The 72,089-nt window shown below is 33.1% G+C and overlaps 5 protein-coding genes, 2 long non-coding RNA genes and 1 pseudogene across 13 annotated transcripts in view; 2 read left to right on the top strand and 6 right to left on the bottom strand.

Moving 5' to 3' along the window:
• Positions 1 to 2,122: 2,122 nt before the first annotated feature.
• Positions 2,123 to 8,788, bottom strand: LOC18034638 (ankyrin-1). 2 transcript variants are annotated; one of them, XM_024179580.1, is made up of 13 exons: positions 8,460 to 8,788; positions 8,053 to 8,115; positions 7,767 to 7,940; positions 7,313 to 7,444; positions 6,467 to 6,606; positions 6,162 to 6,248; positions 5,908 to 6,033; positions 4,973 to 5,125; positions 4,398 to 4,466; positions 3,579 to 3,680; positions 2,972 to 3,142; positions 2,805 to 2,884; positions 2,123 to 2,682 (listed from the first exon to the last, which is right to left on the bottom strand). In XM_024179580.1, exons 1-13 carry the CDS (start codon positions 8,488 to 8,490, stop codon positions 2,634 to 2,636), a joined length of 1,377 nt encoding a protein of 458 aa, XP_024035348.1. In that variant the 5' UTR covers positions 8,491 to 8,788; the 3' UTR covers positions 2,123 to 2,633. The 2 variants fall into 2 exon arrangements, with proteins under 2 accessions (XP_024035348.1, XP_006424006.1); XM_006423943.2 differs by having other exon boundaries at positions 2,123 to 2,645; positions 8,460 to 8,787.
• Positions 8,789 to 19,665: 10,877 nt separating this feature from the next.
• Positions 19,666 to 20,708, bottom strand: LOC18034991. Its single transcript, XM_006423942.2, has 2 exons — positions 20,049 to 20,708; positions 19,666 to 19,753 (listed from the first exon to the last, which is right to left on the bottom strand). The coding sequence occupies exons 1-2, from the start codon at positions 20,563 to 20,565 to the stop codon at positions 19,674 to 19,676; spliced, it is 597 nt and encodes a 198-aa protein (XP_006424005.1). The 5' UTR covers positions 20,566 to 20,708; the 3' UTR covers positions 19,666 to 19,673.
• Positions 20,709 to 23,079: 2,371 nt separating this feature from the next.
• LOC18035331 (receptor-like protein kinase ANXUR2) lies at positions 23,080 to 25,830 on the top strand. Its single transcript, XM_006423941.2, has one exon. It carries the CDS (start codon positions 23,080 to 23,082, stop codon positions 25,684 to 25,686), a length of 2,607 nt encoding a protein of 868 aa, XP_006424004.2. The 3' UTR covers positions 25,687 to 25,830.
• Positions 25,831 to 36,054: 10,224 nt separating this feature from the next.
• On the top strand, positions 36,055 to 38,751 carry LOC18035360 (probable WRKY transcription factor 74). The gene is made up of 3 exons (XM_006423940.2): positions 36,055 to 37,134; positions 37,249 to 37,374; positions 38,405 to 38,751. The coding sequence occupies exons 1-3, from the start codon at positions 36,332 to 36,334 to the stop codon at positions 38,553 to 38,555; spliced, it is 1,080 nt and encodes a 359-aa protein (XP_006424003.1). The 5' UTR covers positions 36,055 to 36,331; the 3' UTR covers positions 38,556 to 38,751.
• Positions 38,752 to 46,178: 7,427 nt separating this feature from the next.
• On the bottom strand, positions 46,179 to 48,119 carry LOC18033938. The gene is made up of 4 exons (XR_002903959.1): positions 48,052 to 48,119; positions 47,617 to 47,812; positions 47,143 to 47,427; positions 46,179 to 46,915 (listed from the first exon to the last, which is right to left on the bottom strand). It is a non-coding gene; the product is annotated as an uncharacterized LOC18033938 (long non-coding RNA).
• A 378-nt stretch (positions 48,120 to 48,497) lies between these two features.
• On the bottom strand, positions 48,498 to 52,800 carry LOC18033647 (annotated as a pseudogene).
• A 7,538-nt stretch (positions 52,801 to 60,338) lies between these two features.
• On the bottom strand, positions 60,339 to 63,757 carry LOC18034867. Its single transcript, XR_002904291.1, has 6 exons — positions 63,070 to 63,757; positions 62,804 to 62,910; positions 62,643 to 62,699; positions 62,332 to 62,473; positions 61,095 to 62,080; positions 60,339 to 60,567 (listed from the first exon to the last, which is right to left on the bottom strand). It is a non-coding gene; the product is annotated as an uncharacterized LOC18034867 (long non-coding RNA).
• A 4,777-nt stretch (positions 63,758 to 68,534) lies between these two features.
• LOC18034382 overlaps positions 68,535 to 72,089 on the bottom strand; it is a 9,286-nt gene continuing 5,731 nt past the window's right edge. For 3 of the 6 annotated variants that reach the window (XR_002904368.1, XR_002904369.1, XR_002904366.1), the window contains 7 exons: positions 71,022 to 71,083; positions 70,691 to 70,912; positions 70,260 to 70,381; positions 69,761 to 69,899; positions 69,325 to 69,523; positions 68,849 to 69,133; positions 68,535 to 68,621 (listed from right to left, as the gene is read on the bottom strand). Coding sequence is in view for 2 of the 6 variants with exons in the window: in XM_024179655.1 (XP_024035423.1) it covers positions 69,365 to 69,523; positions 69,761 to 69,899; positions 70,260 to 70,381; positions 70,691 to 70,912; positions 71,022 to 71,083 (704 nt within the window). In the remaining 4 variants the exon portion in view is untranslated. Of the gene's footprint in view, positions 68,622 to 68,847; positions 69,211 to 69,324; positions 69,524 to 69,760; positions 69,900 to 70,259; positions 70,382 to 70,690; positions 70,913 to 71,021; positions 71,084 to 72,089 lie in introns of those variants that run through there. The other 3 variants (XR_002904367.1, XM_024179655.1, XM_024179656.1) reach the window with 3 other exon arrangements.

Genomic DNA, 72,089 nt, shown 5'->3' with positions numbered 1-72,089 from the left:
TATTATCCAACTATCTTTATCATTGTTTAACTCATGAAGAAAATAGTACTTCATGAAGCATACAATACTAAAAATTTAAATAAGTCAAAAAATAAAAACACAAAAACATTTCTAAAGAGGATGTTGGTTAAATAAAAAAAAACACTCAAATATAACAAATCTTAAATGCTTAATATTTATAGAGCTTGAAGAAGGCAAAAGATACTAAATAAAATGTTGCATAATTAAATATAAGATTATGACATTAAAATTAGGTCATAGGGCATTGGTGAGGGAAGAGCAAGGAACATTCCTTCCTATATTAATTAGTTGATGTATTTTAAACCACTAAAGTTTATTTGTTGGCTTAATAAAATAAATGAATGTTTCAAAACTTATAATTAATTTATTATTAATGGTTATATATTGTTGAATTTAAATAGAAAGAGGAAGAGACATGTAATCTTTTGTAATCTATTAATTATTTTATATTTTTAATATTTTGTAATGTAATTATTTTTTAATCTCAACCAATATATTAGATAATAGATAATATAAAAAGATGAGAAATAATAATACCACAAATCTTAACTACTTAATATTTATAGAGTTTGAAGAAGTCAAAAGGTACTAAACAAAAGGTTGCATAATTAAATATGAGATTATGACATTAAAATTAGACCCTAATGGCATTATTGAGGGAAGATGAAGGAACATTCCTTCCTATATTAATTAATTGATATATTTAAGCCACTAAAATTTAATTGTTGGCATAATAAGATAAATAAATGTTTCAATATTTATAATTAATTATTATTAATGGTTACATATTATTGAATTTAAATAGAAAGAGGAAGAGACATGTAATCTTTTATAATCTAATAATTATTTTTATTTTTAATATTTTATAATGTAATTATTTTTTTAATATCAACCAATTTATTAGATAATAGAGAATACAAGAAGATGAGAAATAGTGATGTCACATCACCTCGTCTAGTCCCAACTTTATATATATATATATAGATTTTTAATATTTTGTAATGTAATTATTTTTTAATCTCAACCAATATATTAGATAATAGAGAATAAAAAAAGATGAGAAATAATAATGCCACAAATCTTAAATATTTAATGTTTATGGAGTTTGAAGAAGCCAAAAGGCACTAAACAAAAGATTGAATAATTAAATATGAGATTATGACATTAAAATTAGGCTCTAATGACATTGTTGAGGGAAGATGAAGGAAACTTCCTTCCTATATTAATTAATTAATGTATTTTAAGCCACTAAAATTTAATTGTTGGCATAATAAAATAAATGAATGTTTAAGACTTATAATTAATTATTATTAATGGTTACATATTGTTGAATTTAAATAGAAAGAGGAAAAGACATGTAATCATTTATAATATAATAATTATTTTCTATTTTAATATTTTGTAATGTAATTATTTTTTAATTTCAACCAATTTATTAGATAATAGAGAATATGAAATGATGAGAAATAGTGATGCAACATCACCTCTTGTAGTCCCAACTTTATATATATATATAAAATTCATGTATTTTATGCCACTAAAGTTTAATTGCTAGCATAATAAAATAAATAAATGTTTCAAAAGACTTATAATTAATATTATTAATGATTACATATTATTGAATTTAAATAGAAAAAGAAAAAAATTACAAAGAATATTCACCAATATTTTAGATATTTTAAATAATAGAAAATATAAAAAGATGAGGAATGATATATATTAATAAAGTTACTATTTATTAAATGAGTTAAATATAATCAAATTAATTATGAGAAGATGAAAAGTTAAATCTAAAAAAAAAATCTCTATTTATTAAATAATAGAGAATATACAAAAAAGCAAAATGGTGATGCCACATCACTTCCTCAAATCCTAACTTTATATATATATATATATAGATATAGATGAGAATTCTGAAGAATATCAGTCCTCATACTATCCCATCAAAAATATCGCACTATGATAAACAAGTTATTACGTTAATTAATTTCTTTTGAAAAAAAGTTATATAAATTATTCATAAGAGAGAAAACCACAAAATAAAAAATGGAAGAGGAAAAGATGATGATTCCAAGACTTCTCTTGTCTTTGACAAAATATCACAAGAAATCCCTCGAGTTCTAGCTTTGACCATTTCATTCAGCCAAATGTTTTCCCCACATTTCATTCAAAATGTGCAACTTCAGAATATGGATGGTAAAAGAGTACGTAACTGCTCATCAATGATTAACAAGATACAGCAGTTTTGTGAAGTCTCATGTCTTGTGTTACAAAATTTTGTGATGGAAAGAAGGAATAATTCAACTAAAAAAAAAAAAACACACGCGCGCAGCACACACACAGAGGGCCACAACTAGCCCTTGAACCCCTATTGAACTCGCACAAGATACTATGAAACTAAATTCAAAAACAGCTGTTAATAGCATCTTAAAATATGGGTTCTATCCATACTCCCACCTGAATCATTTCTTGCGGCATGACTCAAAAATAACAATAAGCCTGTCGCACCGATAACTCATTAGTGCAAGTGGTTTTTTGGTTTCTTGTCTCCGTATTTTGGAATTGGAACAAACTATTACTTCTTGTCTGTCCCATGAAACTTCCTCCCAGCTTCAACGGCCTCCCTGCAAAAGATGGGAAAAGAAAAGTGTATGTTGTACACTGTTCTAGAATAAAATCCTGCTTCTAACAGTCTGCTTGGCACCAACTTTAGAGAATTAAAAATGCCAAGCAAAATTTTAAGCCACCAAAATCGGGAAGACATGAAGTGGGCAGTCACAAACCTAAAAGCAAATACAAGCTCCTTATTCTCAGGATCAAGCGTCACGCCCTCATAAAAAGCATTGGCTGCCTCATCAAATTTCTAGAAAATAGAGCAAAAATAAAAATGTCAAATAATGTGAGACGGATATAACCTTAAAATTCAATAAGAGTGAAGATGAAAGCATGCCTCCAATAAACGCAATGCTGCACCCTCCCGATAGCAAGCTTTCGGCCAGTCTGGTCTTAATGCTCTACAAGCCTTTGCATCGGCTAAGGCATGCTCTGCTTGTCCAAGACGTATCCAACAAAGGCTTCTGTTGGAAAGTAATGTGGCATCGCTGGGGTCGAAATCAATTGCCTGAAAAACATCATCTAGTAAGTATTTTAAATGAAATTCAGAAAGCTCTTCCATTTAGGTGGCCAAATTAACCACTAGTTCTTGCTGTCATAAGGTAATACATGAATTGTCCCCATGATATTGGGAAGCAGCAGGAGCACCATATAACAGCTATTTCTGAATACTCTTATATACAAAGGTTTAGCTTTTTTCAAAAATGTTATTCCCAGAGACAATTTTTGAGAACCTCCACATTAGAAGAATGCAACAGAGTCAAATACATAGGTCATTTCAATTGTTCAAATCTAACAAAGTTGAATGCCAAGAACATTATGTATACAGAACTGAATTCTCCACCATTCACTGATAAACAAGAGCATCAAAAAGATCCCTCCATTTGTAACAGAATAAGAAGGAATATCGCATCAAAATGGCAGAGGACAGATGAATAACATACTTGTGTATATGCATCAACAGCCATAAGATAATCCTTTTGTTTGAAAGCCTCATCTCCTCTTGCTTTTGCTTCTGCAGCTTTCTTCTTTATTTCAGGCCGCACCTGAATAAGTAATAAAAATTTAAAACAGGGGAACAAGACAACATAATAGAAATTTGGACAACAGAAATAAGATGCTTCCACAGAATTTACTCAAATTTTGAATAAAAGATAACATACAAACAAAGAAAAAAAATTTTAAGTTATGATAAATCCATAAGAGTTATATAATAAAAAGGAAAATTATTTGAAAAGGACAATCCCCCAGGGAAGTGGTATTGTCCAATTTCTTTCACATTATCAACAAAAGAGTAACTTCAAAGAAACAAATTGAATGAATAAAAAATAGAGTATGTAAAGAAACCAATCCCATAAGATTAGCTTTTACTACATATCAATAACTAGAAAATACTACAATAGACCAAATGATACAATATGAAGTTCTCCCAACTACTATTCATTAAATTTTCTACATCAAACATTAAAAGTTTTGGTTTGATCATTATTTCCTAATATTGCAAAAACCAAATTGCCCACCAACCATAAAAGAATTAAAATTCTTCCTTCATCTCATTGGACAGATAATCATTCACTATGAAGCAAAAACAAACTAAAAACAGTTGTACATCATTTGAACTTACAAAATATTCAGCAACACTCAACGAAGTTTATATATATAAAAAAAAAAATTGAAGAAAACAAAGTACCTTGATAAAATAATCTGCACAAAAGCAATGCATAACCGAAAGGAAAAGTTGAATTGCAGAGAAAAAATAGTACCTCAGGGAGCTCCTTCATTGGAGCCTTGTCTTTTGGTGCATTATTTTCCTTCAGGTTTCTTGTTTCTTCCTGCAAAAGTTCAACTTTAGAACATTCTATGAAAAATAACATTTTAGTGTATATAAGTATAATAGTATTAGATTGCAATTATTCACACTAAATGTGAGTACAGTATCTTAGAGTATATAGCTAACCTAGGTAATCGTAAGGGCACATCAGTTTGTCTATCTACTTCTGAGTGTTAAATCGAAACTTTGTTCTACATATTCTTTCTTTCTCTCTTAGCTTAGAGATATCCCTTCCTCTCATCTACATATTCTTTCCATCTTTCTACTCAAGCACTTAATTTGACCCAAAAAAAAAAAAATTTCTGAAATGAACAAAAAAACTCCTTGAAAAGTCCTAGGTTTTGCAGTTTGAAATTTAGCAAGTATAATGTTTATGAGGGATGGCCATTACACAAGTCCACAACTGAAAAGGGAAAATTGATTAAGATCATTTACAATTTTAGCATTACACAAGTCACAGACCTTCCACCACTCTCCTAAAATCAAATTCAAGAATGAATGGATTACCAATTGTTTCCCCGATTCAGATTGCATGTATTCAAGAATTCCGTCAACCGTCCATTTGGGAATGGAGGGATCTTCTGATGTCAAGGGAAAAAGGATCTCAACAGCCTCACGATTGCCTCTTGCAGCTGCAACTTGTATGGGTTTCTGGCCATCCTGTGATGCAAAGAAAAGTCATTAAGTTATTCCATGTAAGACTTGGAATCAACTAATACTACCTTGAAACCGACTACCATTATCAACATACATAAAATCATACTTCTATAAATTTGAATATACTTCAACTCCTTAATTTGCAGAGGGACTTGAAACGGTGATGAAGTTGGGCAAACTCTATGTACGAGATGTCAATATAGTAAGCTCATAAGAATTATATGGACCCAAAAGATTTCTGCTTATATTTCCTTGTGGAGTGAACTCAAAAGAACAACTACTTGAAAAGGGATATTTGATTATAACCAACTTGAAGGTAAAGGATAGCAAAGGTCAATCTCAAAAAAAATTCTAGCAAGTTCAGGGATTAGATGTCTTATAGTGAAAGCAAGGTCACTAGATAGATGGAACTCAGTATCCTTTATGGAAGATTACTGTGATTAAAGGCAGCCAACATCATCCATCAGGAGGTCTTCGTATACTTTGCAAGGTAAGAGGCTTTGCCCATTTTGAACAACAAACTCATATCAATACATAAATAAATAGCCTAGCAGCATGAAAGGAAAAACTCTAACTATAATACATTGATAAGGAAACTAGACTTTCAAAAAATTTTGGTATTGATAACAAAAGTTCTATACAATCTTCAACTGCAGAGACAAAAATATGAGCATCAAACCAAGGGTTTAAAAGACTTAAGGAAATAAACACACACAACAAACAAGCAACAAAAGTGTGATAGAGAAACAATATCATGACCTAACGAATGCTCTAATGGCCAGAACCTCATCGGTGACATTGGAATCAGCTCCAGCTTTCAATAAGCATTTTATGATTTCTGTACTCCCAATATCAGCAGCGATGTGCAATGGGGTTGCTCCACCAGCAACAATATTTGCATTAGCACCTGCCTGCATATGAGTAAATGCAAACATTCCTCTTAAAATCCAGAGACCACATCTAAGCACAAACTCTAGACACGCCTTAACAAATCCATATCAATATTTGACAGTTTAGGGGACTAATGAAGATAGGAAACCTGAATAAGCAAGTCTAAGCATGTTAGTGAACCCGCAGCTACAGCTGACAATAGAGGAGTGATGTTATCTTCTGTTTCAGCATTAGGCTGCAAACAACACCAATTGACAACAACATAAGAAAAACAATATAATATGCACATAACATGCACTAGACCCACATTCCAGGTAAATGACTAAAAGTTTTTTGTATTGATTTTGGCATAAATAGGCTTTGATAAAATGAATAAATAAGCAAAAGACCTAAAAGAAACAGAATGTTTTAGCATAATATAACAAAGAAAGAACAATGATGAATAAAACATACATTAGCATGGTGCTCTAACAAAACTTTCACAACTTCTTGTTGGCCATGACCAGCTGCCCAGATTAAAGGAGTACCAGCATCACTTTCTGAATCAACCTCAGCGCCTTTGGAAAGTAAATATGTCAGCAACTCAATATTTCCTGCAATGAAGCATGAACTGATTGTAAGAATACAAATCAATTGAGTCAGTCAGGCTCAAATGAATCTGTAACCAAGTGAAACTAAATAAATCTAGAGAATAAATTGGCACAACGGCTAAAATGAACCTCAATACTAGATTTTACATTAAGAGCCTAGAAATTGTAACTTTTAGTTCAACAATGCAAAACACTTTCAAATTTAAATCTCAACAAGTTAAAAACACCGGATCCATTCACTCTAGCAAAACATGCTGCATAAAATTTTTGCTTTAAATGAAGACAGCAAACAACAAGCAACATCAGGCTGTGATACCATTAAGAGATTTTATTATTATTTGACAATACCAAACATTAAGTACTTCTTCTTGCACAGATAGTACAAAAACTCATTGAAGAGAAGCAAATTTCAATTATTTTATCAAGAAAAAGATTAAAAGGGCCACTTAGTTCTAAAACCAGTCTACCTTCTATAGGAAAATTTGTGTCTGAAAAAAGGAAAGGAAGCTATATGTTAACTGACAAAAATTTTCATTTCATCATTTACTCACAATTTGACACTTCCTAAAACGATGGGGACCTTTAACATAACCTTTAAATACCAACACATAACCAGCATCAACTAAACAAATGAAGCAGTCGATTTTCATAATTCTATGACACACTACCCAGATTATCACGTGAAAAAAAAAAAAAAAAAATAGCACACCTATTCCGGCAGAATGATGCAAAGCCGTGGCTCCTAAGTTACTTGGAATGGCAGGATTAGCACCATGCTCAAAAAGGTACTTCGCGGTTTCAGTATGGCCTTGACGAGCAGCATGAAGAAGAGGAGTTTCACCTGCATATTTGAAATTCTAGAAGATCAGACGAAATAACTTCATAGTCATAGTTGTAACACTACAACCACCATGTCTAAGTTTTCATACTTATAAGGGGACGCAAAACTAAAACTAGATAAAAATGTATCTGCTGCAATTGTGAGTGTATTAGCCCATGATAACATTCAAAAAACAACATAGGTCTCGAAACAACTATCAAAAACAAAAGGGAACCACGTAGGAGAAACCACACGAGTATGATTTCTAGTGCAATCACCAATTCATGCACAAAGATTAAAACAACAAATCTAAGAATGCACAGCAAGAACATTAAGAACAAACCATCTTCATCTTGTGTATCCACATCAAGCTTCAATTCCTCCAACAAATACTTGCACACATCAGTCTTGCCCTCTCTAGCTGCAAAATGCAGTGCACCTCGTTTGTTGGCATCCTTTATGTCTGCTACAGTTTTCGACAATCCTTTCCCCTGATCATCCAATTGCTTCGCAATCTCTAACAGTAAAATTCGATTCCAAAACATCTCAGATTTAAAAGAAAATTGCAACTATAAATTAAATTTATAAACAAGTGCCTAAACTGCCATTAATCTGTATGCCAAACTTACTCTTGAGAAGGTCAAGATTCCCAGTACAAGCAGCATTCAGAAACTGTTGAACCCTTTCCCTAACTACATTCAACAGAGCAACAACGACTTCAGAAGAAGGTTTACTGTTTATGCACCAAGCAATCTACATAAGCATTCATACAGAATCATGCTTCAAAACCAATAAGAATTCAAGCCTCACATGAATCTAAAGCTCATTGCAGATTACCAAACTACTCAAGCAGCAACAAAAGGAAAATAAACTTATGCACCAGTAAATTTAATAATAAAACACATTACTATGAGCTCAAAGATAAATAGACATCTGCTTTATGCTTCAGAACACAACAGAAAATTAATGCCCCACAAAGATATGAATACAACCCAGATGGCCAAATTACTCAAAACAATAAATTAAGATAAAGAACCTGCAAGAGCGTGAGAAGCATCAGGGGCCATTGCTGTTTGCTGTGACTGAGAGAAAGAAGGGAGAATCTTAAACTATGTAGTTTAAGTTACAACTTAAAAAAGTAGTTATACACTTGTCTCTGTGTCTCAGAAGATTCTGGGGTTTATGGTTTAGGTAAGAACTGCGGTTTTGTCGAGTTGAAACTCGAAGAGAAATTAGAAGACTCGGGTACACAAATCGCAACTCTTCTCCCTTTTTTATATTGTAAAAAGGTCACAAATACTCCTTTATGTTACAGAATAAATAGAAAATAAATATAAATAAAAAAATTTTGTTACACCAAACAATTACACATATGCATCATATATATAGAGGCAACAAAAGCTACAATGGAGAATTGTTTTTCCGATGTGAGATTTGAGTTCAAAATGGTGAGAGTTCATATGTACAACAGTCCCCCGTGAATTTCATTATTTAGGCACTTAACTAGCTTAATATTTTCTTATTAAAACCTTGTCTGCAAAACGTAGTGGGATAAAATCTAATCGAAGAAAAAAAAATTATAGTGCACATTTATCTAATACAGCTGCATAAACTCTTATCTTTAAAATACTCTACTGAAGAAATATTTCCTCAGATATCATGTATCAATTCGATAATTTGTTGAGTCGATACATGCCAATACTGTGGATTAACTTTTCAAACGTTGATGTAGGCAAAGTTTTAATAAAAAGATTAGCAAAATTATTAGTGGAGCATATATGTTTAACATTAATTTTCTTATCCTGCTGTAGCTCATGAGTATAAAAAAATATTGGCGAAATTTGTTATAGTTTTATCTCCCTTGACGTATTCTCCTCTAATGTAAGCAATACAAGCAGCATTGTCTTTATATATAATTGTTGGAATATCAGTTACAGACGTCAAATTGTAGGTGCTTTGAATATGATAGATAATAGACTACAACCAAATACACTCCCTGCTTGCTTCATGTGACTCGAGGATCTCCAAGTGATTAGAGGAGGCGACAACAAAGGTCTGCTTAGTAGATCGCTATGAAATTGTTGTGCCATTGTACGTGGAAGCATATTTTCTTTGTGAACGGGCTTTGTAAGGGTTAGAGAGGTAGCCTACGTCTGCATAACTGATACGATCAGGATTCTCCATTGGTTGACTTTAATAAAATAACCCCAAGTTTATTGTTCTGCGCAAAAATTAGAAGATATGCTTAACATCATTCCAATGTCAGCGTGTTGGTGTTGAGTTAAATCTCACCCACAAATACACAATGAATGCAATTTCCAATCTGGCACATTGAGTTATATACAACAAAACATTAATTTTATTTAGATATGGTACTTCTGGATTAAGTATCTCTTTGTTATCCTTTTTAGGTCGGAATAGATTATTTTTAGGGTTGAGAGACCAAACAACCATAAGAGTGCTTAGGGAATGAGCATGATTCATAGTGAACTGTATTAAGATTTGTTCAACATAAGCTAATTGATGAATAAGCACTCCATTTGTTTTATACTAGATCTGCAAACCGAGGCAATATTTCGTTTTCCCCAAATTTTTTATTTCAAAATCTGTTTTTAAATATTCAGGAGTTATTTAGGAGTTTTTATTAAGTTCATGTCATCAATATAAACTAGGGGTAGGCATTTGGTTCGGTTTGGTTCGGAGTAAAAAACCAAATGGTTCAAGAAAAAATTAAAATTAAAATTAAAAAAATAGTTCATAATTTATCTTTTTTATTTTTGTTTGTTAATTAATACATGATATTATATATATCATAGCATACACTTTATTTTATTGTTGAACTTTGTTATTTTAATTTATTATTGTTAGATTTAATTATATTGGTTATTATTTATGGATTTCTAGATTGTTTTTGGAATTTATTGTGTTAATTTACTATTGTTAAATTTTATTATGTTGTTTATTGTTTGCTAATTTATAGACTCAAGATTATTGTTGTATTAATAGTGTATTATTATATTATATTTTTTTTATTGAATAATGAATATAAAGGATAAAATCAAATGGAACCGAACTGAACTAAACCGAACAAAATTATAGAACTGAACCAAATTAATTTGGTTCGGTTCGGTTCAGCCCCTGAACCGAACCAAACTGAATAGTGCCCACCCCTAATATAAACTGCTACAATTGCAAATCTAGACTCGAATTTTCTAATGACTATGCATGGGCAAGTAAGATCATTTTTGTATCTTTTTTTAATTAAATATTCACTCAAACGATTGTATCACATGTGTCTAGATTATTTCAATCCATATAAGGATTGTTGCTATTTGATTGAACACATTCCAATCTGTTAATTTAAATGCTTAGGTATTTTAAATCGTTTAGGGATTTTCATATAAATATTAACGCCAAGTGACCCATATAGGTATGCAACCACTACATCCATGAGATGCATGTCAAGTCTTTCTGAGACTATTATGATGATTAAAAATTTAAACATAATAGCATCCATCACTGGAGAATAAATATCCTCATAATCAATATCATGTCTCTGAGAGAAATCTTATGCAACTAATCGCACTTTGTATCTAGTGATTTCATTATGCTCATTATGTTTCGTACAAATAACCATTTGCATTTAACAAGCTTAAAATCTTTAGGTGTCTGGACTGTAGGTCCAAAAACTTTCATGTTTAGCTAACGAAGTCAATTTTGCTTGAATTGCTTCTTTTCATTCATGCTAATTATGTCTTTGTGTACATTTATAAACAGTTTTATGCTGAAAATCATTTAAAATTTCAATAGCTACTTTGAACGAAAATACACTGTCGATGTTCATTTCACCAAGATCCCTCATTTCCTTTGTAGAAGTATAATTTATAGATTTTTTCTCGTTTTTTGGTTTTCGTAACTCTTCAAAGGTTATTGTCTCCTCAGGGACTTATGTCTTTTCAAAGACTATCAGTTCTTCTGGAACTGATGATTCAAATAATGTGGGCACATTAATAACTCGAGCATTATTTTTAACAAGATCTTGATTTTTCATTCTCCTCTCCGAGGAGAACTCTCTTTGGAACTAAGTGGTCTGCCACATTTTTTACGTGTAAAAGATAACTCATTAGCTGCTTTTACACTTGATTGTTCTACAAGAACAACCACCTGGACTGATGTATGAGCAACAAGAACACGTGACTTGGTTAACTTTGCTGCATTTGTAAATGCTTCTAGTAGTTAATTTGCAATTTGCTGTAAATATACTATCTTTCATACTTTATTTTCTCATAAATTGGTATGAAGATCTAAATGAGATAAAGTAGAAACTTTTCAAGAAAATTCATACCTTCCTTTAAGAGGCTTTCCATTTCCCAATGATAGAAAAATTAACTCATCAATGTAACAATTTGCAAAACATATGGTGAAAAGATCACCCGTCAAGGGTTCAAAATATCTGATAATTAAAGATGAGTTAAAACTAACATAAATCCTCAAACGACGTTGAAGACTCATCTTCATTCAATGAGGGGGTAATATAGGAACATACACAACACAACAAAAAATACGTAGATAGGAAATGTTAGGTTGCTGACTACGTACAATCTTTGTTGGAGAATATTGATGATAAGCCGTAGGTCTAAGATGAACTACTACTACAACATGTAAAATAACATGACCCCATGCAGATATTAGTAATTTTGCATGCATAAGTAAGGTTCGTGTAATTATATGCAATTGTTTAATCAATGATTCCTCTAGTCCATTTTGTACGTGTACATTTGGAACTGGATGCTCAACATCGACATCGATTGATGTACAATAGTTATCAAATGTCTTATATGTAAATTCATCAACATTATCCAAACGTATGGTTTTAATTGGATAATCAGCAAATTGTGCTTTTAATCTCATAATTTGGGCAAAATATCTGCAAATGCAATGTTACGAGTGGACAATAAACAAACATGTGACCACATGCAGATGCATCAATCAAAACTATATAGTAGCGAAATGGTCTACTAGGTAGATGGATTGGTTGACATACATATCCTTGAACTCTTTGCAAAAACGATGGAGATTCACGAACAATCTTAGAAGAGGATGGTCCAACCACAAATTTTTCCTTGTGAGCAAGTGATACAAACAATCTCATTGGACGGTACAATCTTCTGGTTCTTTAATGGGTATCCATGAGAATTCTCAATAATTCTACACATCATTGTAGATCCAAAATGTCAAAGGTGATCATGCCACAATATGAATATTTTTTGATTTATGAACTTCTAGTTCATCATTTCATAGCTTTCAATCGAATTTGTGATTGTGTAATACAATCTTGATGAGAATGCTTTGAACTTTTCTAATATAATTTTTTTTCCCGAAACATTTTTAATAATGTATAGATAATATGCCTTATTTTCACTTAAAGTCTCATTATGATATCTATTTCGGCGGATATTTTTAAAGCTCAGTGGATTTCTTTTAGATTTTACTGAATATAAAGCATTCTAGATTTCTAGTTTTGTTATGCTTACTAACAATAATATAGCTCTTCTGAAGTCTTTTATCGAGTTTGCAAGACTAGATATAATATTCACTTTTTCTTCACGTTATTTTATTTCCAAAAACAATTTTTATCTTGAAGAATAGTGTGTGTGGTTGCACTGTCAACCAACCAAACACCCTCAACTTTTGATTTCGAAATAGATAATTTGTTTCTAAAATCCATAATCATACATTAAACAAAAGTCCACGTTAGATAGTAGGATTAGATATAAACATTAAGTATATCTGTTGAAACTACAAAACATACAAAGTTAATATATTAGTAACTTAATAATTATGGCACAATAACGAGAATTAAATTAATGTGGATATTTCCATCACCAGTACAGTGATCATTTTTCCATTATGTGTTTTCAAAGAAATTAAAGACATCAAGATGAGTTAGATCTTCAAGATCTAAGTTATCGACTAAATTAGTCTCAATCTTTCTCTTTCTTTTCTTGGATGCTTGGTAGAGGTCTACCAAATGTTTGTCCATACTACATGTATGTGACCAATGACCTTTTCCTTCACACCGATAGCAATTTTTTTCAGTATCATATCTAACTTTTTTCTTTCTATGCCATTTTCTTTACTCTGTCTCTCATAGATATTCTATTTCCAGTGGCGTCCATTTCTGTTATTCTACAATCTTATGTGCTTATGGCCACCACAATGGTAGTAACCATAACCTTTGTTGCCTTCTCGATTACGTCCACTATTAATATATATATTTGCATTCGCTTCAAGAAATAGTTGAGAGCCAATTGGATGTAATTCATGGTTTTTCATGAGGAGCTCATTTTTTTTATCAGCAATTAAAAAAGATGTTATTAGCTCAGAGTATTTTTCTGTATTGATGCTCCCCATATTCTTGTTGCAGGACAATATTTGATGCATGAAAAGTGGTGTCTTTTTAAGCATGTCTCTATCAGTAATTTCTACTCCACACAATTACAGTTCTGTGATGACATGGAATAGAGCAGAATTATAATCAGAGACACTTGTGTAATCCTAAAACCTTAAGTTTAACTACTCGTGTTTGGCATTTGGAAGAAAAATATCCCTCTGGTGGTCAAATTTTTCCTTGACATTACTCTACAAATTTAGTGGACCCTCCATCATTAGAAATTGAGTTTTCATGCTCTCATGTATATGGAGGCGGAGGAAAATCATAGCCTTCGATTTTTTCTACAAAGATGCCTCATTTTCTTCTATTGTAGTGCCTTCTAGGTCCATAACTTGCAAATGCATTTTGGAATCCAATACCCAAGAAAAGTAGTTTCTTCCGAAAACTTCAAGAGCGTAGATTTTTAGATTCATGAGGCTTGTCATTTTCCAAGAAAAACTTTTTTATTACTAATAAAAAAGAAAATAGAAATAAGTATCGTGATATATATATATATATATATATATATATATATATATATATGAAATATTTAGATATAAACAAAAACAAGAACTATAAAATATGTAGAAACCTCATGCATGTATTTAGAACTTCAGGTTCTAACTTAAAATCATAACTTAGAACTTCAGGTTCTGATTTTAATGATGTTAGAACTTTAGGTTCTCACCATCTTATTTGTGTTGTAAACTTAGGTTACAACAACAATATTCGAAGACAAATATATGCTAGGACAAATCATAATTTATTGAAATTAAAATAACTTGATAGTCAGTTTAACCAATCATAAGTAAATAAATTAAACAAGATAGGTAGTTAAACTAGCCATATAAATTAATTAATTAATTAAACAAACCATATTAACATAATAATAACATAGTAACAAGATAATAACAATATAGACAGTAAAATCAGCCATTAAAACTATTATAAACAATAAATTATTAAGTTAATAACACAATAAACTAACAATATAAAAACATAATAATGATAAATCATAAAAGAAATAAGCATAAATAAACACAAACAGTAAAAATTAAACTGCCCATGTTAAATTAGCCATCATGTTAATAGCGTGTTATAAAGTATATAGAAAATAGAAAATTTATGAACTAAACAAAGTACACTTAGTACCTTATTATCAATCTTATTATTAAGCCAATTTTTGTTACACAACAATTACCCATATGCATAATATATATATAAGCAACAAAAGCTAGGATGGGGAATTGCTTTTCCAATGTGGGATTTGAGTTCAAAATGGTGAGAGTTCATATTTACAACACTTTATTTTATAAAATTATCATAGAGTCTTATTTTTTATATAAATTTAGTTATTATAATCAAAGTATAATTATCTAAAAAAACATTTATGTGATCTTTTTAGTCACACCTTTAAATATGTGCATATATTTGAAAAAATAGAGTCGTGTACTAAGTTTAAATTAATTATTTTAGTACCTCTTTGGTATAACTTATCTAATGGTCATAAGTACTTATTTAATCTCATAAACTCCTATCAAAATTTTTGTTATTGTTTAGTTATTTTTTTAGTAGAGTTTTTGAAGATTAAATAAACGATTTTACCTCTATTAGAAAAAACTTAAATTTTGGGTTTTTGGGAGTTGAGGTAAGAAATTTTTTTAATATTAAAATATTTAAAATATCATCTACTTATTCAACAATCTTATTTTATTCTTTTCGTAACATAAAAACTTATTTATTAAAGTAATTTTATAATTTTTAATAAAAACTGTCATTGATAACTAAACAATTAAAATTTTTTAGGTAAAAACTATATTTATAAAAGCTCTACTAACAAAATCTTTATTTAAAATGGCATACCAAATAGAGCCTCAGTTCTTTACCTCTCCGAATGCAATTTCAAATATACACTACATTGATCTAAACCATCTTGGTAAATATATTTTATATATTTAAAAATAATTTTTAGAATTAAGCGTCCATAATGGAGTGGCTCGAGCCCAACATAACAAATATAGAGATGTTACTTTTAGTTTTGAATTCAAAAGCTATAGTTAATATTATTACCTTGGAAAAATACAAAGAAACATAAAAAAAAGAGGGATTGTCACTTTCTCTCCTACAGTAATCAACATATATCATTTACCTCCCTATTATTTTTATAATGTCCAAAAACTCCCCTAATAGTACAAGTTTACAATATTACCTTTATTTTCAACTACTTTTTTATTTACATTTATTATAAATTAAATAACTTACATGAATAGAAACTAAATAAAAAAATTAAGTATTAGAAACAAGAAATATATGTTTTGATATGAGCAAAAAAATTAATAATAAATTTTTTTCTTATAATGATTTATTTTGTGAACATTTTCTTATAATAAACATTTCGTAATATTTTAAAATTAAATGCAAAAAGTATAGGCAAAATATTTTATTATTTATCTTAAAATAAATTTTTATTTGTCATTCAAGTTTTCTTATAATATTTTTTTATCATTTTATAATAATTTTCTTATATATTTATTATAAGAAAATTTTCACAAAATAAATAAGTACAAGAAAAAAATTTTATTATTAATTTTTTTGCTCATATCAAAACATATATTTCTTGTTTTTAATGCTTAATTTTTTATATAGTTTCTATTCATGTGATTTATTTAATTTATAATAAATGTAAATAAAAGAGTAGTTGAAAATAAGGGTAATATTGTAAACTTATACTATCAGGGGGATTTTTGGCCATTATAAAAATAGCAGGGGGGAAAATGGTATATGTTGATTACTGTAGGGGGAAAATTAGCAATCTCCCTAAAGAAAATGAGGGTGCAAGATAATAAGAGGATGGTACTTATTTCGCAAGTTTGGAGGATTTTCCAATCTTATGATTATCAACCAATCAACAATAATAATGACGTAACTTCAATACGATCCGCTTTAGCAGCAACCACTAAAAAAGTATGATTTATCAGTTATATATAGTATTATTTAATTAATATATGAAAATTAACCATTTTAATTAGTTCTTAATTCGTGAGAGTCTTTAGAAATTATTTCAGTCTAATTTTAGGATGGTCGAAAGATATTATGAGAGCATGTAAAGATGGAGATAAGGAGGCAAATTCATTAATTTTTGTATAAGATTTGATAGGAAAGACTCAATGTAGACTTGTAAAAAAGGGAAGGTGGCCTTAGACGCAGCACTGGCACTCCGATACTTAAGTCAACAAAATGTTAGAGGAACATTGGGTTTCTTAGAAATCGTAAAACAAGGTTGAAGATGAGCATTTTTTGTGTTTGTGCAGATCTTTCCTTTAGGTCATATTTGGTTGGGAGGAGAGAATATAGGAGAGGAAAGTAATTTAAATTCTCTTTTTATTTCCATTGTTTGGTTTGACAAAATGTATAAGAATTTAATTTCCATTAGAATTTAATATCCATCATAATGTACAATTTAAATTCCTCTTCTATTAGAAAATAAAGTTTCCAAAATTACCTTTCATCTTTTAAACTTATTTAATGCCATTAATAATTATTATTTATAATTTTTATTTTATTGATTTAATATTATAAATGGACCACCGTCGGAAAGTCGCCGGACCACTGTCGGACCTCGCCGGAATATCACCGGACCTCCGCCGCCGGCCACTGAACCGCCATTTTATTATATATATATATTATTACTAATATAAATAGTTTAATATTTAAGATAAATGATAAATTTGTATAAAGAAAAAAATTATAATTCATTTCCTTATCAAACCAAATAACAAAATTTAATTTCACTACTCTTCTCCATTCATTTCTTCTCCCTTCCTCTCAATTCCACTGTTTTCCTCTCCTCCCTTTTCTTCAAACCAAACATGACTTTAGAGTCTACCTCACCTTATGTATGGGGAGTGCCCCAGAGAATGTCCTTGTGTCTTTTTAGACATATGACAGGATACGTATGGCTGTTCCCCTCTTCAGCTAGGGATGATTTCATAATCCTCAATATATATTTTTTTTATTCAATAGGGGCTCTGTTAAAAGAGCTACAAGGACACTATTCGGGGGTGAACCACCCCATACATATCATGAAGAAGAAAATGAATGACACAATCCGGGGGACTACTCAAATTGTGAAGGCCAATTGGAAGGTCCGAAGCGTAATTCGCAATTGAGTCTGCAGCAAAATTTGCCTCTCTGTAAACATGGTTCACAGAAATGTGCCAATTCCTGTGTATAAGCTCTTTGATGGACGAAACAAGCGGCGAGTATTCATTAGTCATTTCTTCAAGATTATTCAGCATTTGAACAACGCACTGACTGTCCTTTCAGTATAGTGGGTGGCTCTTCTTTATTGGCTCTTTTTGAATAGCCAAGGAGATCAAGAGAATACCTGCATTTGTTGCTACTAGTACTACTCATATTCAACTGTGGTACTCTCTTCACGATTTTATAACTGTGAGGGTGATATTTTAGATAATTGTTGAGATGGTCTAAGTGGTACCTTCCCAAATCTGGTGCCCGGTGGTGTTTTGAAGACATATGGCGATTTTAGACCATCATGAAGAATATTTTCCGACCTTACTTTAGGGTGCCTGCTGTCTACTTTTGGAGGTTTTTTTTCATTCTACCATTGAACTCCCCTTAATTTCGTGGTTTATGAAGGGCATATCGGCAATTGTGGTTTTGATACACGTGTCATGCCCTTATTACTCCGGCCAAATTTTACCCCCAACAGAAATAATTAGTTGTCCCATTGAAGCTACTTCCCCCTCCTTTATATAGGCATCGTGGGAAAGAGAAAGAATCACCTCATCCTCATTAGACTTTGAACTTATAACTTTCAACACCTTGAATTATGGTCATTAATCTTTAAAACATAAATTTGAAGGATTATTGTGAACTTGAATTTTTTGAACATGAACAATAAAAATTCTTTCTCTAAACAACGCGAGGGGTACGTTTTTTAAATTTGTCGACCTGTTTGCTAAGGAAAACTAGCGAATGGTACATTAAATCCTAGCCATGTAATTGCTTAAACGACATGTTTAAAAATATTCAACAAAATTTAGAAAATTTTGGGTCAAGAGAGAATCGGATCCTGAGTTTATAACGATCAATCACATAATTGTTAACAATTTAAAATTGGAACAATGTATCCCCAAGCTCTTCATTTGCTATCATGTCATCATCACATGTATTTGTTGAATGAAATAATTCCTCCAGTAACCGAGAAAATGCAAACCATTTCTTTACCAATTTGGCACAAATTAAAGGAAAATTCATTCTATGAATAAAAAGATCGAGTTTGTTTGTTAAATTCAAAAAATATATGTATATAATCCGTCAACCACGTTTAATTTATCTAATCAAATTCACTTTCACATTAATAGTAATGTTGAAACATTACAAGAATTTCCTCACTCCTTTTCACCATGGAAAGAGGCTCAAAATGCCTACAAATGGATGCTGTTAAATCCCATACAGCATGAGATACATATGACACTAAATCTGAGTACATGTTCTGAATTTTGCCAAAAAACAAGACTTTCAATTAAAAGAAATTAAAAAAAAAAAAAACCCATCATCGATCATCATGACCTCATAATAAATTGGCCTTAACATCGAAAAACTCAGGACTGCTGGCTGCATGCTGCTCCTTTTTTCCTTGTTGGAAGTGAAGCATCGATGCCAAGGCTTACGAAGAAAAAAATCCTAATTTTTGACAACCTTTCTCATTTCTTTCTTTTTTTTTTTTTTCACTTTTCTGTACAAAGACATTTGAATGTTGAATTTGAATATCATGGATCTCCATCCATTCTCTTAGAAGGATTGCATTACAGAACATGCAACAGCTTGCGCCCAATGCCTTAACTTGGTCTTCACTTGCTGAGGATTGTCCCCTGCGCCAACCCAATACAACAAGCAAAACAATTCCATCATAAAAAATCAATCACAGTTTCTGCTGAAATAACCAATCATAAAGATCATTACATCATATATCTATATATATATATATAGAGAGAGAGAGAGAGAGAGAGAGAGAGAGCATATTTTGTTACTTATTTTACGTTGGTAATTGGTGTCTAAAAGATAGGATTATGAGAGCAGTTAAATCTTAACCGTATGCTATCAGTAATGCACACGAGACATAAAAATCTGTAAAAGTTCATGAGTTCATGAGAAAATCCTGATTACCTGGATTACAAATCTTCCATGCATCCGAGTCACTTCTGGGGCTCCCAAACGACGAAGAGCGGCCGCCCAAGGACGAGGTGGAGGCACGGCTCTGAGGCGTGGACACCGGACTGGTGGAAAGCTGACGGTTGACGGCGAAGTAAAGGTCCAAAGCCGGCAAGGTGTTGCATAACTGCTGCCCTTCTTCCTCGTTAAACCCAAAGCCAAGCTCAATGCAGCCCTTGAGCTCGTGCAAATCCTCATCAGTCAACAAATCTTGATCAGAATCATGAATCCCATTCTTCCTCCGCTCTTGCCTCAGCATCTGCCGCCGCCTCTTCTCCCATGCAATATCACGTGGGGTCTCGCACATCGACAGCTGCTTCGACAACCGCTTCTTGTTCTTGTTCAACGATGTTGGAGCCAGTGGCATCCGCCTCAGCTCCTCTGTGTCCGAAGATGTCAGCATTGACGACGGCGGCGAAGACGACGACGACGACGAAACCGATTGTGAAAGACTTGCTTTGTTTTTATCCATTTTTTTTTAGAAAAATTATAAATTTGATCACCTGAGTTTAATCTGAGATAGCGGCAGCCGCAGCAGCGTCAGCTGGTGCGGCCAGCCAGCCTAATACAGAAAGGTCTTTTAGAGTTTCTGTGGGCGGGGGTGCCTTTTTTTTTTTGGTTTTTGTTCTGGTTTGTTTTTGAAAGAATTTGATTATTTATATATATTTTCTATATATATAATATAAATATATATAAAAAATCTGAACCCCAAAAAAAAAAAAAGAAATTGTTACAAAAATATATAGATATATATTCTGTTTATTGCAACGACACCAACCCGACCGAATGATGCAGGAGATGATTTGGAGGGCTTTAATGAGAGAAATAAGAGTCAGTAGGTGAATCGCAGACGTCGGGCATCCATTGATGAAGTTGAATGGTTTAATGTTATCGCCATTCATTTCTAACGATAAAGTGGCGATTTGCAGAAGTTAAATTTGGTGTACGGTAACAAATATTTTCCTTGTATTTCTCTGTTGGCAGCTGTTTTGTTTGTTTTTGGTGGGTGCTGGCTGCTAAATTTTAACTAGAGTAATGCTAGATTTTCCTATTCTCTGTCGATACCTAAATTTGAGATGCGTATATCTAGGGTTTCTACAAAATCAGGAGTTCTCACAGTCTCTTTCATTAATTTGCTAATTTGGGCACATTTGATTAGCTAGCTTCCTCAAGATACAAGCACGTAAATATACATGTGTGGATTTGAAATTTATGGAAAGCCTCCCTCAAATTTTAAAAATTTGTTACATAAGCCTCTTAAAATTAATTCGAAACCTGTCACCTATGAAAAATGACATCCTTATTACCGTAAATTATGTTCTATGGTGTAAGTAGTTCAACAGCTTGCATGTGTGTGTGTGTGTATCTATAAAAACCTTGTTGGCTAATTAAGGATATGATGGTGAACTATAAGTTGCTATTATTCATTGTTGTTGTTTTTTTTTTTTTTTTTTTTGTTTTGAGAAGATGTTCGGTGATACAGACATATCATTTATATGCATGTATATCTAATAAAATTGTCGTATCCATGTATCTATTTCAAGAACCATTAATCATAATGATAATTAGGATAAATAAAAAACAAACTAACTAATGTAACTGGTTTTAATAAATTATGCATAATTTTTGTTATGAAGTATATATACTTGACTTAAATTAATTAACAACAACCATGGAATAACGAGTGGCCCGTGGCTTCCTTCCCCCATGTTGTGTTTTGTTCAATTAGGACTGATTTTATTGTTACTTAAAACCAATCTTAATTACAAGTGTAAACATTAAGTCTGTTTTTGTTTAACCATCAAAATATTTGCTTCCTAGGTTTCATGGCTCCATTTCAATGGAACTCCTAACAAACAGCAGCTCTTAAGAAAAAAAATCCTTATGAAGATTTTTTGTAAAATTTATGTTTTGACTCCCTTAGATTTATATTATTGTTTTATGGCCTCTTTAAGTTTATTATTTCTCCATTATGACCTTCATTTTAAACGAAGAGGTCAAAGTTTCCACTGCTAGTTCGAAACTTTAACCTCTTATATGATTATGAGATTTTACCAGTTGAACTAACTGATAGTTATAATGATGGTATTTAATTATTTGAACTAATATGGTTCAATTTTTATTTTCATTTTTCAAATTAGGGTCGTGTATCTTATTGCTTTCTCAAAATTAAATACATTTTTCACACAAATTTATCTAAAACCGCTGCTACTAACGCCATAAAGAAATATTTATATAATAACATTAGTTTATTACTAATGAAATCACAAGATGTAATTCATTATTTCATCCTTAGTTTCTCTTGTAGCTTCTATTTCATGAACTATATATTAATTGTTTGAAGAATAAAATTCGTTATGTCTCTCTGACTACGGGGTGGTCACTTATTTCGTAATTTACTAATAAAATGCCATGACGTTAAATATTTGGATGCATTGCAAATCATGCAAATGACAGCATATGACAACCCAATAAACTATGCGTGCGGGAAAAAAAAAAATTGAGGTCTCAGGAATTTTAGGAAAAAAAGGGAAAGAAAGCTAAATTAAGCTTTCAAAGCATTGAGAACCAATCAAACAAATCATGCAATAACGATTGTTGCTCTCGTTCACTGATTCTCCAACAAGCCGCTCCCAAACTCTGAAACAGACTTTTTGAACCAAAATCCCCAGACAAAAAATTGGAGGCCAAATACAAAGAAATAAGCCTAAAAAAACCTTCACCATTTCTTCTTGCCTGGTTTGGTCCTTTATTCCAGGCAAGCTTGTTAGAATAATGATAGAGTTCCCATGGATCACTCCTTAGCTTCTGATTTAGGCTTGGCCCCCTATTGCACCATCACCAACAACAAAATCATTTAACATTGTGATTTCCGCGTACAGGAAAACATCTTTTTTTCACTTTCCTCTTTCTTCTTTGATCAGCTTAACCAGTCTTTTATTATTATTTTTTTTTGGTGATTTTCCTGTACGCCAATTGGGCCATGATGTATAGCATTTCCCCTGTCTTGGTTTTTGTTGTTTGTATATTTAGCTCCATCCCGAGTACTCTATATGCACAAGACTCTGGAGATGTAGGAGGTGGTGGAGGTGGAGGTGGAAGTGGAGGGGGGGACGGCCCTGGAGCTTTAACTTTGAGCTGTGGCTCAAAAGACGGCGGCATTGATGCAGATGGACGCAGTTGGGAACCGGATGATAAGTATTTGAGCAAAGGAGAATCAAAACCAACGAGAGCTACATACCAAGACTCTTCACTTGTCTCTAAGGTTCCGTACATGGATGCCAGAGTATTCAAGCAAGAAATGAGTTATGAGCTTCCCATAAGATTACAATCTCGTTATTGGGTTAGATTCCATTTCTATCCATCTACCTATCCTGAGCTCAATGTTGCGAATTCTTATTTCTCTGTTGTTGCCAATGATGTTACCCTTTTGAGCAATTTTAGTGCTTCACTAACAGCACAAGCTGTTGCGCAAGCTTATCTTATTAAAGAGTTTTCACTGGCTCCGATGGATTCTGATATCCTGAAAATTACCTTTAGGCCTTCTGATAAGCATCCCGGAACTTTTGCCTTTATTAATGGGATAGAGTTGGTTCCATCTCCAGACTTGTTTGAACAGGCCATTATCGTTGGTTTGGGCGAAACTATTGATGGGATGACGGCGAATATGCAGACAATGTTTAGATTGAATGTTGCAGGGCAATTCATTTCTCCGAAAAATGATTCCGGTGGTCTTATGAGGAGTTGGCAGAATGATGAGCCTTATTTGTTCGGAGCTGGATATGGGATCCCTATGAAGGCTGATGAGGTTCAAATTGATTACAAATCTTTGCCAGACTATTCTGCTCCTCCTGATGTTTACATGACTGCAAGATATATGGGAGTTGATGCGCATACCAACATGGAATTCAATCTCACATGGATTTTCCGGGTTGATGCCAATTTTACTTACTATGTAAGGTTGCATTTCTGTGAGTTTAAACCAGATATAAACAAAATCAATCAAAGAGTTTTCAATATTTACATCAACAATCAAACAGCACAGGCAGATGCTGATGTGATTGCTTGGACACATGGGCAAGGAGTACCAATTTATAAAGATTACGCGGTATATGTCGAGGATTTGCCTGGTGATGATCAGATTTTTGTGGCAATGTCACCATCACTGAAATATCAACCTGAATATCTTGACGCACTTCTTAATGGATTGGAGATATTCAAGATAGAAACAGCTAAAAACTTAGCAGGCCCCAATCCTGAGCCATCAGCATTGCCTGCTAAGTCTGAAGGTAACAGCACAAAGGGTTTTACTAATAAATCCAAGTCCAATATCCATGTGATAGGAGGTGCTGCTGGAGGAGCTGCTGCCTTTGGCCTCGTAGCTGCCCTGTGTTTTGTTGTGTACCAAAGAAAGCAGAGAATCCCTGGAACAGAATCACACACGTCCAGCTGGCTGCCCATTTACGGGCATTCTCAAACAACACAAAGCAAATCAACAATCTCAGGCAAAAGCAATGCTAGTAGCCATCTTTCAGCAATTGCTCAGGGTCTTTGTCGCCGCTTCTCATTGGCAGAGATTAAACATGCTACCAAGAGTTTTGATGAGTCTTACGTCATTGGAGTTGGAGGTTTTGGTAAGGTGTATAAAGGTGTTATAGAGGATAAGTTGAAAGTGGCTATCAAAAGATCAAACCCATCTTCAGAACAAGGAGTGAACGAATTCGTGACCGAAATTGAGATGCTTTCAAAGCTAAGACACAAGCATTTGGTATCTCTGATTGGTTTCTGTGAGGAGGGTAACGAAATGTGCTTGGTTTATGACTACATGGCTCTGGGAACTCTAAGGGAGCATATTTATAATACCAAGAAGGCTCTCTCATGGAAGCAAAGGCTGGAGATTTGCATTGGAGCAGCTAGAGGACTTCACTATCTTCACACAGGGGCTAAGTACACAATCATTCACAGAGACGTCAAGACAACAAACATTCTGCTTGACGAGAATTGGGTTGCCAAGGTTTCGGATTTTGGGCTATCGAAAACTGGTCCTAACATGGAAAATGGCCATGTTAGTACTGTGGTGAAGGGCAGCTTTGGTTACTTAGATCCTGAATACTTCAAAAGGCAACAATTAACTGAAAAATCTGATATCTACTCATTTGGAGTAGTCCTTTTCGAGGTTTTGTGTGCAAGGCCTGCTCTGAATCCTAGCCTTCCGAAGGAGCAAGTCAGTCTTGCCGATTGGGCACTGCATTGCAAACGAAAAGGGATACTTGACGACATTATTGATCCTCTCCTCAAGGATAAAATCAGCCCTGAGTGCTTAAAGAAGTTCGCGGATACAGCTGAAAAGTGCTTAGCTGATTCAGGAATTGATAGGCCTTCAATGGGAGATGTGCTGTGGAATCTAGAGTTTGTTCTTCAGTTGGTTGAAAGCACAGAGGCTTCGTCAAATCGTTCGCGAGGAAGTAGCATTGATGGTGCTGAAGATGATAATGCTAGAAACTGCAGCATAGGAAGTGACCATGGATCAAATGAAAGTTCAGATCAAGATAGTGCAATTTTCTCACAGATGGTGAACCCAACAGGGAGATGAGAAAAATGCTGTTCATAAGCTGCTTATGATTGCATTGCCAATGCCATTGAGATGGGCATAAAATCAATGATCAAAAGCCATGGAACTGTAGCATATGAATTTAAAGTGAGATTGGCTTCAATGCTTGTATGGTTTGTACTTCTTCTGTTCTAGTGTAAAAATCTATAGCAATTTGTACTCACAATGCCAGGAATTCAGACCCAAAAAAGAAAAGGAAGCATGTTAAAACATGCCTGGTATTCTTTATGGTCTTTAAGTTATGTTTTCAATATAATTATATAAAATAATTGTATGTATGTGCATAGATAGAACTTGAATTCATTTTTGTTAGATCCTTCTTCTTCACTTTGTGTATTGAATGTGATTCAACAGAAAAACACAATCTTAATTACAATTTTAGTTTTTTTTTTCTTCAATTGATGCAATTCATGCTAATGCTTCTAAAATCTCTAATTGCTAGATAATGATATGCAGCGAAGTTCCAATTTCCTTAAATTTACCTTACTAGCAAATTACTCATTAGTCAAGTCAAGTGGTGATCATATTTTTGTGAAGACATTCATATCCTATAATAATGTTGTCTGTGATGAGTCTATTTGGGATGAATGCACTTTGATTTGGGGATATTACATCATGCAGAATTTACTTTAACCTATTAGCTATGCATTTTGCTATGATTCTATAAATGACATTGCACAAGCTAATAGGTTTATAGTCAGCTACATCTCTCGGCTTTTTTATTTTTGGGATAAGAGCAATGCGTGTATGGTTTAGTGGAGCGAGGCTCCCTCGATAATTTAGAATTTGCAGACATATTTTTAATTGGTTAATAAGGTTGAGGATTTTAATCTTCCTACCTGTTGTCGAAATAGGTTTTCTCTCATTTGCAAGTTGATTTCAACTCGACTTCAACTATGATAAATGGAGACAAGTTCTTGCCGATTTTAAATTCACCTATTAGCTAGTGGGGTTTATAATATAGTTTGTAAATCATATTAAAATACAGGCTGAGGATTCGGTTTTAAAAATATCACAAAAACTAGTCCTAATTCGTGGCCTTAGAATAGATTGTAAGCAAATTGGGGGGGGGGGGGACCCATATTTTGATTCTGTTAAAAAACTTATCTCTGATTAATGCTTTAATTTGTTTATTGAAAAAATATTTATTCAACGTTGCTTTGACAACTGAGATCATGAAATAAAAGTCAGTTGCGTATTGAGTACACGGTAGATCATTGATTGATCCATTTCTATTTTCTAGAAGCTCGACAAATGGTTAATTACTTAATTTGGTTTGATTCAATCAGCCATGATTATTGGATTAGTTAATGTACGTGGATACACAAGTACACTCTTAATTCATTGTATCTCATTAATATAATAATTACTTGGTGACATGATCAATAGAAGTAAGAAATATAGAATAATATTTGCTGGTATACTTTGAAATAATTAAGATTGTTAATATATATAACTCTTATTTACTCGCTTAAGCTTTTGAGTTAAACAGGATATGAGAGAGAAATCCACTCAATTGGTCTTGCGCATGGCTTCACTTTAATAATTAAACTAGTTATCCTCGTAAGAGCATCTCTCTAAAAAAAATTTTAAATAAAATTTTATTACTTACTTGAAAAGTTATATTAATTTTTAAAACTCTAAAAAACACTTCAATTAAAATTCTTTAAATAAAAAATAATTTTCTCTCTTCAATTTTGTAAAATTACTTTCTCCCTCTTCAATTTATATTTTTTTTACTTTTTATTGGGGAGAGAGAAGTGATTTAATTACCATTTATTTTTCCGTTGAAAAAATATTTATTTGATTAAAATAATATTAACTTATTTTTATTTGAAGAGTTTTTTAGAAAGTAACATATTTTTTCACTCTTTTTTTGTCATGTAGGTAAGCAAATAGATATTTGAAGAATAAAATTAATAAAACCTTTTAGAGATGCTCTAAGTTTTCAATGTGAGACATTGATATGTTGTGATTATGTATTAAGCTTGTTACCAAGTTTCTAACCTAAGATATTGAGCCTAGCTTTCACAAACTTCTAACATGGGATGCTATTATTTAAAATATCATATTATTTGAGATAAAATCTAACTCTTACACTATCAATATCATTTTTGAGTTCTTATCTGACAACTTAAGTTTTTGAGTTAAATAGTGTGAGAATTAAACAACACACATCACAACTATATCATATTTTTTATATATCATGGAAAAGTATAGAAATATATTGATAAAAACAAAAAATCAAATTAGTTATATGATTTTTTAGTCTTTTTTTCCCTCTTTGAATTGAGGTTTTTGTAATTATGTAATTATTGTCATTTTTTATTATTTAACCTAATGACAATTCAATCCCTTCCTAACTCATATGACCGGAATTCAAGCCACAAACCTCTTGCTTTTCAACACAAAAGATTTTACCATCTTATCGATTTGGCACTCACATGTATTTGTTCAATTAATTAACAAATTTCTAAACAACATAACCATAAAGTTAGGTGAATACCCATGTTAAATTATTGGAACAAATTTTACTTATGGGTAAAGTGTACCTAGAGCAATTTTTTAATAAGAGATCTTTTATTTTAATAAAGTAAGAAAAACACACACTTAATTTGTCATATACTACATTAAAATCTGTAATTTTTTATTTTTTTTAACTTATCCCTTATCCTATTAAAATAACCAATCTCTTATTAGATAATAACTCGCCTAAATATAATTAATATATATTATTGTCAAAAAGAAAAGTGAACACACAATCTCACAATTAGTCAATTATTTGACAAAACTATTCCAAATTAACCAAATAAAATATGTAGTTAATGGAAGTCTTGTAAGCATGCCTTGTAAAACTTATCATCAAGTTTTGTCTTCGTTTAGTGGAGTATCATCATATGTTGCATACGTACGCTGCCAAATTTGTTTATTCCAATTGGCCAGAAACAATTTGGTTCAAAGACCCACTTTCATAAATATACTCAAGGATTCGGCAATCACCATTTAATTAAGTATTAGTCAACATTTTTACAAGTGTGAACCCTTGAAATTTACAACCTAGAGTAAAAAGGTCTATCTAAAGTCACAAGTGTTACATTTTAAATTTATAAAATCATAACATGTACATACAAATGATTTTTCTCCTTTTTTTAATGGTTATAATATATAAATATATTAAAATCTCAAGTATACCAGAACTTTAAATATATAAATATATAGGATTTTGATCTGGTGAATATAAATAAGTGATAATACACATTTAGTAACTGTAAATCTTTTTGGATAACGATCTCAATAACAACTAAATACGTCAGTGTCATCCGAAGAACTCTCTCTCTCTCTCTCTATATATATATAAGATAATCCAAAAATTTAAAAACTAATTGTGAAAATCTAATTCCATTAATATTAAACTACTATTGTCAAAAAAAAAACTTAAAATTAGAAAACATGTACTACTATTAAAGATTCCAATTCAATCTTTTGAGTGTACGCCATGTCACTTTAATCTTTCTTAGAAATCATTAAACAAGCAATGATTGTTTATTTCTTTATGGTTAAATGGGTGTAGCACTAAGGAAGTGTGCTCTTCAAGGTTTGAAAATCCTTATACCTTAACACAAATTCAATTTTTCATAAATAATAATAACATGCCCAATTAAATATTGGAAAATTTACTAAATTAGCCCTAATACTTTAGGTAATTATAAAATTAACCACACAAGTTTTTTTATATCAAAACTAGCTAAATAACAAATTTTTGGACCACAATACCCCTGTCAATCTCACCCAAAACTTACCAAAATCTGTAACTCACCCAAGCTTCTCACCAAACGCCAGCACCATAGAGAGCCAAATCGGAGACCATCATCGGCGGCAATCTCACCGGAATCACGTTCAACAACACCAATTCCACCAAAATCACGTCTAATAGCAATCAAGATCTCCAAGATCAACGGTTGAAATTCAAAAACCCTAAGTTAGCAATTTCAAACATATGCTTTATATTGTTCTTGTATTGTGTTGTGGTTGTGTGTTGTTGTGATGGTGGTGGTGGTGGTTGTTGGTGGTCTTCATGTATTGTCGGACTGTGTTGGCGGCAATATGTTGTAATGGGTGCTGACCAATTCGTGAAAATTTAAAATTTTTGTACGACAGGTGCCCGTTGCACCAAATTTTATGTGACAAGCAAGCGTCACACAAAAAATTAGATTACACAATCTGAAAATTTGTGCAACAGGTTCCCGTCGCACCAAATTTTGTGCGACAGATTATCTGTCATACAAAAAAATCAAATTACACAAAAGTTAGGCTATTTTCTGGAAGTCATAATTTAGGCCAAATTCATCCAATTTTTTTTTTTGGTATAATATACCATTTTGAAATTTGCAACGAAACGAATCAAACCCACAATTTTTTTTTTCGAGTCTCTCTTATGACCAAACAAAAAATTTGCCTCAAATTATGTATGACAGGCAGCTGTTATGACAGTTTTAGCAAAATCAATATAAAATGTCGTATATGCACTTTATACGATTTTGTAGTGTGTAACCACATTTGTTATGTTTTTTTTAATATATTTTTTAAGTTTAATGGATTCAGTTGTGCTTCAATTGTGTTACGACGGTTGGTGGGAGACGTTGGCGGATGAGTGTATGGAGTGCGTGAATGGCAATAATACAGCTTTTCTAATTCGGCAAGATTGTATGTTTGATCAGTTTTTAGCAAGAGTTATGATGTGTTACAGATAAATCGTAATGAACACAATATCACCATGAAGACAACTTTGAGGTCTAGTAATACAGTATATCGTACATGTTCACTGCCTATGGACATATTTAACGATGAAATAGTCAATGTTGTGTTACATATGGCCTCTGATGTGGTAAATTACGGATGCACAACTAGTAGAGCCCGTTGGCGACATGGTATAATTTTGTGTGACAGACATATAATCAAACAAAAAAAATTCAATATTCTGTACACAAGCACTATTTTTTTGTGTGACACTCATCCGATCGCACAAAAACTTGTGCAAAAATACACAGCATGTGCTATTGTCGCACAAAAACACAGCATGTGTGCAAAATACATGCTCTGTATTTTTGTGCGATGGGCATCCGTCGCACAAGTTTTTGTGCAACGGGCAGGTCGTCACACAAAAGCACAGCCCATCGCACGCGAGTCTCATGCGATGGCCTGGCCATCACACCAGATTTGGTGCGATGGGCTGTGCCTGTTGCGCGAGACTCGTGCGCGATGTGTTGTGCTCGTCGCACGATGGCTGCTGCAAATTCCATCCAATGGGCAGCAGCAGCCATCCAACACCCATAAACAACATCCAACTCTCCTATCCCGCTTGCAACACACCAACCCACCACCGCCATCAACAACTGCAAATAATCAAACCATCACAACCGCACCAACCCAACACCACAACAACAACAACAAAGCACAACAACACCACAAAATCACAACCCAAATAAAAAAGAAGTAAGAACTCACCTAGGGTTTTGAATTTTTACAATTGATTTTGGAGATCTTGGATGATTTTGAACGTGAGAGGTGATTTCAGCCGCCAATGATGGACTCTGGTGCCGCTCTACGCCGCTGCGATAGATAAGCGATTCCGGTGAGAAGTTTTCGGTGAGATGGGGAGGATTTGAGGGAGAGAGGAGGGTGAGAATGAGAGGGGTAGTTTGGTCTTCAAAATTAATGTTTGGCTAATTTTGATTGAAAAAAGTTTGGGTGGCAAAAATTGAAAAATGCAAAATTTTAATGGCTAATTTGGTAAAATTCCCTTAAATATTGGATGAATGAGTTTAATGTTCATATCTATAGGCCATATATATAGATATATATAAACAGAACCAAAAAAAAAAAAAAAAAATTGGTGTGACATTTGAATTATAAAAAAATATATGGATAAAATTGAAAGACAAAATAACACGGTCTAATACAATATCTATTTTTTAACCTTTCAAGATCAAATTAAAATAATTGAACCATCAGAACATTATACATTCAAACATATGTTATTCTTAGGCGACTAATGTTTAGTCGTGTATTCACCAAGATTCAATCTCAAATAATTCTAATATTATTGAGTAAAGAATGAATAAATTTTTTTATTCCTTAAAAAGGTATCACGGAGCTAATCAATCAAATCCTAGACTTCAAGGCAGCAAACCAAGTGCAGCCATCCGGAGGCTCTACTAATGATGCTCACTTTAATTATATTTATGATAATTTAATTAATTATTGAGATGAGGTCAATCATCATCATTTACAGGCTAGTTTTCCCAACAATCATTATCAACCAATCAAGGTATATGTTTTTGCTGCACCAGCAGCTCCACCATTAGCCTGCTCAATGGGTTCTAGGTGGATAATGCTAATTATAAAATTGATAAAATATACAATCAATCACATTCTAGTGCAAAATAATTATAACAAAAATGACACAATTGGCAATTAACAGGTTTGAATTACTTAAATTCACACTATAACATCCATAGTAATTTTATTTTTAATTCGTTTTTTTTTTTTTTGATAAGATTTAGTACATTGTAGTCTGCAGATACTTAAATATGTGCAACTAAGCATAATTATTTACATTAGTCAAGTTAGCAATTTTTTGCTTCATATAAATCAAACATAAAAATGCTTCGTTAGATTTTTAACTACATTTTGCAAGTGCATTTACATTTACGGTCTCATTTGTTATTTGTATATTTTATCTACTATTACATTTTGTTTATAGGAATTGTTTTTAAAAAAATTCTTTGCATTTTTTTTATCTTCGAATTTGAAGGTCTATTAAGCCAAAAAATGACATTGTTCATAGAATAACATTTTTTAAAATCAAACATATCAATTTATGTGACTAAAATATGTCTTTATTGATGCTTGCTTATATTGACAATAGAAAATAGTCACCTAAACATTTTCTAGACAATGTAAGTAGTCGTGACATAACACAATACATTGTAATAAAAGTGAAGTTGAGACAAAATTAATTACCAATTACATCTACAAATTAAAATTGTTGTAAATGACACCTTTTGGAGATTAAAAAAAATTATATCTTGATAGCTAGCATTAAGTGAAAACAAAATATTTATTATCATTGATTGTATTTTCGAACCATCAAAAGTGTCTATTTATAAAATCATTTACGACTATTTTTACTTACCCTTTAAAAAAATATTTTAGTCACTATAAATTTCCTGCAGTGATAAAAATATAGTGTCACTAATTACACTTTTAAATATTTAAATTGACTATTTTGATACCATTAATGATTGAATTTAAATTTGAGGTAAATTATCTAGTCACAAAATATATTTTTTCATGCTGCACTTTCGCGATTAATGGGTGATAATTTGTTTTATGTCATAAACAATAGAAAGAGATTAATTTCTTATCTTCAATAACTAAAATTTTTGTAGTAAAATACCATTTTATTGTAGTAGTTAATAATACCATCCACTAAATTGATTTGAGAGCTCAAATTCCTTGATTTTGATTAAATAAACTCGATTTTGCTTCGATATGTTACAACACCTCTTTTTATTTTATTTTTTTTATCAAAATTTTTCTTTCATGATACTGTTCTCTAAGGACCACAATTTGTGGTCCATTGTTCTTCATCAGCGAATATATTTTAATCCTTTACATGATATATCCAACTTCAAACTTTTAGAAAATTCCATTCGATCAATTTGATCATTTCTCTTGAAGTTGCATGATATTAATAATGTAATGAAGGGAAGAATTTATTGGGGGGAAAAAAAAGAAGTGAATAATTATTAATTTATTATTGTTTTAAGAAATTAAAAAAAAAAACAAAAAGAATTGAATGCTTAATTTATGATCGTTGGATTGAGGACAATCAGAGATAATCTCTGTCAGGCCAACTGTTGTCCGTCTGACTTTGCTGACTTTTGGTCCCACTTAACCTCACTTTACTGACAGACAACAAAACTTTTATTGAACGGAGAACTAGTTAACATCTGGATCCTTCTTGTTTTATGATCTCTCAAATTATGACATATTTTATTTATTTGTATCACATAGGTTCCTCTTTGATCTATCCTTAGTAAAAATTAAAAATAATGGAACCACCTGACAGTAAAAATATTCCCATCGACTGAGTTTTGTTACTGGATTTTACTTTGAGGTATCATAATCAATTCTTGAGTTATGTAAGACTTAAAAGTGATTTTCAAAATTTAGAAGTTAATTTTAGTGTTTGGTAAAAAAATTAAAATAACTTTTGTTAAAATCAGCACATCGTACAGTTGATTTTGAAAAGTAAAGAATGAGTAGTTTTTAGATTCTAATTTTGAGAATATATTTTATCTTTTAATACAATTCCATAAATATTCTTAAAATTATTATCTAAACTCAAAATTATCCTTATTCAAATTAGAAACAAAATCAATATTTTAATAAAATTTTATTATAATTCATTAATATCAATTTATTAATATCAATTTGTTGGTCGAATTATTATTAAATTTGTTTCACTATATTATAACTTTAATTATCAATTGTTTTAAGAAAAAATAAAAAATTCAATATATTATAAATTTTATTTTTAGTAAAGATTATTATAATACACAATTAAAAATTATATGTACATGTTTTTATATGTATAAGTAAATTTTATTCTACATTATATAAATTTTAATCATTTATTTTCTCTCAACAGTTTAACAGTAAAATTTATTAAACGTTCATAACTGCTTTTAAAAATCACAATACTTTTGAAAATAAACTATACCAAATACTTAACTGATTTTTATCACACAACTACCAATAATTATTTTAGAAGTTATAGTATTCCCAAACTAACCCTTAATCAAACTAAAAATGACAATTTTCGGTTAATTATTATTCTTTAATTAAAGATTACGTAATTCATCTGAACTGTAAGACATATATCATTCGAGACATAATTTTCTCTGGTTTCTTGTTTGGATTGGGGATGACAAATCGCAATCCCTGGATTGTCGACAGCTGAGACCAACCCTTGTGAAATACTGGAAGAGGACCTATCTGATGAAAATAAGAAAATGGTGATCTATTTGAGAAAATGTGAGAAATTAGGTTACTGACCTTATTTGACAGGCTGCCTCCACTTGTAACGATCGCCGCCGTCCGTTCTGTCCAACAGTTAAGTCGAGATGACCGCAGTGGACTAGTGGGCCCTACTTATTGACGGTACCTTCTGACCCTACGTCAAATTAAACAATTAATTTCATATAATTATAATAACAATTAAAACAATAATCTTCTAAGTTTAAAGTTGTATATAAAATTTTGAAGCAAGTTTCTAGTAAAGATTAATATATAAAATGATGCTCCTAATGAACATTACAATTATGAATAATATTACACATTCTAAGTTTTATGAGAAATTGTGTGAAAATCATCTTAAAAATAATAAGGAAGGATATCCTAAAATGAGCTAATTGAATCAACAGTAAAACAATACTGTTTTACCTCTATTTTTTTTTCCCTGTGATAAAATGATGCCATTTTATTCTTGATTATACTCACCCTTAATCGATCAAGGTTTTATGAATAGTAATACTACACATTCTAAGTTTTATGAAAAATCATATAAAAATTATTTGAAAAATAATAAGGAGACACAATCTAACATGAGCTAATTGAATTAATACTAAAACAATACCATTTTATCTCTATTTTTTTCTAACCATTCTATCCTTATATAAATCCTTAATCGGTATCTTTTATTTATTATCAACCTTCAATTCATCCACCAGACAAAAAAAAATTGTAAGAAATTAACTTGTAGCCTGTAGAAGTTCATCATCACTTTCACTTAGTAAATGTCAAAATACAACATTATTTTGAGGGAATTATTGGATAAAGAAAATTTAAAAAATAAATAAATAAAAGAAAAGAATAAAGAGTGAAAATAGCGGGACCCAAAGCAGGATCTTTGGCAGAGACTGCAGTTTCTTTCTGTTTTAATTATCACTGCATTGGACAGAGCAGACCAGAGCACTCCTTCTCCCATGGCATCATGATTTCTTTTTTTTTTTTAATAATAATAATAAATAAATAAATAATACCAATGATTTTGATTCTAATTAAAAAAACAAAAAAAAAGAGCCTCTTTGTTTTTCTTTTGTGTCATTTTAACCAACTTCCATAAAGTGATTAAAGTCTTCTTTCACATCTTTCTATTCAAGCTGAGTAATAATTTCAACAGCATCCCAATAATCCAATCTCACAATTTTAATCAAATCAAAACTTTTTTTTTTCTTTATATTTTGTCTTCTCCTTGTTCTTTCATCATCATCACTACCTTTTCCTTTTTTTTTTTTTCCCTCAACATTTAGCCGTTAAATAATGGCTAATTGTTTAATCTCAATTTTTCCTTCTGAGAAGTCTTTTCATGATCTCAAGATGATGATGATATCACATAAAGGAGCATTTTGATCAGTACCCCATCTCAGTAAATCCTACCTACATATGCAGATGGGTTTGGCTTGTTTTGCTCATTAAAGATTGTTTTTGTTTTTGTTTTTTTGTTTCTGTTTTAATTTTTTTAATTTTTTTTTTGGTTCCTTCTGTACTTTTGAGTCTTATGGAGGAGGTTGAAGAAGCAAACAAGATAGCCGTTGAGAGCTGCTACAGAGTTCTAAATCTTCTGTCTCAACATAATAAAGATCCTCTTCAAGTTCATCATCAATACAGGAACTTGGCTTTGGAAACTGATGAGGTTGTGTTTAAGTTCAAAAGGGTTGTGTCACTTTTAAGCCATGGAACAACAAGAGTCAGAAAGTTGAGAAAAAACTACCTGAAACCAACAACACCTTCGAATTTGCCTCAGAACATCTTCTTGGATAGTCCTAATACTAATCTCAGTAAGCCGGTTTTATCACCAAAGCCGCTCCAAGTAATCCCACCTCATGATTTCTTTGAAACCACCCCATCATCATCATCAATAAGAAGAGAAAAGTTGTCAACTTTTAACAATAATAACAACAATAATAATAATAACAGGTCCCCTGCTCTCCAAATGGCAACTCCATCACAAAGCTTGCAGCAGTTCTTGTATCAACAGCAGATACAAAGGCTGCAGTTTCAACAGCAACACATGGGCATGATGATGTATTCCTCTGGTGGCAACAACGGTGGCATAAATCTGAAATTTGATGGGTCTACTAGTTGTTGCACACCAAGCAATATGACTATGTCATCAACAAAATCACTCATTTCATCTTTGAGCTTGGATGGGGGTTCAAATAATTCTTTCCATTTGATTGGTGTGCCGCAGCACTCAAGCCAGATCTCTCAACATTCCAAGAAGAGGTGCTTTAGCAGCAGAGCAGAAGATGGGACTCTCAAATGTAGCACTAGTGGCAAGTGCCATTGCTCTAAGAGGAGGTTAACTTTTTTTTTTCCCCCTTTTTTATGTTTAAAGTTAAATTAATAAATGTTTCATTTGTTTTATTTTAATTTAATTAATTAATTACTGCCTTGTTTTGGATTTGTTTACAGGAAACACAGGGTGAAGAGATCCATTAAAGTGCCTGCCATTAGCAACAAAGTTGCTGATATTCCTCCAGACGAGTATACTTGGAGAAAATATGGGCAGAAACCAATTAAGGGCTCCCCTCATCCAAGGTTGGTTTACATTTATTTTCATTTTCATAATCAGAATTATTTTATTTCTCCAAATTAAGATTGGGCCGGGCTTATGCAGCTCTTTAAGTAAACATTAGACTATAGTCACTAAACAATATTACAAGATGTTTATTTTTATTTTTTGAATTAAATATACCCCAATCTCATCAAGATGCCAAATTTATAGTTCACTCACCATGTTACATCCGTATGCCCCCTAGAACACCAACAACCTCACCTTTCTTCATTGTGTAAGTCAAGTGAGGTTGGTCGAATAAGTCAAGTGTAAGCTGTAAGTGGGGAAACAATTTGATATTAAATATGAACATAACCGGAGTAGTAAATGCCAGTCTAATATAGCTTATCCAATTAGCATAAATGCTCATTTAATTTAATAAGTTATTTTTAAATCTTTCACTGTTGTTTGAATTTTTTTTAATAGAGATTTTGGAAACTAAATAAACTATTTTATTTTTACTAACAAAAGCTTAAATTCTCGGCTTTTGAAGTGGATGTAAATTTTTTTTTTAAATGTTAAAATGTGTAAAGTATCTTTTATTTATTTGTTAATCTTATTTCATTCTTTTCATAACATCACTTTAAAAAAAAAATTGTCCATTAAAATAATTTTACAATTTTTAATATAAATTTTTATTGACAATAAAACAATTAATTTTTTTTTTGTAAAATTTCTACTAGTAAAAACTCCCCTAAAATAAACTTCACTTAAATAAGCTCAATTTCAAAAGCTGTATCAAACGGTGCCTAAATCGAGTAAGTCCGATTGAGTAAGACTAGTCAAGAAATAAGTCGACTAAATATTTGATTTTAAATAGTGAATTTTTATTTTTTTTTATAGAGCCTTTGGACATATATGTGTAAAAGTAATTAGTCAACTGAGTCGAAACATATATTTGGTACTTTGATGTTATTGTGGGTACACCTAGTGTAATTTCTTCAAGATATGTTTGATGATGATCATGATTATAATGACCATTGAATGTGACTGATAAAATGTTTTGAAACGCAGGGGATACTATAAGTGCAGCAGTGTGAGAGGATGCCCAGCAAGAAAGCATGTGGAGAGATGCCCAGAAGAGCCTTCAATGTTAATTGTCACTTATGAAGGTGAGCACAATCATTCGAGGATCATGCAGTCTTCACAATCTGCCCATACATGAAGAAAGAAAAGACAGCTTCCGATTCCATCTAGCCTAATTCAACCAATATTAGCTCTAGTTTTATCTATAACTGTGAATTTAATCATGCTATAGATAGTTTGTAGTTCAGACTCTGACGATGTTGATGCTTAAGCTAGTTCATGTTAATTGTGACAAAGTTTCTACTCGCTAAAACCCTGACAATTTTTCTGTTATATCTGTCCTTCTTCTAAGTTTCTGCTTTAACTCATAGGTCAATTTGTTATATATGTGTATATATAATGGTTTTTATTTTGGAAGAAACATCTAAGTTTTCAGGTAATTATGAGATTCAACAGTGGTTGCTCCCCTTGTCAAATATAATTTCAATGGTTTCATCATCAGCCAACTTCATTTCAGACTCATAAAGAAACAATCTGCTTGACCTGCCAAAACCAGATTAAAATGAAGTTGCCTGCAAGGATGGTTGAGAACGGGACAACTGAATCAACAAAACTATCTTGAAATTTTTAAGAAATAAATAAACAAATAAATTGTTCTAATTAAAAGGAAAAAAAAAAAAGGAAAAAGAGAGACAATCTCCTCCCTTTAGATGAATTTATAAAATTTTACATCCTGTAGAACACAAAATTCAACAAAACACTAGCAACAAGTAACATCATAAACAAGCATATGAAAGCAAAATTCATATTCCGCTTTCTACAAACAGGACTTCACTAAACACTATTAACATCATAAGTTCATTATTGTGTCTTGTCACAAAAACACAAATTATCCAAAAGACGCAAATGCGTGCATAAGTCTAAATAAGTTATCCGAAACACGCAGATGCTTGCAAAAGTCTAAACATAGAGTTCCACCACAACCACATCCTGACATCCATAATTCTACAAACAAACAAATAAAATGAACTAATTCAAAATTTGCGGGCCATTGTCTTCATCATCATTCAATTCGTCTCCCGTAAAAATTTCTTCTTCAGGAATTGCACCTAACCAAAAAGACAAAGTATTAAAACAATAAAAGTACAACAAAAACCATTATTTATGTATTTTCTAAATTGAAAAGAAATTTTGTATACCACGATCGGCAGCCCATAACCAATGTTGAGCGCACATGATCGCTTCCAATGTGTCAGGATGAAGTCTGCTACGATGTGGGCTCAAGCTTCTACCCTCCACATTAAAAGCAGACTTCGAGGCAACAGTCGTCACAGGTATGGCTAAGATATCCTTAGCAATCTCAGCCAAAACAGGATATCTGTCTTTGTTCATCTTCCACCAAGTTAAAACATCAAAGTCTGCAGTTCTTTCAACTAGAGGCTCCTCTAAGTACCTCTCAAGTTCGGACTGTGATTTTGTCAGTTTTGTGTTTTGGCTTGCAAATGCTTCAAAAGCAGCCCAATTTAAAAAACCAAGTTGTCTCTGACCTTTGAGGGAATGACCAACAGCTAAAGAAGATTCAGCAACAGCCCCACATGTCAGAGCCGTAGACGTAACCTCATAATAATTAAATATTTCCTCACAAAGATCACGCACTCTCTTAATCTGCTCTGCAACACCAACAGCATAAATCTTTGGAAAATAGAATTCAATCATCAACATCTTGAACCTTGGGTCAAGAATAACAGCCATCACCAACACCATATGAATCTCTTGCCAATATTTCAGAAATTTTTCAATCATACCATCAGCCATTAATTTAACTTCAGGAATAGGAGACATTTGCCACTCCATTAATGATTTCCTCATTTTGCAAATCACTGGAAAAAACATAATAGCGGTGGGGTATGCTGTACCCGAAAATACATCCGTCAATGAGTAAAATGGTCTTAAATAATCTAACATCTTTTCTGCCAACTCCCATTCCTTATCAGAAGGCAGACACTTATAATGTGACTCACAATGCTGCAGTCGAGAAAAGACATTTTTATACATCACTGCAACATCAAGCATATCAAAGGTGGAATTCCATCTAGTTGGACAATCAAGCACCAACTTTCTCTCACACACAATCTGCAATTGATGTGCAGTCATCTCAAAAGTTTTCAATCTTTTTGGTGATGAACTCCAATAAGACACACTCTCCCTAATCTTTCCAATACCACCCTCAATCACTTTCAACCCATCCTTCACAATTAGGTTTAAAATATGAGCTGCACACCTCATATGAAAAAATTTACCATTCAAAACCATTGATTCAGTTGGAATCATTCCCTTAACTCTATCAACCATGGCTTCATTAGTTGTACAACTATCCAAAGTAATGGTGGATAACTTCTTATCCACATTCCAATCCCACAAACACTTCACCAATACTTGGGAAAGACACTCAACAGTATGTGGAGCTGGCACATTTATGAACCTATTCATTGGAAAAAATATATGTGGGAAGTAATAAAAATAATGTAAAAACTAAAGCTTTTCAAATTCCAATCACAAGAAATTTACCTTAAGATTCGACTTTGCAAACGCCAAGAGTTGTCAATAAAATGTCCTGTAACAACCATATAACCCTTCTTTTGATTGCTAGTGGTCCGCAAGTCTGTAGTAATTGCCACCCTACTGTCATTATTCTCCAGCAACTTCATTGTTTTGGCCTTTTCAGAATTATACAATTTAAAGATCTCAATCTTTAAAGTGCTTCTGCACATATTTTTGGCCAATGGGTTGCAATAACTCATCAAATCCTTAAATGCATCATACTCCACAAACCTAAGTGGAAGCTCATGCTTCACAATCAATGTCGCAAGTTTGTGACTGGCAACGATCGGATCAAATGATTGAAGTGCAACACCACACGTTCCATCATCTTTCGTCACCTCTTTTTTCTCAAGACAATCATCTACTTGATCTTTCTGTTGAGTTCTAGATAAACATGACCTCACGTGTCTATTCAAGTGAGATGTTCCAGACCCAGCCGTCAGCTCGGCTCCACAATGTATGCATTTTGCCTTCTTTATCCCAAGAACGGTTATCTTTGTGAAGTGATCCCAACAATCTGAGGTTGTTCTTGATCTCTTATTACTTGAATTGTGCAACATCTCTCCGTTTCTGTTGTTGCCATATTCTACTTCAACCTCTGGAACATCCTCAGGCTCATCCTTCATGCTATAGGGTAAAACAGGAAAATTTGCTTGAGATTCTCTCCAGTCAGTTATTATGATTTATGACCTACATTATATAATAATCATTAGAAAATAAAATTAATTTAGGATAAAAAACAAAGCATAATAGCATAAGATTCTTCTTCTTATTCTTCTTTTTTTTTTTTTTAAAGACAACAAAAATGGTCATAAGATATTCCAACTAGTAACTGTCTATACCCAAAGCACACATTACAAAGAAAAGCAACATATTAGCAAGACATTTCAAGCTCATTCATTAAACATTCACCAATTGGATCTGCACAGATTCTTTTACAGTCACTAAAATCCCAGGGCACAAAGTTCATGAAAAACTTAACGGCAGTGCTATCAAGACAGACTGACTGACTGCTATGGCGTACGGTTACTAATTAGGATGATGGCAATGACCATAACAACACAATATAAGAGGAGATATAAGATGGGCAATGCCTGAGTAAGCTTCACCTTTAACAAGTCAATTAGTAAGACGATTTATTAATTTAAGCCACACATATAGATCAAATCAAGTCAGTAATACAAATGAACAAATAACAATTAATATCCACATTCTCTGTGTAATTCACTTCATAATTTAGAAAGGAGGTTCTTGTTTGGTTTATCAAATTTCTTAGTCAAATAAGCATTGCATCCACTTCTTCAGCTTCTAAAATCACTGAAACATGAGCAAAGCACACTAAAAGGGCAGTCAAAATTTTCTACTACTATTAAAAGTGTGAAGAATTCCACAACCATTTATGACAAAACAAGGAAGAATCTCAGTTACAAACTTAAAATTGCTTTTACATATATTCTCGAGGGCCAAGTGAAAGTGACGGTCATCATGAGACAGGATGATACTAAACTGAATGCTAATGCTCAAACAGTTAAAATAAAATCATAGTAGAAAAAGACAGTCCCTTCAAATAAAGCCTTTGCTTAAATTAATTATCTATTTACGTATGAATGGTCAAAGCTATGATTAGTGTTCTTATTATATTAAGAGAAAGACTACAAGAAACAGTGAAATTGAAAAGGGAAAAAGAAGATTTAAGAGGAAACTTTGACCAAGAGATTGCAGAAGGAAGCCAAGCCAATGGCAAGGAATCGACCCCGTATAAGAATCAGAAGGAAGTAACAGCCATTTGCCCTTTGCAGATTTGAGATTTGGGAATAGAAAGGGGGTGTGGATAGAGAAATAATTACAGATTCTGATTTTAGAATTTAGGGATTTATCTTTTAACTTTAAATTTTTTAATTATTTTTAAATTTAATTTCAATATAATTTATAAGTCATTTTAACGGCCTGAATTATTTTGTCCACCCTAAAAACATCATATATTAGTTTATAATTGAAAATTACCAATGATACATCTTACAGAACTGGGACTTTCATGCATGTTTTGAGGGAAAATGATAAGAATCCTTCTCCCTGCTTCATTAGACTACAGCAGAGTGCAAAGGTAACATTTTGTCATATACAATAAAAATAACAGGTTCAGACATAAAAGCAAGCATTTCGAGTATTGGAATTGGTAGTAGTAACAGTGGCAACAAATTAAAGCACATAACATCCAAGTAATGATAACAAGAAAATACAAGTAATCAGTATTTTGTTTTTATCATAACAATAAACCAAAATAAATCAATCAACCTTTTCATCATAACTCGAAACAATTCTCAATACTACAGTAGACCACAAGGATGCACATACAACTGTTACTCCTCAAATTATCATTGATAGTTACAACACAAAACTCATAATCCTCAACCCTTCAAGCTGTAATCAGTTTTCATTGTTCGATATTTTCTTTTCATTTCATAATTACAACCAACTTTCATTTCATAGTCACTGAGGATTGCAAATAATAATAATAATAATAAGGAAACCAAAACATGATCAACACAGTAATCTTCCAACATTAGAAAATTCTCAAAGTACGTAAGCAAAATTTCACATATGTGCCCGTAAAAGTTTTCACTCTCTTCTGTTCTCCAGTTCAACCATGCCCAACAGATGCACATGACTTGAATTGAAGTCAATTGAGGTAGATTTTGAATTAAACTCAGAAAACTTAAAAGCATTGCTATATATATATATATATATCAATCTCAAGATAAACTCAAGTCTAACTGCTGTTTTTTATGTTTTATTTTTTCCCCTAAATTTTCTCAGCAACCAAACAAACATAAAAGGAAAATGAAACAAATGCAAAGGGGAGAAATGGACTCACCTGACCTCAGACACCATTCAAAAGCATGAAGAGTTGGGAAAAGTGAAGCCAAATGCGATACCTATTCAAATCTTTTACGAGGATAATTACAATCCTACTAAACTAAACAAAAAAGCAATAAATAAATAAATTAACGGTGATTGAAACTAAATGCTAACCCTAAAACTAAATTATTTTGAAAAACTACCAGAGATTCAAAGAGAAAAAATCAAGTTTTAAACAGCTGCTGCAGCAAAGTTGAACGAATAGCGAGCATCGGGTTGAGTGGAGCTCACTTCCTCATGGTTTCCCTCTTTTTTTCCTTTCTTTCTTTCTTTTATTTTTATTTTATCATTTAAACATTTTATTATGCTTAATCAATATTAACAAAGTAATTTTCTTAATATTCATAAAAATAATTTTCTACAATAAATAGTAAAAAAATAAAAAAATTTAACAAGATTAAATTTTCTATTAAAAGGCTGGGTCATCTTCGATTTTTGTTTAAATTGATATAAAAATTAATAATGCATAATAAATATGATTTTTAAATAAAATTTTATAAAAAAAAGAAAACATGTTTTGAATTTTTATCTTATTAATCAAATTAACTTAATTTTTAAATTATAGTGACAAGTGTTTATCACATAGCACTAAGTCATGGGTGCAGCATTAATTGAAACAAACCTATTTTTAGTAACACTAATTACAAAGTTAATGCCTTTTTTGCTGCATTATGAAAACCATGCCCAGTTCCCCCTCCCCGTCAACGTATTGTTGACTTTTAAAACACAAAATTATTTAATCAAACTAAAACATATTTAATTTGTTTATCATTAGTTTATCAAATAATAAATTCGAATGGAAAAATTATTGACCATCACCACTCACCAGCCACCGAAATCTACCTTCATCGATATAATTTTTACATCACTTTTGATACTAAGTTGAATCCTTATCCTTGAAGCTTCGTAACAGTAAATGTAATACCAAAAAATAGAGCTTCCGTTCATCGTAAATCTACGGTCAAAGTTTTGTATCTATGTATAAAATTGATGGTATGAAATTGATGTCAAAAGATACCACGATATGAATGTCGATGGCGGTTCGGGGTGGCTCATGGTGACCGACGGCGGGTAATTTTGTTATTAATATTTTAAGGTTAAAGAGACCATTAATTGTTGAGGATTTAGTTTAGAGTGCTGTGGCTTAAAAATTGAGTTACAATTGCAACGAAATAAAAGTTGAAAATAATTGATAAATATGATTTTAAAGCTTGAAAAATAATAATTTGAAAAAAAAAAATAGTGAGTAACAAAGATTTTTCATCAAATAAAAGGTCATAAACCGAGGTTGCTGCTTAAAAGCCACACCTACTAGGCAGCAACACTAAACAGGACAAAGCCAACCAACTCTACCTAACTCATGGATTAACACGTATTGAGGGATGGCCAATTTTCGGAGTACAATTTTATTTATATAAACTCAATCTACTGGATCACGTTTCATACTCAGAGACGGCAAATTGAAGATCGATCCGCATACATTTTGCTGCCTTGAAATCCTGTGGGGAAGTGGATGCTTGGTGGAAGAAGACCCATAACTAATCCAATTGGTCTTGTGGGCTTGTAAGTTAACCAACCAAATTAATCACTACTTTCAATCTCGGTCGGATTTCAACAAGAGCTTTTATATTTCTGTTTACATGTTCAATTTCAACAAACAATGTACTATATCCCCAGAGTTTTGTCGGAGCAGTTTTCAGGCAACTTTATTTGGCTGATCACCACACAAGTCCGTATAGAAAATAGATTGTTTGTTGGAATTTAATTGAGATTGAAAGTAGTGATTAGTTTGGTTAGTTATCTCACAAGCCAATCAGACCATATCTGCATAATTAGAGATTTTCTTCATCTCTCTTTCATGTTGGTCTCTTTCTTGCTCAAGGTCTTCTTCCACCAAAGCATTCATTTCCTCAAAGAAGTTCAGATTCGGTGGCAATATGACAACGAAGGCCAGTACTCTGTCAAGAATGGAGTACCCTATCAGGTAGCTCTCGAAATAGAATGTCCTTAATTCTCCTTCTTGTTCTAATGCTATACTTTGATTCAAGATGGTAGATTCTGCCATTTTGGAAATAACTCTATAGAAGAGATTTCTTCTTCATGTCTTACAAATTGGGTTTGGGGTACAACCAAGTATGTAATATAAAAATACTTTGCTTCTTTAAATTGGTTGTCATTTAATTTTTTTTATTTCAAGTGTTAGCATCAGTAAATAATGCATTTTGAGATGTGTTACGTCCAAGATAAGGATAATGATAATGAATTTCATCAGTTTTGAAATATCAAATATGCTTTTGCATTGTTGAAGTGAATCCTGAAATCATTTCAGTTGGACTTTAGAAAACTTCATTACCCTCTTGTAGATCTTCTCCCGTTTTCACACCATCTGATAATTTTAAGCTGCTGCTTCAAGCGATTTTACCAACATAGTAGTTTTCAAATCCAGGTTTCTATTTTACTTAATGTATGAATCACTAATTATAAAATCATGTTTAATAATTAATTGCATACTAAGATAAAGACCCTTTAAATAAATCTTGCTGTTTTTGTTGCTGGCTATCAAGTTAATTCAGCAGAAGCACAATGGTCTTCGGACGGCTTTAAAGCTTGCGGACAAATGCCGAAGAGTTTTCAATTTCTTCTTCTGGATAGACTCTGTCATAGCTTGTTCAATTCCCTGCTTTCATTTCGCTCATACTTGTGATCTCAAAAGTATTCATCTAATTAACCCTCTTCTCTCACACACGTCTCTCATCCGTAAAAATATTATTTTTGTTGGAATTAATTTGTATGTGATATTTTGTTGCTCGTGTTGCCAATGAACAGCTATTTGTCCAGATTATTTAACCAAGAAAGAATTTTATCAACACGTGTAAAGTATGGAAAAGATACCATGGCAAGCAACTGAGAGGCTGATTACGCACATGAGAAGCTTCTTTCAATGCTTTTCCCATGGAGAATTAATCTTTCTTTCTTGTCCTGTAATAAGTAATGTTAACTCCATTAATTATTTTAAAAAAAAATCTAATAATGAAGCTCAAAACCATTCCATAAATATGAAACTTAAATCCTCTGCATCTGACTCTCCAGGAACTGAATAAAAATGACATTTCATGTATCAGTAGTCATGTATAAACTTGAATGTGACTAGAGGTCAAATACGGAACTTGAGAATTTTTAACTGTAGGTTTCAAAATTTTTCATACTCTGTTAGGCGTGCTTGTGCCGGATGAAGCTCTGATCACTTGAACCGAAAACAACTGATAGCATTGAACTTTGTTGCTCTGGAAGAAGCCAGTAAATCTGCATCTGATATTTGGCTTCATATTCAAACTGATTTGTGGAGAACTCAAAAGGGTTACAGTTATTAGAAATTTTTTATTTTTCTTCCATGAAAGCTGGGGAAATATCACGATTCCTGTCACCTATGCTACTGAAAACAAGTTTTCTGTAAGGATTTAGCTGCCCGAAGAATCCGCTTTCCTTTGCATCTGTATTCATTACGTTTCGTAATGGATGGTATCACAAAATGAATTTCAGGATGCTTGCTTAGTAACTATGTCAATAACTGCATTTTGTGAATAAACTTCTTAATCCTAGCTATAAAAACCAAGAGAATTAACATGACAGTAGCCCAAGTGAAACAGAAAGCCATAAACAGTGTATCAATAGAAGTATACCTTGACAAACTCTAGAAATTTTGGTGGCCTGCTTAGGGATTCAAGAAGTAAGCCGATATGCTTGAACTTGCTCTTTTTCCATGGACTCCAAACCTGGAAATTGTCCAATATCATGTCCTTCGAGCGACTGAAAGTCTTTGTGTAAACTGACAGCAAATTCCTCAGGACAAACTCCACTTCCTAAATAGTCTGCAATCTACATGGACCAATTACGTTATTTATATAAGAATAATCAAGCTTCAAGCTAACGTTGTTGAAACTTGTCTGATATTTCAATCTGATTGAAGCCAATCTACAAATTATAGATGTCCATATAGGGATAGAATGGTTGTCTTAGATTTATTTTATTTTATTTTTTTATATCAACCATGAAATATATAGTTACATGCACAAAATAAAACCAAGTAAGCAAATGACAATCATATTCTTGCTTACATGATTGGCAAGAGCCATGCCACTCAATGCAGCTGACTCTACGCTTGAACCCAACAGCCAATCCCCACATGTACCGGAAGTGTCTTAGATTTATTTTATTTTTTTATATCAACCATGAAATATATAGTTACATGCACAAAATAAAACCAAATAAGCAAATGAAAATCATATTTTTGCTTACATGATTGGCAAGAGCCATGCCACTCAATGCAGCTGACTCTACGCTTGAACCCAACAGCCAATCCCCACATGTACCGGCCCTTCCATGAGGATCAAAGATACATGGAATACTTGGAGTATTAGTAGAGCTGCACCCTACACATTCCCCCCCCCCCCCCCCCCCCCCCCCCCCCCCAAAAAAAAAAAAAGATATATAAATAAACAAATAACTAATTCATCACAGAGGAACTATTGTCTTAATTATGAAATTCTCAAGTTGTTTTATATGTTTAATAAATTGGAATGACATGTTCCATGTTTTTTTCAAATGAGCATAACAGGAAAATAGAACTAGGACCATACACAAGTCCACACAATAACTTGTCAAGCTTGTCCAAATCAACCACTCATTCTAAACCAACACCAACAGCAAATAGTTACAGGTCAAGTAGGTTACAAGGATCCAAATTGGACATGATAAAAAAATGAAATTACAAGGTCATGTCCTTAAAAGTGGAGTCTTACCATAACTGGACTCGAGAATAAATGGGCTTCTGAAGTGAACCTTTCGGTCGGCTAAGTGCAGCTTCAACACCCTCGAGCATACCTGTTTTCACCTTCTCTGTTGTTGCAGTTGGGATATTTTCCTAATAAATGATTTAAAAAAATCATTAAAAATCTTGCAGAAAGCCTAAATTGCAACATATACGTATCTACACAGCACCAAAGTTCGGTGTAAAATTGAAATGTCATATTGATTCAAGTATAAAAGGGAACATAAATATGCACAAAAAGACAGAACTTATTGCAGCCTTGTTTCTATAGCTTGGAGTTCAAGCTGAAGCATGAATTGATTCAAATAGAGGTCTAGGCAATTGGTTAAAAAGTGTGCCAATGCTATTATATTATCATGTGTAAGCAAGTACTTTAAGCAAGACCCACATTTATATACAAACTGACCTGTGGAACCTTGTTTCGTTTTCCGTAAGCTGCGGTGCTGAAGAAGGTCCAACAGTGAGGAGCATCACTCTGAGAATTCAAAAGTTTTGCTGAGCTATTTGCCATCCACGAGACAGAATCAACACCTTTCACAAAGGCGCCTTCAAATGTTGATGCACTGCCCAGTGGGAGGGGGTCCTCAAATGCAGCAAGAAGGGGCCATATAGAACTTAGTTCCAGCCTCTACAAACCAGGCAAATGCATTATGACTCTTCAAAATAATTAGAATTGGCCAATACTGAATAAAACATAGGCTAGATAATATTAAAAGAACTGAATATTTCAATGCATATACCTTCATTTGTCTAGCTATTTGAGGTAAGCCAGATGAACCAAGCAACCGGTTTGCACATTTTCCTATCATTACATGAAGGAACTATTATTACAAAGCTAAGCCAAAATGTAAACAGGAAAAGACATAGGCAATCAACAGTCGAAAGAGTAAGCAAATAAACATAACCTCGACTTCTGGATCTAGAAACCTAATCTGGTTGTTAAATTTATATAGATATTTTTTAACTCTTCCATAACAACCTACGTAATACTCAACGGCCCTTGAATGCATGACACAGCTTGAAAGTCTGGCTCATCTTATTCTAACCTAACTAATAGCCATTCAATACCAGTCTTCCAGTTGATTAAATTTACAAGTTGCTCTTAATCTTACTTCTAATCTAGCCATCATTTTCTCCAAATTGACAGTGAAAATCAGTATGAAATTCTATGAAGTTTTCAGCGCTTTTTGAAGTCCTAGTATCCCAGAAAACATAAGAACTCAGCGAACTACAAAGTCATATAATGTAACACTAATGCTGCGTTTACTTTTTGGATTGGAGTGAGAATCCTGAGGAGTGGGAATCCTTGGATTAGGAGTGTGGAGTGGGAGTGGGAGTAGGGTGTTTACTTAGACTAAATGAAAGTATGGATTGTTAATCAGAATCCCAATTATTGTTTACTTTGTCTTGGATTGAGAGTAAATTATTTTAAATTATAATTTTATCCTTATGTACAGAATCATAATTTGTAATTAAAAAATTAATAAAAAATATATTTAGAAAATAAAATAAAAATTTTATTATATTTATAAATTAATAATAATTACTAATATTCTTAATTATGTGAATCATAATTTTTTATTAATTTAAATTTAAATTATGTGAATAAAAATTATTAATAATAGCAACACAAATGAAATATTATTATTGATAATATAGTACAAAATTAATATTTTTTTAGAATAAAATATTTATTATTATTAATTAAATAAATAATTAATATTTATTAAAATTAATGTTTAATATTATTAATTTAAATATAATATTTATTTATTTTTATTTTATTAAATTTAATAAAATAAATATGATATAATTATTATTTTTAATAAATATGATATTATTTATTTTATTAAATATTATTTATTTATTTTAATTTTAATTATAATGATAAAATGGGAAGAGGAGGGAGTGGATTCCCACTCCCACCTCCCCCCATGGGAGTGGGAATCCCACTCCCCACTCCAAAATTGAGTGGGACCCACGGATTCCCACTCCCACTCCCCTCTTTTTTAAGGTAAGTAAACACTGGAGTGGGAGGAATCCACACTCCACACTCCCACTCCAACAAGTAAACACTACCTAAATGCATTCTAAGGGTATTCCAGGATGGTTAGGGAGAGGGACCCCTTCCATAGGAGTTTGGATTTGGGTAGGGCTTCGCTGTAATGAACCAGATTATTTGCCATTCCTAATCCACTGTAATGATAGAGAGTAAAATCAGAAATATAGATATATTTTTTTCCAATAGCAAAGCCAATTGTCACATTCATGCAACTGCAAAAAACAATAACCTGCATTTTTGGAATGCAAATGTAAGACTATAACAATCCACAGAGAGAGAAAACGAGAAAGGATAGCAGCACTGAATCACCCTTATGAGCAATAACAACCACGTCAAACTGCCCACGTAGTTTCACATTCTCGCTCAAGTGCCACATCCCGTTAAATAGCTCAAGATTACTTATCCAGCAAGGTCTCACTATGCTAAACATAGAGGTCTGCAACAAGAATCAAAATGAATTAAGCCAAGGCATGAGGGACAGAGGAACTTATTTACTTGATTTAAAAGTAAAGGTATGCCATTTAAGATGTTGTATATAACTAACTCCAACTCACTATGAATAATCCATTATCCATATATGGAGCCTGTTACATCACAGGAATTGTAGTCATCATACAGCGGTGCAAAATGTTCATGCTGGTTATTCTTTTCGTCAGTTATGATCATTATCGGCACATTTCATTAAGTATAGTCATGCAGCCTAAGCAGTTAAAATCATGTGACCATGTAATTATAGCTTTTAGTTTCATATACTCTTATCTTCGTTCTCTGGTCGAACCTCAACGGTATAATGATTTTGGGACTTTGAATACCCAGGCAGCAATACTACCTTCTTCAAAACAATAATTCGGTTTTTTTACCATTGTGATTTAATTAGACAATTTTCCCCTTTTAATGCAAAGAAGCATGATAGAATCAGCAAGAAAAGAAAACAAAAGCAAAACAAAGATTTGCCACCTGGGCCAATAAAGAGTCTGCAAGAGGGCGCATCCCATTAACACCAATGTATTTTGGAGGTGAAGAAGGAAATGGAGTGAATTGGCCACCCACTTCAAGCTCTCCAATCACACCTTCCATGGTTGCACCAGACCTCTCTCCAACCAACCATCAACCAACTCACGAAACCGAGAATCATTCACAGTAAAGAATTGAGCAGCATGATCAAATATCAGTGGTTGAGGACCTATCATTCTGGTTCCCATTCTTCTTCCCAAGCCATGATTCCCCTGATATAGCAAAGCACGGTGTTAAGAATACATAAATGTGGTTGACTAAAATATTTGATAAACCCCCACTTATATTTAGCAGCTAATGTTTTAATTTCATTCGTCAACAAATGCGGATCAAAAGTCACAATACCTCAACTCCAAAACATGCTTATAATCAAAATTCGATGCATAACAACACATGCTAGACCGTTAACAGCACATTTTTCAATCACCATTACACGAGCGTATGCTCTCAAATACAAACACAACCTAACCATATTAAACAGATAATTGAATTGGCCACCCACTTCAAGCTCTCCAATCAGAAACACAAAAGTACAGAAAAAAAAAAACCAAGAAACCAGACGAATGACAAACCGTGTCAAAAACAGTGGACTTGACACCTCTCTTATCCCAACTCAGAGCACAAGCGAGACCGGCCATGCCTCCACCAATAATCCCCACACGCGGGTCACTGGAGACAGGTGCAGTGAACGTGACTTGCTCTTGAGCGAATGTTTTCTTATCGAGCTGACCTTCTCGAGCTGCCATACGACGATCTTCTGCGGTTTCTTGAAGTGGGTTTTTTAGCATTGGCGTTGTTGGGTTTTGGTTGAGAAGAAGTTGCTTCAATGGTTGAAGTTAGTGTCTTTGCTTTTGAGAGTCTTGAGGATTTTGGGCGTTTAAGGGGTTGACGAATCAGAGAAGATGAAGGTGCAGAGGAAATTAAAGTGGTCATCATTTACTGGTAGTTTTATTCGTTATAATCTTGTTCCTTATCCTACGTTTTATACTTGATTCTGCCCTGCTCTCTGATTTATCTTGTTACGACATAATTTGATATCTAATTTATTTTCACTAAATAATTTAGACTGAAATATGTGTGTAAATTGTAATAATTTTGAAAAAAGAAATAGAAAGAAAAGTTCAATGCCACATACAATATACACTTCTCCAAATATTAGTAGAAACATATTTTCAAGTTAATGACCCACAGACCTTTTGATTATACTACTAAGTGTATGTACCTAGATACCGAATAGATTTTAGATTATAATATGTGAAAATTGTAACAATTGAAGGGGGAAAAAAAACAGTTCAATGCTGTCCAATATATATAATATACATTTGGGATAAATAGTTGTTTCACTTGTTTTGTTTTTTGTCTTTTTTTAGTGTAATTTGCTGTTGCTTCTTATTATGATTGATGGCTGTTTTTTCTTATTGACTAACTTGAAAATTTTAATTATTTGCAGGGGAGAATTCAGTTGGATATTACTAGGTTCTATAAATTATTTGGCATAAGTGTTTTATTGGAAATTGAACCTGCAGCAACAAAGTTTGATTTAAGATACAAGGATCATAAAATTGTGATGCGTAGATCAAAATTAGAAGAAAGAATGTCCACAGAATCTTGATACAACTCGTATACATGTACAAAAGATTTCAAAAACTGCCACTCTCAAGTTCATTACTATTGCTTGAGCTAACAATATGTCAGATGAAACAACAATTTAGTCCATGTTAACTGCTTAGTACGAACTCCACCACTTCCTAAATAATCTGCAATCGATGTAGATCACATTATTTATATATGAATAATCAAGCTTCCAGCTTATTTTTTAAATTCCTTCCCTGATATCTCAAACTAAATTGATGCCAAGTATAAAAGTTCATGTTTAAATGCCCCCATATAGGAATATAAATGTTGTGTTATAGATCACTTTACTTGATACTAATTGTTGATCATCACACACACACACACACACGCAGAGCTATAGGACTTTGATCAGGTGGGCGATATATCTCGCTCTCCAAAAGCGTGTGAGAGAGAGCCGTGCAGTAGGAAGCAAAAAGCTGCACAGCTCTCTTCAAGATGAGGCTGATCATGTTGGATCTTGGAGAGCGAGATCGCCTACCTGATCAGATCTCATTATATATATATATATATATACACACACACACACACACATACACACACTAATCCAAGAATTTTGGATTGTATTAGAGTTCAGGATGTGTTTACAAAACTGTAAACAAACTTTTATAATGTTGTAAACCAGGTTTATAACACTGTAGAACAATGAAAAATGAATGTCAAGTCCCAGACTTATTAGAAGCTATATAAGTATAGCCAATGAGCTAATGAAAATCATATAATTTTCTTACATGATCAGCAAGAGCCATGCCAGTTAAGGCTGCTGACTCGCCGGCTCTAAACTTGAACCCACAGCCAATTGCCAAATATACCATCCCTTCCATGGGGATAAAGATACATGGCATACTCGGAGTATTAGTCGGAAGAGCCGCATCTGCACCCGAAAACACAATCCCAAAAAAGACAAATCAAACTAAGTCATTGCAAAGGAACGCAGTTTTCATAAATTTCTAGGCTAATCATGATTGTTTAGAAAACTTTAATGAAACTCTCAAATTATTTCAAATATTTAAGAAATTGGAATCACATGTTCCATTTCGTTTTTCAGATGAGCATAACCAGACTATCCAAATCGGCCACTCTTTTTGAAGCTAAACTGCAATATAAATCTATACTGTAAAATTGAAATATCATATTGATTCAAAATATAAGGCGGAAAATCAAGCTAATATTATTTCCAAGACAAAAAGTGCACATAAAACTGACCTCATTGCGGCCTGTTTCAACAGCTTGGGATTTCAAGCTGAAGTGTGAATCTATTCTACCATGCTAGTGCTCTCAGCAATTGGTTAAAAAGTGCATGAAAGTAAACATATATGTATTTATGAACCTTAATTCGCTTTCCGTACCCCCTCACTAATTATCAGAAATCAAATAGCATTATCGTAAGAACTGAAAAAATATTCACACAGATAAGGACATCAACCCATTATTGTAAGAACTAAAAATGGCATCAGAACATCAACTCAAACATTACTATTTCACAAACATCTTCAGATGTCTGCAATAAGATAAAACGACGATTGCAGACACAGTACATCAGAGATACTTAAGAAAATGCACCTTCAAAGTTGCTTCTCTCTTCCTCCAAAGCTTTGTGCTTTTGCTCTAATTTAGTACAAAACTAGAAGATGGAAATGACAAGAAGATACAAAAACATTATTTAGATAACACATTTGAAAATAAATTTTATATTTAATTATTTGATAAATGAAAAATACCTCCTCCTGTTTCCTAGCACGTTCAGAACATCCAAATTTTGGAGCCATTCCAACAATTACCTTGTGTATAGATGCTGCCATTCTATGTATATCAAAGCCAACAATAGTTAAAAGCACACTAAAATAAGAAACAAAGGATTCGAATTCATCAAAAAGCTTCTCGTTATCAAGTTGCGATAGCTTCTGTGATTCGGGGGTGAGTTTCCAAAAGAAATTGCAGAATATCAAAGACTAGCAACAACTTAAAATCCATAATTTGTGCAACATTGATCATTGCAAACAAGATCAAGATGATTTTGAATTCCCATCAGACTTCACGCACCATACAAATTGCTTATTCAGTTAGCTAGATATTCTTTTTGAAGTTAAAGCAAATAGGATAACAAGATTACAGATCTATGAGCTACGGATTTCCCCATGCTGCACCAGGGAAGCAAAACAAAACAAAGGCTATGATGTAGAGCAGTTCCAATGAAATCAAGCATACAGACTGAATCAAGAAGGCATATAGTGGGAAAAGATTCCTAACACGAAAATAAAACGAAAATATAGTAAAGTGATTAAGATTTTTTTAAAAATTTTTCTTGAACAGATCTAAGGAAACCTACAATTTAATGCAAGAAAAACTATTTTTAGGTAACTTTATAAGGTACAAACTCCATTGGTTGAATTTGTTATCTATTTGCTAGGTAAAGTTGCCCGACTCCTTACAAATAGTTGGAATTCTTTTGCCTCTTCAGACCACCAATTATATTGGCTGTAGTTAATGTCAAGTTTCTCGTTAAGTTCATTGATCCTTCAACTTAATAATAAAGAATAGCAGCATTCACAATTTATCCAATTGAGGATTTAAGTTACCTGTGAAGTCTTCTTTAGCATAGGGGACTGCGCATTATTGCTATCAGCTGCAGTTTCAGTCCCACCATGTCTAGTTGTGCCTGAAGCACGTTTTTCAGTTGCCAGAGCAAAGGGCTGTAGGACAGTGAGACTTGTACGCACATTAGCAGGACCACGAGATTTAGATGGAGAGTTTGACTTTTGCACTTCCGGCTAGTCATTTGTGTCATCAGTTACATCAACATCAAAATTTTTACATTCCACATCAAGTTCATCTTGTTTCTCATTACAATTTTTGAACGAGATTTCTTCAGTGCATTCTTTCACCTTGTAGTCCTTTAGATCAACATTGTCTTCTGAGATTTTTCGAGCCACGTGAACTTTATCACAAGATGCATCATTTGAATTCGGTACAACTCCATTTGACTTCTTATCCATGTGTACATCTGTGAGTTCCCTCCCTATCACCCTGCACTATAATTTCACATTTATAGTATGACGATGCAACAAGGATTTTAGAAAAAAGATTAGCCCACTCCAAACGAATGTCGTTTGTTGATTTCAGCTAGAGTGTGGTGTCCTTTGCATTGAGCTGTTAACCACAAAATCATTGTTGTTGGACTTCCAAATCAACGCCACATATATATGCTACAAACCAAACCTATTGATATTATTTATCAGTAACACACATTGTTCTTTACCAAATAAATGTATGCTATTATATTCTTCATGTACCTCATGACATAATAGCCTCACTCCATGTTGTCCGGTTGTTGCTATGTCTATTCACAGTTAAAAACCAAAAAGTTAATTACAAATTACATTTGTGTTAGTAAAAGTAGTAGCCACACCGCATTCAGGTAAGGTAATTTATTTTACCTCCACAAATCTCATCTTAGATATATATTGTGAACAGTGTCATGGCGTTGTATGAAAAACTACAAGAGTATCTCCAAAATACATTGAAGAAACCTAAAATATGAATGGTATCGAATGGAAAGGAAACATATGCTTTAAGGATCTGGTCTAAATTAGGATTAGGATTGCCCTTTCGGGATCCAAATAGAACATTTCCTTTTTCACCACATCAATAATCCAATGGAAGCTAAGAAGGGGGGCAAAAAAAGTAGAAGAAGAATAAAGCATGAATTATGAAACACATGCTAAAATAGATGAAGACAGATCAGAACACTAAATTGGAATTTAAAATTAACGAACCTGGGTTACATGGTATGAATATGACTTGTCCAGTTTGGGCATTTTTCAATTAACATACCTGAGGTTATTCTCATAATTCTCTGAATAAACTAGAAGAGCATGTCATGTCAGTTTAAATAGGAATGTGACTATTTTTCACTCAAGGAAAGCTCTATGAATTGTCTCAAATCCTATTACTGTTTGTATTGTATTCCTCGAAGAACATGCTTTTAAGACCAGCTCCTGACCATTTGCTTTCTTTCAATAAGCTTCATATGCCAAATGCAAGACTTAAAAGATACATCCATTAAGGAAATAGGACGGTTACAAGGACAGTCCTATTCCTGTAGGCTCAAAGGAAATTTTATTCAGTATGCCACAAACCAAATGTCATTGCAGTTAATGTAGCAATGGCATTCAAATAGCAATAATAATATACTAAGCGTACGTAATTACCCTACAACTTTTTTCCACCTAACAAATAATATCAAAATTGCTATGATTTGTATCCTAATGACCAAATTGCACATTTATATTTTGAAATAGTGATTATCAAAAACTGAATAGCATAATCAAACAAATTTCGACGCTAACAATTGAAAAAAACCTATGTAGTGTTATTGAATGTACCCCCACCTATACCTTCATGTGAGTGGAGTATTGAGTACCTTAGGGGACTCTGACCCAATTAAGATTTAAGCGCAGCTGTCCAATACTCTGTTACTTATTCTTAAAGATAAGAGATTCGTTATAATAGTGATGTAAGTTGCATCAATCGCGGAGTTCACATTAAACAAATACAAAATTGTATTAGATGAACTACTCTAGTTTGCTTGGTTTACCTATGTGATTGTCATTATATAGGTAATCAAAGTCCATCCTTAAAATTGGAAAAAGGAAAAAAAAAAAATTTAACGCACACAATATCATTTAACACAACTGAAATTACTGGTTCTTAAAAAAAGAAATAATAATAATAATAATAAGAAGAAGAAGAAGAAGAAGAAGAAGGAAATAGACAAAGGTCTTATTTTAATTATTAATATTATTACACACAAAACTCCCAGACAAACCAAAGAAAGAAAATAAAAGGAAGAAGTACAACATAGTAAATTGGAACATCTGCTCTGGAGTTCTCCAGTACTAGTCCAGAGTTTATTTCCAATTTTCAAACAGACAAACAAAACACTCATACAAAAACGACACAACAAGGAGAACACGATATAGGAAATACCATATTCCAAACACACCAGCTTAATTATTAGTTAGGAGTCGTCGCCAGTAAGCTCATCGCAAGCGAACTTGCAACCTGCCAGGAGACAAGCTTCAGCCAAACCTCCGAGCAACCTTGATTTTAATATCTTTTCTTTCTTTTTCTTGCCATCCTTCGATGGCTTCTTCTTGAACGTGACCGTCAGGACCCCGGGATCATCCATGGAGGTCTCAAACCCATCCGGGTTCACACCATGCGGCAATACGAAGCTCTCGCAGGAGCCTCCTTCCTTTTTCTCGTTCAGCTGCTGGCCTATTATAAGAAATTGTCGATCTACGACGCCGACGACGAGATCTTCTTTCTTCGTTTCTGCTGAAAGACCCGCTTTGGAGTGGATAACTCCGTTGGCTTCTTTATCATCAGGCTCAAGCCAGCCCATGGGGGCCATGTCGCAGGAGCTTTTTACGGTACTACATGAAAGCTTACTATTGATGGGCATAAGTTTTTTGAAACGGACAGTAAGGAGCCCCGTCTGATCCATTGAGGTCTCGAAGCTATCCGGGTTGAGACCTACTGGCAAGTTGACATACATACCAAAGTATTGATTGAGAGAGGTGCCTGCTTCCTCTGATATGAACAACTTATGATCTTCAATCGCAACCTTTACACCCTCTTGCTTCGTCCCTGATGCAAGAGGCAACTTGAAGAGAACAGTGTTCTCATCTTCCTCCCAGAACACAGAGTGCATTTTGATTTATGACTTCAAGACAAGGGTTTCAGTTGAACGAGCTGTGATCTATGATGGGGGTGAGAAAATGGGTAATGTCACCATTCAACAATAAGCATGGTGAGCACGCCTTCAGGAACCGTTGATGCACGATCCGACGGTTCTTTCAGATGCGGTGGTGGCTGAAAGAAAGAGAGACGTGGGGCGTCCGATCGAACACAGTGAACGGCCAAGATTGCTCCCTAATAAGACAAGAATGGTTGGGTGTGTAAGAACCATATAGTAAGGTATATGGTGCGCGTGGAGACGTGGCACAATCTCGGCCCCCCATGGTCAAAATTTGCCAATCCTACGGTCTCTTACGGCGGAAACGTCACAAAATTTTCTTTATTTCTAATCCCAACTAAACTCGTGTAAATAGATTACTATTCCCATAATTCTTGACCAGATTTGAGTTTAATACACATAATTTATTTCTGAAGTTCTTCACTCCCACATATCAGGGGCTTTGAAGAATGATAAGAAACTCAAAACTTTATCCCAACGAAACTGTAATCCGAGCAGCATTTGCGTAGAAAGCCATTTTGAAGATTCTATGGTTGGTTTTCTTGTGGTCTAAAATCAATGGAAATATTTGAAATTAATCGTTTTAAAATAATCGGGAAGTAAGCACATCATCAAAGTGATTTTTACCAGCCAATAACTCTTGACGCATGGACAGACGGGCTAAGGATCCGCCATTATTTGAATCAAGATTATTGTTATTAGCAGTGACCAGTTGCCGAAGGCATCTTAGTCTTCGCTCACCACCACTAATGATTTTATCTGTTAGGTTAGCCATTATACAAGTATGGGTATTGAAAATGAAGTCACCACCAGTAAGGAGTTTAACGAGTGGGGAGAAATAAGGTTATTTTAGCTTGGATTAAAGTGGGGGTGTCAAACAACGAAGGCCAACACTCTGCGAACTTGAAAGCCTTGCTGAGTTATCGCCATCCATGAAACACAATCAACTCCTTAACACAGGCTCCTTCCAATGTCGCGGCACTGTCTAGCGGAAGGGGATCCTCAAATGAAGAAAGAAGAGCCCATATTGAGCTTAAGTATAGCCTCTAAGAACCCACGAAATGCATCATAAATCTTCAAAACAACTAAAAGATGGTCTGACTCTCAATAATGCAAAGGCTAGAAAATATTAAACAAACTGAATATTTCAAAGTATATACACCTTAAATTGTCTTACAATCTGACAAGAAACTGAAAGGAAAAAAAATAAAAAGCTGATCTATAAAACCACTCTGGTTATTAAATTTAAACAGATGGTTTTCCGATGCCACATCCCATTAAATGGATCAAGATTACTTATCCACCAAGGTCTCATTACATTAAACTGAAGAAGTCTGCAACAAGCATATCAAAACAGAGTTAGACTATAAACAACATAGCTGAAGGACAAAGGAACTTGATTTACATAATCTAATGCCTTGATAAGATGTTGTTTACACCTAACTCCATTCACTATTAATGCTGCATATAGAAGCTTGTTATTTCGCAGGAATTGTATTAATAATACAGTGGTGCAAAATGTTTGTGCTAGTTTTCTTTTCCTCAGTTACAATCTTTATAGCCAGTATTTCATTATGTCACCCATGCAGCCTAAGCAATTGAAATCACATGACAATGTAAAATTCGCTTCTGATCTTCCTTGTGCAATTAAACCTCAAAACTGTGATGATTTTGGGACTTTGAATCATTAGCATAGAACTGCACTTGGGAGGATCGACCCAAGTTGCAACCCTACCTACCAGCAAACTTCAAATCAATATAGTAGTTGCTTACCATTGTGGTTTAATTAAACAATATTCCCCTATTTTTTTATGCAAAGAAGCATAAAAGAATTAACACAAAAGCAAACGTAGATTGTCACCTGGGCTAATCAAGAGTCGGCAAGAAGGCACATCCCATTAATACCAATGTATCTTGGAAGTGAAGAAGGAAATGGGGTGAATTGACCACCCACTTCAAGCTCTCCACAGATGCACCAGACCTCTATCCAACCAACCATCAACCAACTCACCAAACCAAGAATCATTCACGGTAAAGAATTGAGCAGCATGATCAAATATCAGTGGTTGAGGACCTATCAATCTGGTTTCCGTTCTTCCTCCCAAGCCATGATTCCCTCGATAAAGCAAAGCATATTAAAATAAACAAAATAAATACAACGAATCATTGCATGGATGTGGCTGACCAACTCAGCACTCAACTCAGATACACAAAATTCAAGTTTCACAAGTTTGAATAACTCAAGTTGAGTCCCATTTTGGTGGCAGGATAATTTTGAAAGCATAAAAACTTTGATATTTGAACCAAAAGTCACAATAACTCAATCACAAAAATGGCAATAATCAAATCAAAATTTCATTCCAAAAAGGATTGCGATGGCCTAAGTTGCATATACACTCAAGTGTCACAATGGCTACAAGCAATGAATGATAACGCACAAAGCCCTTGTCATGGTATATAAACATATATATAAATATATTTTTTGTGTGCGTGTGTGTGTGTAGACATATAATGATGAACAAATGCGACACTGTTGATAGCAAAATATTTCAATTACCAATAAATAAGCATTACCCTCATCGATGACTGCAATCAAATTATCCCAGTAATAAAAGCAAGACAATTAATATATGAGAATAACCCAAGTGAAATAAATCCATAAACAATGTGTTGATAGAAGCATATCTTGACAGCTCTAGAAATTTTCATGGCCTGCTTGCATTCAAATGGTAAGTTGATAGCTTGAACTTTTTCTTTATCCATGGACTCTAAACCCAGAAACTCATTGTGTAAAATGACAGCAAACACCTGAGGTCCAACTCCACCACTTCCTAAATAATCTGCAATCTACATAGAACAATTACATTATTTATATATGAATAATCAAGCTTTAATCTTATGTTTGAAACTCGTCTTATATTTCGAACTGCATTTAAGCCAATACACTAATTTATATTTAAATGTCCATATACAGGGATATAAAGGTGGTGTTGCAGATTTTTTTTTTTTAATTTGATAATAATTATCAATAATGAAATATACATTTGTATGTGCAAAACAAAACCAAATTGGAAAAAGAAACTCATACTCTTGCTTACATGATCAGCAAGGAGCCATGCCACTTAAGGCAGCTAACTCTAAACTTGAACCCAACAGCCAATCACCACATATACCAGCCCTTCCTCAGGGATCAAAGATATACATTGAATACTTGGAATACTAGTTGGAAGAGCTGCACCCCTATACATCCCAAACAAAAAAGGATAAATACCTAAATCAACATAAGGGAACCCGGAATTTTCTCAATTATGAAATCCTCAAGTTGTTTTAAATATTTAATAAATTGCAATCACACGTTCCATCTCATTTGAAAAACGAGTATCAGAAGAAAGTAAAAGTAGGGACTTACACACAAGTGCACACAATAACTTGCTAAGGCTGTCCAAGTCAACCGCTCATTCTAAAGCTACAGCAACAGAAAATAGTCACAGCCCAAGTAGGTCACAGGGATTCAAACAGGACACGATAAATATGAAATCACAAGATAATGCCCAAACAGTGGAGTCTTACAATAATTGGACTTGAGTATAAGGGCTTCTGAAGTGAACCTTCTGGCAGGCGAAGTCCTCGAGCATACCTGTTTTCACCTTCTCTGCTGTTGCAGTTGGGATATTTTCCTAATAAATGATATATAAAAAAATCATACAAATATTGCAGAAAGCCTGAGTAGCAACACATACATATCTACACTGAAGTTTTGTATTGATTCAAGAATAAAAGGGAAAATAAAGCTAATCTTGTTGCAAAGTCTATATGCACAAAAAGACTGGACTCACCGCAGCCTTGTTCTTTTTTTTTTTTTGGGGGGGGGGGGGGGGAGCGGGGGATTTCAAGCTGAAGTACGAATGGATTCAACAGGTCTATTTTTTCAGCATGGAAAAATTTTCCCCAACCGTAGAAAGCTCCTGCGACCTTGAAAACGTCATCTTTCTTCTGCAGCTTGCCTATTACAAGTAACTTGCCACCTTCTATGCCAACCATCGGATAAGTCTTCAGCATGATTCCATTCCATGGTGACGTCTTTGAGGTCACAGGAGCCTTCTACAGTACAAGAGGAGCCTTCTACAGTACAAGGAAGAATAGGCATAACTGTTTTCAAAGTGACAGTTAGAACCCCGCATCATCCATCGACGTCAATGGCTTCACACGGACTGCAACCATACAAACACAGGGTGTAGATCTGCTTATTTTCGATGACGAAATGGCACTTTTTGAGATTTGAATACAAGAGAAGGGATTTTCAGGTCGGCAAGCAAAAGAATGGAGAGTGGAAGAAGAACCCTAGGTCGTTAGAGACGAGTAAAGTAAGAGTTTTTTTTTTTTTTTTTTTTTTTGAAACTGATTAAGTTTGCATTACACAGATATATATACAACTGCTATGACAGCAGGTCATTACACTGATATTATTTACAATCAGATATATATACATGGGACTTATATTATTACATTTTTATTCTATGAAGTACATGCCCATCCCAAATACCCCTGATATTATTTACAATCAGATATATATACATGGGACTTATATTATTACATTTTTATTCTATGAAGTACATGCCCATCCCAAATACCCCTCACGGAGGAGGGATGTCTCTACTCCACTCGCATTTCGCAAGGGAGAAAGACGTTTATAGAAATCTCCACACAATTATGTTTAATTGGAGGAGGTTGAGTCCGTGGGGACTCGAACCATTGCCCTCAAAGTCATGCTTAACTTTGAGGGCAATAGTCCACCACTGGGCTACAAGCCCAAGTGGCGAGTAAAGTAAGAGTTGCTTTGCATTTAAGTGGCGCTACTCTAAAGTCATCTAAAAACCCATCTCATATTTACGATTTTAACCTTATTTAAAATTACATGGCGAGATTTGTTTAAAAGCTCTCTCCGTAAACTCCATATTGTTAAACTCTGTTTAAATATTTTTTACTCCAAAAATTTCTTATACCTTTCAAGGGACCAACAAATATTTTACAAAATTGGCAATGAACAATTTTCTCTACCAATTGATTTTCTTATGCAAGAGTCAAGAGTTCAAACAATAAATTATTATATGTTAGTTAATACCTTCGAATAAACATAAGTTTCATCAAATTTCAACCACAAGTAACCATTATTATTTTTTTCCCACGAATTACCTTCTTCATCCGGTTCGTACTGCATATAGTAAATCAAACAGACGCTCTATTCCCTCTACTTGCGGCCATGAAGAATTCCTACACTTTCAACACCGCAAATAGTGGGTTGCAGTTCGCAGCTACATTTACAAAAGCGCCATCCGATTCGTTCCCACGACAGCCCCTGTTCTTAAACAAATCATCGAAATCAACTGTTCCAACGAATTTGCAATTGTCTTCTCCTCTGTTCGATGTATCCTAATTATTTGTCTAATTAAATCACCTACATCCTCTGCTTTCTTTGCCTCTCACCACCCAAATCGTTATGCTGACAACCCAGGTACCATCTTTGGTGAATCCTCCAAATATTTTCCCCTAAGAATGTGCGATCCTCTTGTTTGGGTGACACTGACAACCCTTTATTTATCTTTTGTCATGAGTAAATCGTTCCTCTTCTTCTTTTGGGTTCCAACTTTAAAATTTTTTAATTATTTTTAAATTTAATTTCAATATAATTTATAAGTCATTTTAAGGGCCTGAATTATTTTGTCCACCCAAAACATATCATATATTAGCTTATAATTGAAAATTACCAATGATACATCTTACAGAACCGGGACTTTCATGCATGTTTAGAGGGAAAATGATCAGAATCTTTCTCCCTGCTTCATTATCTGCCAGACTACAGCAGAGTTCAAAGGTAACTTTTTGTGTTTTAACTATCGATTATAATTTGATATTTTCTTTTCATTTCATAATTACTACCAACTTTCATTTCATAGTTACTGAGGATTGCAATAATAATAATAATAATAATAATAAGGAAACCAAAACATGATCAACACATTAATCTTCCAACATTAAAAAATTCTCGAAGTACATAAGCAAAATTTCACACATGTGCCCCTAAAATTTTTCACTCCCTTCTGTTCTCCAGTTCAACCATGCCCAACAGATGCACATGACTTGAATTGAAGTCAATTGAGGTAGATTTTGAATTAAACTTAGAAAACTTAAAACCATATATATATATATATATATATATATATATATATATATATATATCAATCTCAAGTTAAACTCAAGTCTAACTGCTGTTTTTTATTTTTTATTTTTTCCCCTCAATTTTCTCAGCAACCAAACAAACATAAAATAAAAGGAAAATGAAAAAAAATGCAAAGGGGAGAAATGGACTCACCTGACCTCAGACACCATTCAAAAACATGAAGAGTTGGGAAATGTGAAGCCAAATGCGATACCTATTCAAATCTTTTACGAGGATAATTACAATCCTACTAAACAAAACAAAAAAGCAATAAATATATAAATAAATAAAATTAACTGTGATTGAAACTAAATGCTAACCCTTAAACTAAATTATTTTGAAAAACTACCAGATTCAAAGAGAAAAAAATCAAGTTTTAAACAGCTGCTGCAGAATCGTTAACCGAATAGCGAGCATCGGGATGAGTGGAGCTCACTTCTTCATGTTTCCCTCTTTTTTTTCTTTTTTTCTTTTTTGGGTTTATCATTTGAACATTTTATTATGCTTAATCAATATTAACAAAGTAATTTTCTTAATATTCATAAAAATAATTTTATATAATAAATAGTAAAAAATTTTAAAAAATTAACAAGATAACATTTTCTGTAAAAAGGCTGGGCATCTTCGTAATTTTGTTTAAATTAATATAAAAATTAGTAATTCATAATAAATATGATTTTTAAATAAAATTTTATAAAAAAAAATATTTTTTAAAATTTTATATCTTATTAATAAATCAACTTATTTTTTAAATTATAATATCAAGTGTTTATCAAATATTTTTATAGCATAACTTTTGCCCAATTTCAACACCTAAAAGAAATGTTTGCCACATAGGCAATTGAAATGAAATGCATTTTTTGTGGGTGCAGCATCAATTGAAATAAACTTATTTTGCACAACACTAATTACCACGTTAATGCATTTTTTGCTACATTATCAAAAGTTTGAAGATTCTAATGTTTAAAATTAATGTCAGAAGACACCAAAATATGAATGCCGATGGTGGTTTGTGGTGGCTCATGGTGACGGACGGTGAGTAGTTTTGTTATTAATATTTCAAGGCTAAAGAGACCATTAATTGCTGAGGATCCATTTAGTGTTGTGGCTTAAAATTAAGTTACAATTGCAATGAAATAAAAGTTGAAAGTAATTGATAAATATGATTTTTAAAGCTTTAAAAATAATAATTTGGAGGAAAAAAAAAAGGTGAGAGTAACAAAATTTTTTCATCAAATACAAAGTCATAAACCGAAGTTGTTGCTTAAAAGCCACACCTACTAGGCAGCAATACTGAACAGGACAAAGCCAACTAACTCTACCTAACTCATGGATTAACACGTATTGAGGGCAAGAGCCAATTTTCGGAGTACAATTTTATTTATATATACTCAATCTTTATAACATGCAAGGTTAAAAGAGAAACCTACTTAGATATTGCTAGGCTGTGATGATGTTGGATCATGTTTCATACTCTGAGACGGCAAATTGAAGATCGATCCGCATACAATTGGCTGCCATGAAATCCTGTGGGGAAGTGGATGCTTGGTGGAAGAAGATCTCTAACTAATCAAATTGGTCTTGTGGGCTTGTAAGTTTTAACTAACCAAATTAATCACTACTTTCAATCTCCGTCAATTTTCAGCAGGGGCTTTTATTATTCTGTTTATCCATTATATATCAACAAACAATGTACTATATCCCCAGAGTTTCGTCTGAGTAGTTTTCAGGCAGCTTTATTTAGCTTATCACCACACAAGTCCGTATAGAAAATAGATTGTTTGTTGGAATTTAATTGAGATTGAAAGTAGTGATTAGTTTGGTTAGTTATCTCACAAGCCAATCAGACCATATCTGCATAATTAGAGATTTTCTTCATCTCTCTTTCATGTTGGTCTCTTTCTTGCTCAAGGTCTTCTTCCACCAAAGCATTCATTTCCTCAAAGAAGTTCAGATTCGGTGGCAATATGACAACGAAGGCCAGTACTCTGTCAAGAATGAAGTACCCTATCAGGTAGCTCTCGAAATAGAATGTCCTTAATTCTCCTTCTTGTTCTAATGATATACTTTGGTTCAAGATGGTAGATTCTGCCATTTTGGAAATAACTCTGTCAAAGAGATTTCTTCTTCATGTCTTACAAATTGGGTTTGGGGTACAATCAAGTATGTAATATAAAAGTACTTTGCTTCTTTAACTTGGTTATCATTTGATTTTTTTTTTTATTATTTCAAGTGCTAGCATCGGTAATTAATGCATTTTGACATGTGATACGTCCAAGATAACGGTAAAGAAAATGAATTTCATCAGATTTGAGATGTCAAATATATTTTTGCATCGTTGAAGCGAATCCTGAAATCATTTCAGTTGGACTTTAGAAAACTTCATTACTCTTCGTAGATCCTCTCCTGTTTTCTCACCATCTGATAATTTTAGGCTGTTGCTCCAAGCGATTTTACCAACATATTAGTTTTCAAATCCTGGTTTCTATTTCACTTAATGTACGAATCATTAATTATAAAATCATGTTTAATAATTATACTACGACAAGAATCCTAGTCAAGCAATCGTTATCAGAAAAATTCACTTGTAATAGCATATAATCTGTTTTCAAACCATTAATTGCATACTAAGATAAAGACCCTTTAAATAAATCTTAAATCATTTCAATCTCAAGAAAGAAAAGATGGCAAGCATGAAAAACTAGAAACTGCAACTGTACTGGGTTCTTCTTTTTGTTTTTGTTGCTGGCTATCAAGTTAAATTAGCAGAAGCACAATGGTTTTCGGACGGCTTTAAAGCTTGCAGACAAATGCCAAAGAGTTTTCAATTTCTTCAGCTCGACAGACTCTGTCACAGCTTGCTCAATTGCCTGTGTTCATTTCGCTCCAACTTGTGATCTCAATGGTAATCATCTAATTAACCCTCTTCTCTCACACAAGTCTCTCGTGTAAAAATATTATTTTTGTTGGAATTAATTTGTGTGTGATATTTTGTTGCTTGTGTTGCCAATGAACAGCTCTCTCTCCAAATTATTTAACCAAGAAAGAATTTTATCAACATGTGTAAAAGTATGGAAAAGATACCATGGCAAGCAACTGAGGGACTGATTGCGCTCATGAGAAGCTTCTTTCAACGCTTTTCCCATGGAGAATTAATCTTTCTTTGTTTTCCTGTAATAAGTAATGTTAACTCCATTAATTATTTTTAAAAAAAATATAATAATGAAGCTCAAAACCATTCCATTAATATGAAACTTAAATCCTCTGCATGCGACTTTTCTGGAACTGAATAAAAATGTCATTTCATATATCAGCAGTCGTGTATAAACTTGAATGTGACTACAGGTCAAATACGGAACTTGAGAATTTTTAACTGTAGGTTTCAAAATTTTTCATACTCTGTTTGGCATGCTTGTGCCGGATGAAGCTCTGATCACTTGAACCCAAAACAACTGATAGCATTAAACTTTGTTGCTCTGAAAGAAGCCTGTAAATATGCATCTGATATTTGGCTTCATATTCAAACTGATTTGTGGAGAACTCAAAAGGGTTACAGTTATTAGAAATTTTTTATTTTTCTTCCATGAAAGCTGGGGAAATATCACGATTCCTGTCACCTATGCTACTGAAAACAAGTTTTCTGCAAGGATTTAGCTGCCCGAAGAATCCGCTTTCCTTTGCATCTGTATTCATTACGTTTCATAATGGATGGCATCACAAAAAGAATTTCAGGATGCTTGCTTAGCAACTATGCCAATAACTGCATTTTGTGAATAAACTTCTTAATCCTAGCTATAAAAACCAAGAGAATTAACATGACAGTAACCCAAGTGAAAAACAGAAAGCCATAAACAGTGTATGAATAGAAGTATACCTTGAAAAACTCTAGAAATGTTCGTGGCCTGCTTAGGGATTCAAGAAGTAAGCTCATATGCTTGAACTTGCTCTTTTTCCATGGACTTCAAACCCGGGAATTGTCCAATATCATGTCCTTGGAGCGACTGAAAGTCTTTGTGTAAACCGACAGCAAATTCCTCAGGACGAACTCCATCACTTCCTAAATAGTCTGCAATCTACATAGACCAATTACGTTATTTATATAAGAATAATCAAGTTTCAAGCTAATGTTCTTGAAACTTGTCTGATATTTCAACCTGATTGAAGCCAATCTACAAATTATATTTAGATGTCCATATAGGGATAGAATGGTTGTCCTAGATTTATTTTATTTATTATATCAACCATGAAATATATGGTTACATGCACAAAATAAAACCAAATAAGCAAATGAAAATCATATTCTTGCTTACATGATTGGCAAGAGCCATGCCACTCAATGCAGCTGACTCTACGCTTGAACCCAACAGCCAATCGCCACATATACCGGCCCTTCCATGAGGATCAAAGATACATGGAATACTTGGAGTATTAGTTGGAAGAGCTGCACCCCTACACATTCCCCCAACCCAAAAAAGAAATAAATAAATAAAATAGATATATAAATAAACAAATACCTAATTCATCACAGAGGAACTATTTTCTTAATTATGAAATTCTCAAGTTGTTTTATATATTTAATAAATTGGAATGACATGTACCATCTTTTTTTCAAATAAGCGTAACAGGAAAATAGAATTAGTACTATACACAAGTCCACACAATAACTTGTCAAGCTTGTCCAAATCAACCACTCATTCTAAACCAACACCAACAGCAAATAGTTATAGGTCAAGTAGGTTACAAGGATCCAGATTGGACATGATAAAAAAATGAAATTACAAGGTCATGTCCTTAAAAGTGGAGTCTTACCATAACTGGACTCGAGAATAAATGGGCTTCTGAAGTGAACCTTTCGGTCGGCCAAGTGCAGCTTCAACACCCTCGAGCATACCTGTTTTCACCTTCTCTGCTGTTGCAGTTGGGATATTTTCCTAATAAATGATAAAAAAAAATATCATAAAAAATCTTGCAGAAAGCCTAAATTGCAACATATACGTATCTACACAGCACCAAAGTTCGCTGTAAAATTGAAATGTCATATTGATTCAAGTATAAAAGGGAACATAAATATGTACAAAAAGACAGAACTTATTGCAGCCTTGTTTCTATAGCTTGGAGTTCAAGCTGAAGCATGAATGGATTCAAATCTAGGCAATTGGTTAAAAAGTGTGCCAATGCTAGCATATTATCATGTGTAAGCAAGTACTTCAAACAACACCCACATTTATATACAAACTGACCTGTGGAACCTTGTTTTGTTTTCCGTAAGCTGCAGTGCTGAAGAAGGTCCAACAGTGAGGAGCATCACTCTGAGAATTCAAAAGTTTTGCTGAGTTATTTGCCATCCATGAGACAGAATCAACACCTTTCACAAAGGCGCCTTCAAATGTTGATGCACTGCCCAGTGGGAGGGGGTCCTCAAATGCAGCAAGAAGGGCCCATACAGAACTTAGTTCCAGCCTCTACAAACCAGGAAAATGGGTTATGAATCTTCAAAATAATTGGAATTGGCTACTGAATAAAACATAGGCTAGATAATATTAAAAGAACTGAACATTTCAAAGCATATACCTTCATTTGTCTAGTTATTTGAGGTAAGCCAGATGAACCAAGCAACCGGTTTGCACATTTTCCTATCATTACATGAAGGAACTATTATTACAAAGCTAAGCCAAAATGTAAACAGAAAAAGACAGGCAATTAACAGTCGAAAGAGTCAGCAAAAAAACATAACCTCGACTTCTGAATCTAGAAACCTAATGTGGTTGTTAAATTTATATAGATATTTTTTAACTCTTCCATAACAACCTACGTAATACTCAACGGCCAGTGAATGAATGGCACAACTTGATAGTCTAGCTCATCTTATTCTAACCTAACTAATAGCCATTCAATACCAGTCTTCCAGTTGATTAAATTTACAAGTTGCTCTTAATCTTACTTGTAATCTAGTCATCATTTTCTCCAAATTGACAGTGAAAAATCAGTATGAAATTCTATGAAGTTTTCAGCCCTTTTTGAAGCCCTAGTATCCCAGAAAACATAAGAACTCAGTGCAAGGCTTATTTAGGTCGTGTTATAAATGCCCTGGCTAAACCTATTGATGGTCGAGGTGAAATTTCAGCTTCTGAATCTAGATTAATTGAATCCCCAACTATAAAGTTATATAATGTAACACTATATGCATTCTAACCCCCCAGGGTATTCCAGGATGGTTAGGGAGAGGGACCCCTTCCATAGGAGTTTGGATTTGGGTAGGATTTCCCTGTAATAAACCAGATTATTTGCCATTCCTAATCCACTGTAATGATAGAGACTAAAATCAGAAATATATATATATATTTTTCCAATAGCAAAGCCAATTGTCACATTCATGCAACTGCGAAAAACAATAACCTGCATTTTTGGAATGCAAATGCAAGACTATAACTTTGGACACTCGTATTATTTCTCTTCCTCATATTTCCACTACTCTCCAGAGAGCTGATGTATTTACCAAGGCTATGACACGAAAGCGTCATCAGTTTCTTGTGAGCAAATTGATGCTTCTTGATCGATCAGCATCAATTTGAGGGGGGATGACAGCATATATCAAGGCATAAATTATGTATCATAGCTGTATATATATTGTAATTAGGA

Source organism: Citrus clementina, unplaced genomic scaffold (genome assembly GCF_000493195.1).
Source record: "Citrus clementina cultivar Clemenules unplaced genomic scaffold, Citrus_clementina_v1.0 scaffold_8, whole genome shotgun sequence".
Taxonomy (NCBI): Eukaryota; Viridiplantae; Streptophyta; class Magnoliopsida; order Sapindales; family Rutaceae; genus Citrus; species Citrus x clementina.
Note: the sequence above shows the minus strand (reverse complement) of the source record. Positions and strands in the feature narration are given on the sequence as shown.

Coding starts and splice junctions, on each gene's coding strand:
- LOC18034638 (XM_024179580.1), bottom strand. CDS start 8,490: ATGGCCCCTGATGCTTCTCACGCTCTTGCAG. Junction 6,034..6,161: donor GCTTAGACTTGCTTATTCAG/GTTTCCTATCTT, acceptor ACTCATATGCAG/GCAGGTGCTAATGCAAATAT. Junction 5,126..5,907: donor ATTCCAATGTCACCGATGAG/GTTCTGGCCATT, acceptor TTTGCATCACAG/GATGGCCAGAAACCCATACA.
- LOC18034991 (XM_006423942.2), bottom strand. CDS start 20,565: ATGGATAAAAACAAAGCAAGTCTTTCACAATCGGTTTCGTCGTCGTCG. Junction 19,754..20,048: donor ATGGAAGATTTGTAATCCAG/GTAATCAGGATT, acceptor GGGTTGGCGCAG/GGGACAATCCTCAGCAAGTG.
- LOC18035331 (XM_006423941.2), top strand. CDS start 23,080: ATGTATAGCATTTCCCCTGTCTTGGTTTTTGTTGTTTGTATATTTAGC.
- LOC18035360 (XM_006423940.2), top strand. CDS start 36,332: ATGGAGGAGGTTGAAGAAGCAAACAAGATAGCCGTTGAGAGCTGCTAC. Junction 37,135..37,248: donor TGCCATTGCTCTAAGAGGAG/GTTAACTTTTTT, acceptor ATTTGTTTACAG/GAAACACAGGGTGAAGAGAT. Junction 37,375..38,404: donor AAGGGCTCCCCTCATCCAAG/GTTGGTTTACAT, acceptor TTTGAAACGCAG/GGGATACTATAAGTGCAGCA.